The sequence below is a fragment of the Corylus avellana genome, chromosome 1 (assembly GCF_965113065.1).
Source record: "Corylus avellana chromosome 1, dhCorAvel1.hap1.2, whole genome shotgun sequence".
NCBI classification, from domain to species: domain Eukaryota; kingdom Viridiplantae; phylum Streptophyta; class Magnoliopsida; order Fagales; family Betulaceae; genus Corylus; species Corylus avellana.
In genome coordinates, this window is record NC_142490.1 from 5,046,474 (window position 1) to 5,118,562 (window position 72,089).

Sequence of the window (72,089 nt, forward strand, 5' to 3'; positions counted from 1 at the left end):
GTGATAAAGTAGCCCCCTAAACTACCAAACTATTGCATTTTGGCCACTCCGTTAGTCAAAACCGTCAGTTTGGATGGAAACAGCAAAACGACGTCGTTTGTTACGAGTAAGTTACTACAATGCCCTTTTGAGAAAAATATAAAAAAGCCCCCCAAACTACCAGCCGTTTTCATTTTAGCCCCCTAATATTCAGAAAGTGATAAAGTAGCCCCCAAACAACCAAACAATTGCAATTTGGCCACTCCGTTATTCATTACCATCAAATATGTTGAGAAATTTAAAACTACGTCGTTTTGGCATTGGTAAGTTACCAAAATGCCCTTTTTGAAAAAAAAAAAAAATCATATTAAAACAAGCAAGCAAAACGACGCTGTTTTGCTTGAAATTAGGGTTTCCTTACACTTACCAAAATGACGCCACTTTGGCAAGTGTTAGGAATTAAAAGAAAAAACCCTAGACCCCACGCAGGTGACCCACAAAAAAACCCCCAACCCTAGTTTATCTCTCTCCCCAAAACCGCCGGCCACCACGTCGTCTATCTCCAGCAGCCTGTAAATCTTACCTATAACTCAATCTTTTTATTGTATTTCATGGTATAGCTGTCGGATCGGTGTTGTTTATCTACGAACGTGGTTTTTTTGTTTGATTTCTACAATGGGTAAGAATTTTTCGGTGGCGCTTCGTAGCTAGTGGATGGTGTGGCCGGCGGTGATGGATGGTGGTGGCAGGGGCAGTCGGTTTTGAGAGAAAGAGAGAGAGGGGTGTTGCGTTTTTTTCACTTGAGGGAGAAGGTTGCCGGAGATAGAACGACGTGGTGGCCGGCGGTTTGGGGGAGAGAGATAAACTGGGGTTGGGGGTTTTTTCTGCATGGGGTCTAAGGTTTTTTCTTTTATTCCTAACACTTATCAAAACGGCGCCGTTTTAGTAAGTGTAAGGAAACCCTAATTTCAAGAAAAACGGTGCCGTTTAGCGTGCTTGTTTTAATATGATTTTTTTTCCTAAAAGGACATTTTAGTAACTTACCCTGGTTAAAACGACGTAGTTTTGAATTTTTCATCATATTTGACAATAATGACTAACGGAGTAGCCAAATTGCAACTGTTTGGTAGTTAGGGGGCTACTTTATCACTTTCTGAATATTAGGGGGCTAAAATGAAAATGGCTGGTAGTTTGGGGGGCTTTTTTATATTTTTCTCAAAAGGGCATTGTAGTAACTTACCCGTAACAAACGACGTCGTTTTGCAATTTCCGTCCAAACTGACGGTTTTGACTAACGGAGTGGCCAAAATGCAATAATTTGGTAGTTTGGGGGGCTACTTTATCACTTTTGGAACATTAGGGGGCTAAATCGAAAACGACTGGTAGTTTGGGGGGCTTTTTTATATTTTTCCCAATTTTTATTTAGAAGAGTTAAAGGGTGTTGAGAGTGTTCGAAATGAATCAGATAGAGAAGGTTTTCAACAACTGAAGCGCCTCCATATCCAAAATAACGCTGAGATCATGTATATTATTAACTCAATGATGCATGTTATTGCCTTTCCTACGTTGAAGACTTTTATTCTCGAAAATTTGATGGGCTTGGAAGAAATATGTCATGGTCAACTTCTCTTGACGCCCTTTAATTGGTAACTTGAGACTTCTAAAAGTGGTAGAGTGTGATAAATTAAAATTTGTCTTCTCATCTACCATTGCTAGGGGCCTTTCTCAATTGGAAGGATTGGTGATAGTAAAATGTAGCATCATGGGTGCAATAGTCATGAAAGAAGAAGGCAAAATAGAAGTAGAACATACATCCTTATTCTCTCAATTGTGTTAGTTGGCACTAGAGCATCTTCCAAAGCTCATGAGCATTCAAAATTCACTCATAATTGATGCTGAAGAAATTATCTTGGTAGCCAAGCCTGATTTTCACATGTCACTTCATGGGCTTGGAAGAAATATGTCATGGCCAACTTCTCTTGAGGCCCTTTGGTAACTTGAGACTTCTAAAAGTGGTAGAGTGTGATAAATTAAAATTTGGATTGAGTTTTTGAAGATATTGTTAGTCACTGACCTATTTATGATTAATTTTTAGTCATTACTTGTCTTTAAACCAAATAAAATTAGCTAACAAGTACTACTATCACATCACTTGTGTAGACTATTTATGTCACTTGGAAATGTCGTGTAATAGATCATAATTACAATAAAATAGCACATAACAATCAAGAGTAGAAGAGTCTATGTGGTTTCCATCAATGAGGTATGTCCACGAACAGAGACAATTATAATTTGAAAAAAAAAAAAAATCAATAATGAAGAACAAAATTACTAGTGATGAAGAAAAATAATTCAAAATAAAAATCAAATATACCCAAAGTCTCATAGTTAAAAAAATAATAAAAAAACTTTTTACTACCCATATATATATATATATGAGCCCACACTCTACGAAATTTAAGTATGCCAATGTATATTTGCAATGTGATTTACTTGATTATTTTAAGAAAAAAGGTTTTCAAAGAAGTTTTAGAGAATAAATAATTAACCACTATTGCAGGTTGTGTTCCCCAACTTGGAAAACTTGTATCTCTCCTCAATAGGCTTGGAACTTGGAAGACGTACATTACAACCAATGTCGGGCAACAAGGTCCTCTTGTAGTTTAGGAAACATGCCACGGTTTCAAAATTTGTCAACCTTGACCGCGGAGTGCTTTGATAATATGAAAAAGAGGAAACTTCACTTTAGACCCCTGAACTTCCATGCGATTTGACAACCCCCTATAACGACCTAGGAAAAAGCGCTAATCATATCTGCGCTATCACCCCAAAAGAACTAGTCAATTTGGAGTTTCCCTAGAATTCATTATAAAGCCCAGTTTCACCTAGTAACTAGGCAATGTGAGACTTAACACCCATGGCTATCTTTATAAACCATCTACTCTATGTAGGCTTCTTCTCATCTTCCCAATATGGGGCCAGGGTGTTACCCCTCCCCCCCACCCCCCCCCCCCCCGGGAAACTTTAAAATTTTTCAATTTGGACCCTGAACTTTCAATTGTTCTCAATGTGGACCCCTCCGTTAGATTTTGAATGAAACATGATGTTTATACCCCTGACTTTTGTATAAAATTTTAACTTCCAAAACGTTTTTTAATTTTTTTTAAAAAAAAGGAAAGAAAAATAGGGATATTTTGGTTTTTTTTTTTTTTTTTTTTTTTTTTTAATGGCTAAAATTGAGAAATGGGTCAACATTGAGAGCAATTGAAAGTTCAGGGGTCCAAATTGAGAGATTTTAAAGTTCGGGGGAGGGTTTGTCAAATCGCGTGGAAGTTCAGGGGTCTAAAGTGAAGTTTCCCCTATAAAAAATCTTTTGTCATCATCTATAGCTAAATATATGGTGCAACTCAAATACCTTTACATAATGCAATGTAAGGTAATGGAAGAGATAATAGTCACTGAAGATCTAGGAGTAGTAGAAGAAATAATTCTTGAAGAGTTATTCCCTCGACTAGAATACATGTCCCTAACAGAGCTTCCAATCTTAAAAAGATTATTTGAAGGAACTAATATCAGATTTCCATCCTTGAAGACATTGTCGATAGATCTTTTCCCTCAATTATAGACATTTGTATCCAAACTCGTTAGTTTTGGCATGATGACCAGCAAAAAACTCAAGGAAATGAATGTAAAGGAGAGCCCTCATACTGTTGTGCAACTTCTCTTCAATGAAGAGGTACATCTTTCTTACTTGTTCCCTTTGTTTTAGCCTTCCCCTTTTTTTATCATAATTTTTTTTTTTTTTTAAAAAAAAAATTTCCTTTATGCAAGTTAGTACGAATATGTATGTAAATGTAATTAGCACATGCAATGAACCCTGCAGGTTGCCTTCCCTAGTTTGGAATATTTGAGAATCTTCCACATTGATGACTTGAAAATCATATGGCTGAACCAATTTGCTGTTGATTCGTTTTACAAGCTCCAGCATATGAATGTTTAGTCTTGTGAAAATCTTGTGAACATCTTTCAATCTGATATGTTGACAATATTTCAAAGTCTAGAGATGCTTTCGGTTATTGATTGTGGCTCATTACAAGAAGTTTTATGAACTGCAAAGGCCAAATGTTAGAGAAACGCATGCTTCAACAGCCATTTAGTTGAAAATGTTGTATTTGAGTTCACTGCCCAATATGAGGCATGTATGGAGTAAAGACCCCAAACTAATTTTCAGCTTTCACAATCTACAAAGAGTATGTGTTGCAGGATGTACGAGTTTGAAAAATTTATTTTCAGCCTCTGTGGCTAGATGTCTCACACAATTGGAGCAACTTGTGATAGTTGATTGTAAGGTACTGGAGGAAATTGTTGAAGAGGAAGAAGCAATGCAACAAATAGTTAGGTTTGTCTTCGTGTAACTAATTGCCATTCATGTTGCTGTGCTACCAGGACTCAAGTGGTTTTACCCAAGAGTTCATACTTCAGAATGGCCAATGCTAAAATATTGGATGGTGGTTTGGTGTCCAAAAGTTGTGATATTTGCTTATGAACTTTTAAGCTTTCAAGAGAGCCAACTTGAGATTAAACAACCCATTTTCTTGGTTGATGAGGTACATAAGAGCCTGGACTAATCTCATTAAATATCCACACATTTAGGTATAGGTCATAGAACTGATATTACTTATAAATGGAACGAATTACTTGATCTTCTTTACCATATTTGAAATTTTACCTCGAAAAAAAAAAAGTGGAAAAAGAAAGTAATTAGTCTCCCGGGGATGTAGATGACTTATCTCTCCTCTACTTACTAATTGTGATGCTAGTTCGTCCCTAGAGCAAAGGCCTTCAGTTTCGACTTAGAAAATCTATACTTTTTTGGGTGGTAGAACCTTAGAAAAGCTCTTATATTGTACAAACGTATTTTGAAAATTTTCAAAATAACCTGTACCGAACCGTGTGGCTGTTGACCCCGCACCCCTACAACCTAATCGTTCCCCCCCAAACTTCATTACACTCATAGGCCAGTAGACTCCCGTCTACTTGGCCTTCCATTGGTGTTAATATAAGCCACTAGTTCCAACAAACACATACTTGATGAATTCTGTAGGATCCATTCCCTAATTTGGAAAAAAACGAAAATTTTGTACATGGTTTAGTTGAAGATTATATGGCATAACCAATTCACTGTAGATTCCTTTTGTAAACAAGATATTATGAAAAAAGTTGAGTTTTTTTTTTTTTTTTTTTTTTTTGAAAATGTTGTTGTTCAAGAAACATGTGCTATAACTACCACTCAATTTAAAGAATTGCATCTTATTCATTTGCCAAAACTGAAGCATATATAGAATAAGGACCCTCAAGAAATTTCCAGCTTTCAAAATCCATTTGAAGTAGATTCTATGTATGCATGACTATTGTCTGTTGTTGGGTAATCCTCATAGCTCTTTATGTATGCATGATGTTGTTCGTGATGTTCCCAAATTAAGAGCGTGAAGGGATCATAATATGCTAGTCGTGAGAGCTGAGGGTAGGCTAAATGAATGGTCAGATGTGGATGCACTGAAAAGATGAAGGGCATTCTATGTTTTTGGTGTAGATGTACATCAAATTCCTAATGAAATGGAATGTCCAGAATTAAGATTCTTGCTTTTGCGTAGTGGAGATCATCCTTGGCAAATATTAGATAGTTTCTGTGAAGGGATGGGAAAGCTCACGGTTTTAGATTTGATTGAAATGCAACTTTCATCATCACTTCTTTCATCACTTTGTTTCCTTAGAAACTTGCAAACATTGTTCTTGGATCAATGCGCGTTGGGAGACATAGTTGTAGTTGGAGAGCTCAAGAATTTATCAATTCTTAGCCTTTATGAATCTAATATTTCAAAGTTTCCAAAAGAAATAGGGTTGTTATGTCGTTTGCTGCTGTTGGTTTTGAGCCATTGTTTCGAACTTAAAGTGATTGCACCTAATGTCCTATCAAGCTTGGTCGCATTAGAAGAGTTATATATGGGAAACAATTGCTATGAATGGGAGGCTGGACTCAATAATGAAAGAGATAATGATAGTCTTGTTGAGCTAAAGCATTTGTCACACTTGATTATTTTAAAGATACGTATTCGAGATGCTAGCCATCTGCCAAAAGATCTGACATTTGAGAAGTTAGAAAGATACGTAATATTTCTAGGAGTTAAAAAATCCAAAAAAAAACCAACGGGCAAATAAATACAAAAAAAAAAAAAGAAAAAGTTTTTTGGAATAAATAAATAATTTAGGCCAACGACAGCGACTAATTTAGGCCAACTACAATAACTGTTCATGTCGTATTAAAGTAAAATAAAAGGTACGGTTGTTGAGATATTCCAAAAATAATAATTTAGTTCCTGTAATCAAGATCTCGATTAAAACTTTTTTTACTCGAGATCTTACTTTAATACAACATGAACCAATTTGTAATTTAGACCAACTATAGTGACTAATTATTTATTTATTTTAAAAAAACCTTCTTTTTTTTGTATTTTTAAAAAATTGTTTAGTTTTTTTTTTATACAATTATTTCATTATTTTATTTATTAAAAGAATAGGGTTATTATAGGAATATTAAAAAAAAAGTGGCATTTTTTATACATTTTGATAGTTTGGGGGCTACTTTATTACCTTTAGAACATTGAGGGGCTATATTGCAAACGGCTGGTAGTTCGGGGGGCTTTTTTATATTGTTCCCTTTAAAAGAATTGCATCTGATTCATCTGCAAAAACTAAAGCATATATAGAATAAGGACCCCCAAGAAATTTTCAGCTTTCAAAATCCACTTGAAGTAGATTCTATGCATGCATGACTGTTTTCTGTTACTGGGTAATCCTCATATCTCTTTATGTATGTATGACTTTGTTCGTGATGTTGCTAAATTAATAGCGTCAAGGGATCAAAATATGCTAGTGGTGAGAGTTGATGGTGGGCTAAATAAATGGCCAGATGCGGATGCACTGAAAAGATGCAGGGCATTCTTTGTTTTTCGTGTAGATGTACATGAAATTTCTAATGAATTGGAATATCCAGAATTAAGATTCTTGCTTTTGCGTGGTGGAGATCATCCTTTACAAATATCAGATAGTTTCTGTGAAGGGATGAGAAAGCTCATGGTTTTAGATTTGATTGAAATGCAACTTTCATCATCACTTCTTTCATCACTTTGTTTCCTTAGAAACTTGCAAACATTGTGCTTGGATTAATGCGCGTTGGGAGACATAGTTGTAGTTGGAGAGCTCAAGAATTTATCAATTCTTAGCCTTTATGAATCTAATATTTCAAAGTTTCCAAAAGAAATAGGGTTGTTATGTCGTTTGCTGCTGTTGGTTTTGAGCCATTGTTTCGAACTTAAAGTGATTGCACCTAATGTCCTATCAAGCTTGGTCGCATTAGAAGAGTTATATATGGAAAACAATTGCTATGAATGGGAGGCTGGACTCAATAATGAAAGAGATAATGATAGCCTTGTTTTTTTTTTTTTTTTTTGAAGATAATGATAATCTTGTTGAGCTAAAGCATTTGTCACATTTGATTATTTTAAAGATACGTATTCGAGATGCTAGCCATCTGCCAAAAGATCTGACATTTGAGAAGTTAGAAAGATATGTAATATTTCTAGGAGTTAAAAAATCCAAAAAAAAACCAACGGGCAAATAAATACAAAAAAAAAAAAAAAAAGTTTTTTTGGAATAAATAAATAATTTAGGCCAACGACAGCGACTAATTTAGGCCAACTACAATAACTGTTCATGTCGTATTAAAGTAAAATAAAAGGTACGGTTGTTGAGATATTCCAAAAATAATAATTTAGTTCATGTAATCAAGATCTCGATTAAAACTTTTTTTACTCGAGATCTTACTTTAATACAACATGAACCAATTTGTAATTTAGACCAACTATAGTGACTAATTATTTATTTATTTTAAAAAACTTTTTTTTTTTTTTTGTATTTTTAAAAAATTGTTTAGTTTTTTTTTTATACAATTATTTCATTATTTTATTTATTAAAAGAATAGGGTTATTATAGGAATATTAAAAAAAAAGTGGCATTTTTGATACATTTTGATAGTTTGGGAGCTACTTTATTACCTTTAGAACATTGAGGGGCTATATTGCAAACGACTGGTAGTTCGGGGGGCTTTTTTATATTGTTCCCTTTAAAAGAATTGCATCTGATTCATCTGCAAAAACTAAAGCATATATAGAATAAGGACTCCCAAGAAATTTTCAGCTTTCAAAATCCACTTGAAGTAGATTCTATGCATGCATGACTGTTGTCTGTTACTGGGTAATCCTCATATCTCTTTATGTATGTATGACTTTGTTCGTGATGTTGCTAAATTAATAGCGTCAAGGGATCAAAATATGCTAGTGGTGAGAGTTGATGGTGGGCTAAATAAATGGCCAGATGCGGATGCACTGAACAGATGCAGGGCATTCTTTGTTTTTCGTGTAGATGTACATGAAATTTCTAATGAATTGGAATATCCAGAATTAAGATTCTTGCTTTTGCGTGGTGGAGATCATCCTTTACAAATATCAGATAGTTTCTGTGAAGGGATGAGAAAGCTCATGGTTTTAGATTTGATTGAAATGCAACTTTCATCATCACTTCTTTCATCACTTTGTTTCCTTAGAAACTTGCAAACATTGTGCTTGGATCAATGCGCGTTGGGAGACATAATTGTGGTTGGAGAGTTCAATAATTTATCAATTCTTATCCTTCGTGAATCTAATATTTCAAAGTTGCCAAAAGAAATAGGGTTGTTGTGTCGTTTGCTGCTGTTGGATTTGAGCCATTGTTTCAAACTTAAAGTGATTGCACCTAATGTCCTATCAAGCTTGGTCGCATTAGAAGAGTTATATATGGGAAACAATTGCTATGAATGGGAGGCTGAATGACTCAATAATGAAAGAGATAATGCAAGTCTTGTTGAGCTAAAGCATTTGTCACATTTGATCATTTTAAAGATACGTATTCGAGATGCTAGCAATCTGCCAAAAGATCTGACATTTGAGAAGTTAGAAAGAAACGTAATATTTCTAGGAGATTTATGGGATTGGTTTGATGGCGAGGAGAAGCCTCAAAAACATTAAAACTCAAGTTGAATACAAGCTTTCAATCAGAGGTTAGGTTTAAAATGCTATTAAAGGGAACATAAAGTTTTTATTCAAATGAGTTAAAGGGGATACGTATTCGAGATGCTAGCAATCTGCCAAAAGATCTGACATTTGAGAAGTTAAAAAGAAACGTAATATTTCTAGGAGATTTATGGGATTGGTTTGATGGCGAGGAGAAGCCTCAAAAACATTAAAACTCAAGTTGAATACAAGCTTTCAATCAGAGGTTAGGTTTAAAATGCTATTAACGGGAACATAAAGTTTTTATTCAAATGAGTTAAAGGGTGTTGAGAGTGTTCGAAATGAATTAGATAGAGAAGGTTTTCAACAACTGAAATGCCTCCATATCCAAAATAACGCTGAGATCAAGTATATTATTAATTCAAGGATGCTTGTTATTGCCTTTCTTGCCTTGGAGACTTTTATTCTCAAAAATTTGATGGCTTGGACGAAATATGTCATGGCCAACTTCTCTTGATGCCCTTTGGTAACTTGAGACTTCTAAAAGTGGTAGAGTGTAATAAATTAAAATTTGTCTTCTCATCTACCATGGCAAGCGGCCTTTCTTAATTGGAAGGATTGATGATAGTAAAATGTAGCATCATGGGTGCAATAGTCATGAAAGAAGAAGGCGAAATAGAAGTAGAACATATATCCTTATTTCCTCAAATGTGGTACTTGGCACTAGAGCATCTTCCAAAGCTCATGAGCATTCAAAATGCACTCATAATTGATGCTGGAGAAATTATCTTGGTGGCCAAGCCTGATTTTCACATTCCACTTCACGGGCTTAGAAGAAATATGTCATGGTCAACTTCTCTTGACGCCCTTTGGCAACTTGAGACTTCTAAAAGTGGTAGAGTATGATAAATTAAAATTTATCTTCTCATCTACCATAGCTAGGGGCCTTTCTCAATTGGAAGGATTGGTGATAGCAAAAATGTAGCATCATGGGTGCAATAGTCATGAAAGAAGAAGGCAAAATAAAAGTAGAACATACATACTTATAGGAGTAGAGGAGATGAAGATTGTGAAATATTTGGATTGAGCTTTTGAAGATACTGTTAGTTATTGACCTGTTTATGATTAATTTTTAGCCATTACTCTTCTTTAATAGTTCAGAGAGGTCGACTTTTTATTTTTTACCTTATACTCGTTCCCTCGACTTTTCATCCTTACTTGGTATTTTGTCTTCAATATGATGGTTAGAATATCATTAACACTGTTGTTACCACGCACAATAATGATGAACAATACATAATTGAAAAGAGAGAAACTAAGAGAGAGTAAATACACAGATTTAACGTGGTTCGGCAATGTGCCTACATCCACAAAGAGGCGGTTGTATTTTGTTATTAATGATTCATGGTTATATCATCACATATATATAGGAAAAATCCTAAACCCTAAGTGTGCGAAAGTATTTTGAAAATTTCCAAAATACCCCGTATCGTACCGCGTGGGCGTTGCCCCCACACCCCCGCAAACTTAATTACGCCCATGGGATAGTAGACTCCCACTCCATGAACATCGCTATCGCAACGTTCACTCCACTTCCGTCTACTTGGCCTTCCACTGGTGTTAATACGAGCTACTAGTTCCAACAAACACATACTTGATGAATTCTGTAGGTTCCATTCCCTAGTTTGGAAAAAACGAAAAATTTTCTACATGGTTTAATTGAAGATTATATGGCACAACCAATTCACTGTAAATTATTTTTGTAAACCAAAAATTATGAAAAAGTTTAGTTTTTTTTGAAAATCTTGTTGTTCAAGAAACATGTGTCGTAACTACCACTCGATTAAAAGAAGGATATATATATATATATATATATATATCTTTCTTTTAATTGAGTAACTATATATATATATAAGTCCTCTAAACTACCATCCGTTTACATTATAGCCCAAAATGTTTAAAAGGTAATAAAGTAACCCCAAAACTACCAAAATGTATAAAAAAGGTCACTTATTTTTTTATATTCCTATAATACCCATAATCTTTTAAAAAAATAAAATAATAAAATAATTGTAAAAAAAAAAAAAAACCAAACAATTTTTAAAAAATCCAAAAAAACCAACGTGCAAATAAAAAAAAAAGTTTTTTTGAATAAATAAATAATTTAGGCCAACTACAGTAATTAATTTAGGCCAACTACAATAACTGTTCATGTCGTATTAAAGTAAAATAAAAGGTACGGTTGTTGAGATATTCCAAAAATAATAATTTAGTTCCTGTAATGAAGATCTCGATTAAAACTTTTTTTACTCGAGATCTTAATTTAATACAACATGAACCAATTTGTAATTTAGACCAACTATAGTGACTAATTATTTATTTATTCTAAAAAACTCTTTTTTTTTTCTTTTTTTTTTTCTTTTTGTATTTATTAGCCCATTGGTTTTTTTTTTTTTTTTTTTGTATTTTTAAAAAATTGTTTAGTTTTTTTTTTTTTACAATTATTTCATTATTTTATTTGTTAAAAGAATAGGGTTATTATTAGAATATTAAAAAAAAAAAAGTGGCCTTTTTGATACATTTTGGTAGTTTGGGGCTACTTTATTACCTTTAGAACATTGAGGGGCTATATTGCAAACGGATGGTAGTTTGGGGGGCTTTTTTATATTGTTCCCTTTGAAAGAATTGCATCTGATTCATCTGCCAAAACTGAAGCATATATAGAATAAAGACCCCCAAGAAATTTTCAGCTTTCAAAATCTATTTGAAGTAGATTCTATGTATGCATGACTGTTGTCTGTTGCTGGGTAATCCTCATATCTCTTTTTGTATGTATGACTTTGTTCGTGATGTTGCTAAATTAATAGCGTCAAGGGATCATAATATGCTAGCGGTGAGAGTTGATGGTGGGCTAAATAAATGGCCAGATGCAGATGCACTGAAAAGATGCAGGGCATTCTTTGTTTTTGGTGTAGATGTACATGAAATTCCTAATGAATTGGAATGTCCAGAATTAAGATTCTTGCTTTTGCGTGGTGGAGATCATCCTTTACAAATATCAGATAGTTTCTGTGAAGGGATGAGAAAGCTCATGGTTTTAGATTTGATTGAAATGCAACTTTCATCATCACTTCTTTCATCACTTTGTTTCCTTAGAAACTTACAAACATTGTGCTTGGATCAATGCGCGTTGGGAGACATAATTGTGGTTGGATAGTTCAAGAATTTATCAATTCTTATCCTTCGTGAATCTAATATTTCAAAGTTGCCAAAAGAAATAGGGTTGTTGTGTCGTTTGCTGCTGTTGGATTTGAGCCATTGTTTCAAACTTAAAGTGATTACACCTAATGTCCAATCAAGCTTGGTCGCATTAGAAGAGTTGTATATGGAAATAGTTGAGTTGAATGGGAGGCTGAGGGACTCAATAATGAAAGAGATAATGCTAGTCTTGTTGAGCTAAATCATTTGTCACATTTGATCATTTTAAAGATACGTATTCGAGATGCTAGCAATCTGCTAAAAGATTGACATTTGAGAAGTTAGAAAGATATGTAATATTTCTAAGAGATGTATGGGATTGGTGTGATGGGGAGGGGAAGCCAAAAAAACATTAAAACTCAAGCTGTATACAAGCTTTCAATGAGAAGTTGGGTTTAAAATGCTATTAAAGGAATCAGAAAGTCTTTATTTAGAATCTTAGATGAGTTAAAGGGTGTTGGGAGTGTTATAAATGAATTAGATAGAGAAGGTTTTCAACAACTAAAGCAACTCCATATCCAAAATAACACTAAGATTAAGTATATTATTAACTCAAGGATGCCTGTTATTGCCTTTCTTGACTTGGAATTTTTTATTCTCAAATATATGACATGCTTGAAGGAAATATGTCATGGCAAACTTCTCTTGACACTCTTTAGTAACTTGTGACTTTTAAAAGTGGTAGGTAACTTGAGACTTCTAAAAGTGGTAGAGTGTGATATATTAAAATTTGTCTTCTCATCTGCCACGGCTAGGGGCCTTTCTCATCTGGCAGGATTGGTGATAATAAAATGTAGCATCATGGGTGCAATAGTCATGAAAGAAGAAGGCGAAATAGAAGAATATACATCCTTATTCCCTTAACTGCATTACTTGACACTAGAGCATCTTCCAAAGCTCATGAGCATTCAAAATTCACTCGTAACTGATGCTAGAGAAATTATCTCGGAGGCCAAGCCCGATTTCACATGCTAATTCTTGGTGAACATGTATATTAAACTTTATATTATCAAATAATATGATTCCACACACGTCACATGCCAACATAGATGTATAGAGCACATGGTTTCAATGATAACTATTTTAGTAGTGTATCAATCAACAGATTCTCACATCCATGAAAATCAACCAAAATTAATTTTTATAATTATTACAACATCAACTCTTGTTCAAATAAAATTTGGAATAATACCAATACCGTAGCTTTTGAACTTATGAGCAAAACACTACAGGGGAGCCAACATGTGAACTCTATTAGATAATCCCTTAACTTATTATCTTATAGGATGTCCACATTTAGGTCAAAGTGATAGAACTTATATGGCCTCTAAATGGAATGAATGTAATTTTCATTGCGATATCTAGAATTTAGCATAAGAAGGAAAAAAAAATACCAATAATAACATAGGAAAAAGAAATATGTCTATGTTTCTCAAATTTCTGATTGTGATGCTAGTTTATCTTTAGAGCAAAGGGTTTCAATTTTGAATTAGTATTGAAATGACCATGATCATCAATTTTTAAGAATTTTTGTAATGTCACAAGAAATTTCTAGAATTCTGTCTTTACGAAGGGTGCGAACTTCTAACAAAGAATACATTTGTATGATTATTGAGAAATTCTGATTCAAAAATATTGAGTAATTTAAACCTTTATTCTTCATTTTGAGTATCAAGTAAAAGTTTGATTGTTGTAATCAAATCAGAGTAGTGGAGATCAGGATCGTGAAATATTTGGATTGAGTTTTTGAAGATATTGTTAGTTAGTGAAATGTTTATGTTTAATTTTTAGCCATTACTCATCTTTAAACCACATAAAATTAGCTAACCAATACTACTATTACATCATTTGTGTAGACTATTTATGTCACTTGGAAATGTCGTGTAGTAGATCATGATTACAATAAAATAGCACAAAACAATCAATAGCAGAAGAGTTTATGTGGTTTCCTTCTATGAGGTATGTCCACGAACAAAGACAATTATAAATTGGAAAAAAAAAATCAATAATGAAGAACAAAAAAGTGATGAATAAAAATAATTCAAACTCAAAATTTAATATACCCAGTGTTCACAATTAAAGAAAAAAAAAAAGAACTTTTTACTAAACATAAATATATTTTTATCTGTGAATATGAGCCCACACTTTACGAAATTTAAGTATGCCAATGTATATTTGCACTGTGATTTACATGAGTGTTTTAAGGAAAAAGGTTTTCAAAGAAGTTTTAGAGGATAAATGATTAACCACTGGTGTAGTTTGTGTTCCCCAACTTGGAAAGCTTGCATCTCTCCTCAATGTCGGGCAACAAGGTCCTCTTGTAGTTTAGGAAACATGCCATGGTTTCAAAATTTGTTTGTATTTTGGGAAAAGTACACTTTATCCCTTCAAAGTTTGAGGCGATTTTTAATTCGGCCTCCAATGTTTCAATTTTTGCAATGCACCCCCCCCCCCCCCGCCCCCTCCAAACTTGCAATTTTTTTTTTTTTTTTTCAATTCAACCAATATTATCCCAAAATTCTTATATTGCTCATAATTTTATTTTATTATTTTTTTTATAAAAAAATTTTAAAAAAATTCGAGGTGGTTGTAGCCACCCCTTTGGCCATCTGGCTATTTTTGCACCCTGAAATTTCTTTTTTCTTTTTATTAAAAAAAAAAAATTATGAGCAGTATGGAAATTTTGGGATAACATTGGTCTAATTGAAAAAAATTTGCAAGTTTGGGGGGTACATTGCAAAAATTGAAATATTAGAGGTCGAATTGAAAATCACTCTCAACTTTGGGAGGGTCAAATTTAATTTTCCCTTGTATTTTTGATATTGTTAATTTAGAGCTTTTGACTCTTTAATTTAGAGTTTTCTCAAATTTGGGATGTTTTCTCATTTTTATGAAATGGAAGATGAATAGTTTAATTCAGAAAAAAAAAAAAAAAACAAAACAAAAAAAAACTTAGCATTCCACCCGCACGTTACCATGGCTTATCATCCCTAATATTGGTGGAAAAGTTTGGTCTTTCACAAGAAGTCTTTTCTTATCAATAAAAGGAGTGCATTAAATTCTAGAATTCTTGTTCCAAATGAATTTGGCTTTCTCAAACTTACTTATGAAGCTTTCTTAGCTCACCTTGGGATGATAAATAGTACATTCATAAAAATGATGAATATGATAAAAAATTTACTTAAATAATTAAACTTTTGTATAATAAAATATATATATATATAGCCCAGCAGGCCGAAAGAGGACATTTCCCTAAACATATTATAAATAGACCCAAGACCCAGATACAAAACCCAATTATCTGTGCAAGAAAGGCCCAACAACCAGTTATATGCGCAAGAGAAAGCAAAAGAAGAAATGGGTCTCAAAGATTAACGCGGTTCGCACTCGAATTGATTTCAATCATGGCCTCAAAAACCAACATTTTACCACAGCCGTTAGATTTGGTAATTGAGGAAATGGGCTGTGGTGATGGAAATGGAGGAGGGGGTGTGTGGTTTTGGAAGGTGTTTGGAGGAGGAGGCTTTGGTGGGTGGAGAAGGAAAAGGAAGAGAAAAATGTTGCTCCTTGGGTTCTTGCTGATTTTTGGTTTGGGTTTGTTGTTTGGGAAAGAGGTAGAGCCCAATGTGCTTTGTGGGTGTTTGGGTATTGGGCTACTTGATGTTGTTTTGATTCAATGGTGGGGAAAGAGAAGAAGTAAAGATTGGGTTTTGGGGTTCTGTATAGCCCGTATAGGTGGGGTTTTGATGGGTTTTGGGTTAAGGAGAGAGCAGGTGCAAAAAATTATGGAAGTTGGCAGTGTTAAATTACCAGTTATCATAAAAATTTAAATTGAGAATAGGTAAATTTAAATCCACACGTGAGGGCTAATATTTTGCTGGATCCTTGTCACGGGGTAAGTAGCGTGGGCCCCATTTGTACTGTGATAGGCTCTGATACCATGTTAAATTACCAGTTATCTTAAAAGTTTAAGCTGATAAAAAAATATAAATTTAATTACTTAATCAATAGTTTAACAGGCAAAAGAAGAAGAGGTAAAGGTGGTAGTGCATTGTAAAAGAGCTCTACAAAACAAAGATGGAGGTTTTATTTTTCTTTTCTAGAATGTCATTGTCTAATCTTTTTATCATGGACAGTGAAAAGATGATTCATTTAGGGTTTGTCATTTCTCTTCATGATAAGTGTAATCTAGTTGACCAAGTGAGAAGCTGCATAATCGAGCAGAGTTTATGTTCATTCTAACATATTGGGTAGGGTTGGTGCATAGCAAGAGGTAAAGCTGGCTAGGGAGATGATGGTTCATAGAATGATAGAAGGATTGCAAAAACTCTTGGCATAGTGGGGTGGAACTGAATTGTTGAGCTCATAATTGTATCATAATTCATTTTCTAATGTCAAATTTATGTTGGATAATCACTACAAAAAAACACACATACACACAATTAAAAGAAAAATGCTTAACTTTTCAAAAGTTTTCTCCAAAAGTTGGTTCTTAAATTATGTATTAATTTTTTATGAATTTGTGACATATTTCTCAAAATAATAATGATAATATTTTTTTTTTTAGGGGGGATTAAATGATGGGTTGGTCCTCAAGGCTCTTGATGGGGGCAAGGCTTTTGGGAGTAGTTTGGCCACTCCTTGGCTGATCATAGGGGGTGGCTCAAGCCATCCTCTTGGCCAAAATAAGGGTGGCCAATCAAATTATGACTTTTACCGAAAGCTATGTTTAATGAAAATAAGATAATTTGTTAATGGTATTATAAAACAATTTGGAAAAATAATCATATTTAGACCCTAGGGTTTTTTTTTTTTTTTTTTTTATAATTTCTTTAATTTTTTTCCTATTTGAATTTAGATTTTAGGTTTTCAATTTAAAAAATAAGGTCTTTGGATAATGCCAAAATTTCAAATAAATCTCTTTGTATCGTCAAAATAATAAATTTGCCAATAAGCGTGTTTCATTTGACACTTCACCACCCAAGGAGAAGAAAGAGACAGCAAGAGCTCTCACATTGCCTGCTGTATTTATTTTTCCAATTGTTGTATTTATTTTTCTGTGTTTTCCTTGTATTTCCTGTTGTTTTGTTTAGGGTTTATTTTTGTAGTGGGTTACTATCTCCTTGCCATGTATTGGTTTGATCTTGTGGAGGAGATTTTAGTTGCCGATGGTTGTCTTTCAACGACTCCTATCTGGTTTGCTGCACAGTACTTTCTCTGCAACAATCACCTAACGGTGGTTGCTGCCTCTACCGCATAGAACTTTTCACCAAGTTTTTTTGCCGTTTGTCACCGCCTTGTGCGGTTCTGGAAAATGCTCTGCTTGTTTATGGTTCTTTTAGGATCATAGACATCACTATTGCCTGCTGTTTAGTCATTTTGGATTGGATCCAGACTCTGTTACTGTGTTTGTACTGCATTTATCTTTTGGGCTTTGTTGTCGGGATGCCTACCCGAATCATGTAACCCCCTTTCCCTTAATTGAAAAAAAAAAAAAAAAAACACCTCTCACATTTCCTATGTTCTTTTTTGTTTTTCAGATAATAGATAAGCACTTGTTTTCATTTATTTCTATTTGGCATATATATATATATATTAGGTTAATTGGGGAAATTGCTCAATTATCACTTATGATCAGATCCAACATGCCACATAGACTATAGTCTATAGTGTTGGTTCTCACATCGTAACAGGGCAAGGACTAAATTCATTAACTCATTTTTATGAGCACCAGCGTAATGCCGCAAAGATTAAGATCATTGTTTTTTTTTTTTTTGGTCTTATACATATATATGAGTTTGTCTCTTGAAAATGGTTTTCTTTCTTTACTCTCTTGAAGGTCTTTTTCTCTATTAGGGTGCTTAAACAATAACCCCCAAAACCTGCTTGCTTTAGAGAATCAAATTGTTGCTATCTGCTTTTTTTTTTTTTTTTTCTAATTTTTTTTTTTTTTTTTGAAAAACTTCACAAAGGACTCCTGAATTACCGCACATTTTGAGAAGATCTCTTTAAATTTCAAAAACTCTCAATTTTACCTCTTGAACTTTCAATTTGATGCAATTTACCCAATCCATCAATTTTTGCAGTTAAAACCCCTAAAAAGACAAAATTACCATTCGATTTTTTTTTAAAAAAAAAAATTGAAAAAAATGGTCACAAGGTGGTCCAATCGTGGGTCACCTTGTATTTTTGTTTTTTTGATAATAATTTTTTTTTAAAAAAAATATTTTGAAATTAATGATAAATTTATAATTTTATAAAAAGGTCAGGGGTATAATGGTCATTGTATCACTTTTAACGTTTAAAAACTAACGGATGGGTTTAAATTGACTGTAATTGAAATTTGAGAGGTTCAAATTGAGAGCTTTTTAACTTTGAGGGTCTCCTCCAAACGTGCAGTAGTTTAGGAGTTTAAAGTGAAGTTTCCTATTAATTTTATGACCAATAGAAATGGAAACTCTTTTGTTATATTCCCTATACCCAAACAATTTATTTTGTATATCCTCACACGAATTATGTACACAATGAGGATAACAATCATTGATACAGTTTGGGTACCAAGCTATCTTATCAATATATTTACAAAAAGGCCTTCGATGTAGTGATGAAATTGTGATACATAATCAATCCTATTTGTTTTTGTTTATTACTAAAATGAATATATATACCTTAAGAATTTAGTTTTGCATTGAAAACTATTATAGGAGAAGTTGGAATCGTTCCGTTTGGATACTGATCATCGGTCTTAGTTTGACATGGTTTATGCGTTACTATTACCCGGAACAGTTATATCTCCATTAGCTAAACCTTTTCTTACCCTACCCTTTGGACTTGTATTTTGTTTGTACACATTTAACGAAGGCGTTCCTGACATATGTTGCAATGCAATGTCTTCAACAGTATGCTCTTACTTCGTATTTCCCTTAATCATTAAATTTGGTGCTTTTTGATCCCGAGTTGCTATGGGGAACAAATGATGAAATACAATAGATTTCTCTATTTAAGTTGTTCTCGCTTTTCCTTGTTTTAGTTCTTAACTCTCCCCTCCCCCGGGTAGTTCTGTTTGGCACTTTTCATACTTCGTGGGTGCAACATCAACAAATTCGGTTGTGATCAAGTTACAACCTAAGATCTATGACCATATCATGTTAATTGTTCGTATTTCGTCAATCGGCATGCTCCGAGGTACTTATAATCATGATCCGTTTGCCATAACCAAGGGATTTCCACACAAATAATCTTATTGGAAAATAATATTTTTTTCATTTGCAAGTGAAAAATATTGACCATGTATGAGGTTATAAATACTTGGAGAATGGTACCTTTAGAAAGGGGAAAAAGAGGACTTTTTAGCTACTTTTAGGGTTTTATAGTCATGGCCTCTGGATAAAATCATAAAATCATGTCTATTTTCTATGGTCAGAAGTTTTTACAAGAGTTATTAAGTAGAAACTCTTTACAGAAATATATGATACATAGTAAAATATTACCAAATATATATTTCAAAACTGTAAAGTAGAACATTTGAAGACCTTAAATTACTCACAAAGTCTTGCCTCAAAAACTAATTACGAAATTTCCTATTTACTATGTAAATTGTTCTAAACCTCTTCTTCTATTACATGCTTCTGACCTTTTTAACACAATTACGGTTTTGTAAATGTTTTTTTCGTTGAATGCATAAAAAATGATTTATCTAAAAATATTTTTTGATATTTGGCCGGTACGAAAAATAAATGACAGTGAAAAATAGCTGGCGACTCCAGCAACCTCCAATGAGGTCCTGCGAATTCTAACAATTTGAGAAAGAGAAGCTAAAACTCAAAAAATAGTTTACGATTTAAAAAAAAAAAAAAAAATTGTTTTATGAAAATTAAATAAGCTTTTTTCAATCAAATAAAAAATATTTTGAATTTGATTATTATTTTCTATCACACTAAATACCAAAAATACCAAATTTATTTATAAAAATCATTTTAAGCTGAAATAAATGGAGCCTAATTATTTTCCTAATTAGCAATTTTTTTTTTTTAAATTTTTTTGTAGCCATTGAAATTCATCTTTGTGGAGGTTGGTGCTTGACTGTATAAATATTTTTCTCTCTCTTCAAGTCAGTTGCTTTGGCTTTATCCTTTTTTCTCCGCTTTCTCTTCAACCCCAAAGTTGCTAAAAATGTCCGTTATTATCTTAATCTTGTGATGAAATTACGGTCTGCCCCCTCTCTCCCTCCCACGTGTTGTCCTTCAAATTTGTATCATTTTGTCATCCAACTTACCTGGGGCGTACACGTGGCGATGAGTAGGGTCAAGATGTGTCCTTAATAATTGCCCTCTGGGGCTGCTGGTGCATTAGTCCTTGCAATCGAGAACTGGAGAGTTTGTCATTAAGAGAATAACTTCAGCTCCACGAATGAAGAAATGACAGCTGGGCTCCATCAGAATCGCATAAATAATAAAGAAAATGTAAAAACTATAATTTATCAAAATACTTGAATTAATAAACTTGGTCATACGTACATAAATATCTGTCTCACTCTCTCTCTCTCTCTCAATCCCATCGCCAGCTGGATGATGTACGGGTATTTGTAAAAGGGCAAAAGAAATCTGGATTCAGTCAAGTTCAGTAAAATCAAAAAGTTTTACCAAGGCTTGAGTTCCAGTTCCATGGCTGTTTTATTATTTCGAGGTTCTCTCTCTGCTCTCCCTCCTTCGCTTTCTGCTCCTCAAACGGCGTGAAAAGAAAACCTACAAAGGTTTGTTTCTTTAAGCTTAAAACTCTGTCATTTTGGTTAAAATATGCACAGTAGCCGGATCCATTCTTTTCTACGGTCTACCTTTTTGTTTTGTTTGGGTCTTTTCTGTTCGACCTGTTTCTTTTTTTTTTTTTTTTTTTTTTTTTTTTTTTTTTCACTTTTTGGCTATGTTTGTTAAAAAACTTAAAAATAAAGTGAACAGAAGCTATTAGGTTCAGATTGATGTGAGAAAAAAATAAAAATATTTTATATGAATTTTTTTTTAAAAAAATATTTTACAGTAAGTTTTTTATTTAAATGTTTTCGGTATATTTTCCTACACGATGATCTTTCAATATAATGACCTGATTTTTTTCTGATTTACCCATTTTATATTTTCAGAATTTAAGCGCGACAGGAGGGGTGTGAAAGTCGAGAACTTTTTTATTTTTGAGCAGGGCTGTGAAAGTCCAGATCACTTCGCCCGAAGAAACGCAGGTCTGAAATCATAGTCCTGCTACGATTTTAAAGATGATCGCTCTTTTTTTTCTGCGTATATTCTCATTGTAGTTTCCAGTTCTCTCTTTCTTGCTTTTGGGTTTTGAGTTTTTGTCTAATTGCAGGAAAAAAAAAAATTGAAACAAGAATGGATGTGAAGAATCGGTGAGCAAAGTGGAGGGCTGCTAGAGGTAACAGATAACAATCTTTCATAATATGAAGTATTGTAGAATACAATAGTCTGTTTCTTCCATCTTCCATTTTATTCGTACCATGAAATAAACCCAAACCATAACAATATTTCAACAGCTCCCTCTCGTTAATGTAGTAACCCAGTTGAGAACAAAGCAAAAAGAAGTCTCAGACTTCTTTACTTTCAAGATGTTTATAACTTAGCTATATAGAACAATAAATCTTTGACTGCATTGCTGTAAGGTTTCTAGGAGTGGGTGCAAGGCATCCTTCCATTCATATAAACTCCCAATAGAAACCCTCACAAGTGCAAGACGCAAACCTGCACACTCTCTAACTACCTCAGTTGTTGTGCATCGCAAATTGGGGTCTTTAACACAATCACCCGCCTTCTTCTCAAATAAACTCCCTGCTTCTTCTTCGAGCAAAACTTCAAGTCCAAAATCTTTTTGGGTGCACATTTCAGAACATTATACATATCGATCTCTAGATGTCAGTAATACTTTGCATCCCTCAGAAGGAATTCCTTTGTCCAAATTGAGACTCTTCCATATGTCATCAAGGACAACGAGTATCATCTTCTTGTCTTTTGATTTTGTCAACCTCTTCTGTAGACGACTTGCTCTCCCGGGTATAGTCACCTCATCAAACTTTGTTTTACTACAGCAAAAACTTTGTTGTAGTAACACGAGGAACATAGCCACTATCCGACTGGTAGATTAGGAGTGTGAAGAACCAGGTAGCGAAGTTGCAGGCTAAAAGAGATAACGTGCAACATTTGGTTGATGTTGCTATAAGAAACGACGACACAATTGAAGCTCATGTTATCACGTGGATGACAAAGGTGGATGAGACTACAGAAGAGGCCAAAAAATTTCTTGAAGATGAAGAAAGAGCAAACACGAGGTGTTCTAATGGGGCATGCCTAAACTTGATGCTGCGGCATCAGCTAATCCGAAAAGCGAAGAAGATAGTGAAAGTTATTGGTGAAGTCCTCGAAAATGGCAGCAGTTATGAGTCTTATGACACAGTTTCATACTGTCCTGCTCCAGAGGGGATAGTGACTGCAGGATGTATGGATTGCATGGACTTTGAATCAAAAATGTCAATTGTTAAAAGACTTATGGAGGCACTGAGTGATTATAAGATCCACATGATTGGGGTGTGGGGATGGCTGGTGTGGGAAAGACTACTCTGGTGAGAGAAGTTGCCAATTAAGCAATGGAAGAAAAGTTATTCGATGAGGTGTCTATTGCAAATGTGACGCAGAGCCCTAACCTTACACGAATTCAAGGATAAATAGCCAAAGTGCTAGGTCTAAAGTTTGATGAGGTGACTGTACCTGGGAGAGCAAGTTGTCTACATAAGAGGTTGACAAAAACAAAAGACAAGAAGATGTTACTTGTTGTGCTTGATGACATATGGAAGAGTCTCAATTTAGAGGACATAGGAATTCCTTTTGAGAGATGCAAAGTTTTACTGATATCTTGAGATCGATATATTTATGTTTTGAAATGTACACCCAAAAAGATTTTGGACTTGAAGTTTTACTTGAAGAAGAAGCAAGGAGTTTATTTGAGAAGATGACGGGTGATTGTGTTAAAGACCCCAATTTGCGATGCACAACAACTGAGGTAGCTAAGGAGTGTGCAGGTTTGCCTCTTGCACTTGTGAGGGTTTCTAAGGCATTAAACACTGGGAGTTTATATGAATGGAAGGATGCCTTGCAGCTACTAAGAAGACCCACTCCCGGAAACCTTACAACAATGCAATCAAAGATTTATTGTTCTATAGAGCTGAGTTATAAACATCTTGAAAGTAAGGAGGTCCGAGACGTCTTTTTGCTTTGTTCTCAACTGGGTTACTACATTAACGAGAGGGAGCTGTTGAAATATTGTTATGGTTTGAGTTTATTTCATGGTATCAATACAATGGAAGATGCAAGAAACAGATTATCTACAATACTTCGTATTCTAAAAGACTGTTTGTCTATGTGGTGTGAGAGCTTGGAAAGCCCCATTCCAGGTGCTGAGGATGGCTTTCCTGCACTTCAGGAATTTATGTATAATGATGATGGGTTGCAGAAAATTGTTTTAAGGAATCAAAACTCGAGTGTTTTTGTGAGTTTTTGATGGGTGATGACTGATGAGGGACTTCATGATGAGGTCAAGGTCCAAGAAGTACCTCATCACCCATCACAAGGTCTGCATCTCTCTCTCTCTCTCTGATATGTGCTTGTTTGTATATTGAAATTGCAATTTATTTTTTTTCTCTGTTTTCCTATTTGTTAGGAAGAGATGGAGGAGAAGGGTCAGAGGTGGAACCAGAGCAAACATTGGGGTGGCAAATTTAAGGGCGGCTGTTTACCATCACCAATTTTCTTGATCTGTGTCATTAGCTGACAGACTGTCATGATCTTGTTAATAAATTTCAGATATCTTGGTTGGCTGGTTTATATATATTTTTTTCTGAAATTCCCGTTTTATGTGCTTCCATATAATGATTATTGTTTTTGTTATAAATAGTTGATTGCTTATGGGTTCTTTCCGTCCTTGTCATAGAAACTGGTTGCCTTCAATATTTGGTTATGGCGCCTGGCAAAACCTATGCCTTCTTTTTGTTAGATGCATGTGGTTATTCCTTCCTTTTATCGGTCTCTTTCTCCGACATTTATGAGGTCAATGTGGAATTGCTTGGGTTTTTCCCCACAGGTTATTCCTTTGCTGATAATTAGAAGATTCATTTCGACTCAAATGATGTCAATATGTTTACTTTCATCACTGTCAACCTATATCCCCATTTGAGGCTTTTGAGTAAGGTATTGATTAGGGTGCAACTTGCTGCTTGGTCTTTTAGGGAAGTGGTTCTTCTATCCCCTTCAGGATCACTAGACCAAAGAGGAGAATACATGCGAGAAACTGCTGTTACGCCCATAAATATTTCTTGCCTCCTAGGTGGTAGTTTTTTTTTTTTTTTTTTTTGATTAGTAATAGTCAATCTTATTGAAAGCGTAAAGGTTACCCCAAGTACACCGAGAGTATATAAAAAGATCACCTAGCTAGAAAGGGAAAAGTGAGTAAGAAAATCATCGTAACTAATCGACACCGGAAAAACATGTGCAACAGTACTAAGGTACGAAGTATGAAAGCAAGAGGATAATATGTTTTCCAATGACCTCCTCTAAGTTCTCAAAACACCTATTATTTTTCTCCCTCCATAAACACAAAAAAAAAAAAGCAAGTAGACACCATCTTCCAAATTGCGGCACTCCCCCTCCTCCTTGAAGACCACCAACAAGCGAGTAAGTTAGAAATCTGTCTCGACATCACCCAAGACAACCCAAACCGACCAAAAAAGGCACTCCACAAAGCATATACCTCGCAATGAAAGAGAAGATCCACTGTCTCCTCACTCTTCTTGCATATACATCTGTTTGTCACAATCACATGTCGCTTCCTGAGATTATTTAGGGTCAAAATTTTGCCCAAAACCGCAGACCAGACAAAGAAGATCGCCCTCGGAGACGCTTGTATTCGCCACACACTCTTCCAAGAGAATCGCCTCCCTTTAGTATGTGCCAAAGAAGCGTACTAGTTTATCACTCTTTAGAAGAACTAATATCATTTTTATTTTTTTTTACCAATTAAAACGTGGTGAAGATTCAATGGCTGATGTTAACCACATTGGGTGAAGTCTGAAGATGATGCGTAAAGGCTTTTTGTATCCTTTATAACAATTGTCAAAGGTTTGATGGAAGTGCGAAGATGATGCTGTTTGAGATGCAAGAAACTCTGAATTGGTGAGTACCCTCAGGGGAAAATAAAGTGAAGTAACAAGCTTGAATCAGATTTGAGTTTCAAGAACAGAGCTCATATTGAGGGTACTCACCAATTTGCAAGATTTAGCAATTCAGGCATTCAGCATTCAAGTGATTGATTGCCTTCGATTTTGCTCATGAGATGCTCATCTACATAGGTTTGCCACTTTTCCACACAACACCAAATTGAGAGGTGGAAGGTAGTATGCTCAGCTACAGTGCCAAAACATGTTTTGCTATTTTGAAAAAATAAAAAAATAAAAAATAAAAACTGCGATTCTCTAACATCCTCCCACAAACCAAAAATGAGAGATAGTATGACCCGTAGTGAAAATGTCAGTGAGCTGATCAAAACTCGAGTAGAGATATATTGCATTCGGATGTCCTTGTTAGTCACCTTCTCACGGATGAAATGAAACTCAACCTGAATATGCTTGGTTGGAGCATGAAACAGAGGATTAGATGCCAAGGCAATAATTCCCACATTGTCACCCATAACATAGGAGGTGTAGCTAATTGTACATCAAGGTCGAAGTTGCACTTGTCACAATTTGATTTTTCATTGCAGCCACCGCATTTGGTTGCGCCCACCACATATGCACATCCCCGCCACTCGTTAGAGGAGAACAATAGGATGTTTTGGGTGCAATGGGTGAAAGAAAAGTAACCATCAACTTTCCATACCTTTGATTTTAGAATTGAACATGTTTTCACAAATACCAAGACTAAATTCTTACGAATGGGTCTACAAGAGAATTGAGTATTTCCTAAAAGTAGCAACACTTACTAATTCTAAAATTTATCAGAAATATAGCATAGACTTGACTTAACTAAACAGGGTCTCAAAATGCTGCACAAATCGCATTTTGTCATTCACCTCTATCTAGGAACATATATCTGCAAAGTCGCAGGTAAATGGCACTCTGAACCACATTCTTTCTAAAGCTCGTCCTGTCCTTGTTAAGCTCTCAACTAAAATTAAATCAGTCCATGCTCACCAAAAATGTAAGGCATGTTCGTCACCATTTCTTCACAATACCTTCCAAAATCCCATCAACTCCAAAAGAACCAGAAAATTGTTGCTGGTCAACTGGACCTGGCAGCTGGAATGAGATAGAGAAGTGCCCCGGTGGGCACAGGTTTTGAGTGTGCATCTGAAAGATTTGGGAGTTTTTGCATACTATTTTTTCACCAGTCGTCGTTACTCCCTTTATTACTACTTTTCCATCAGGTTCAACATCACAACGGAAACCATCTGCAGTCAAGATGACAACAAGGCTCAGTAAATGTTGAAAGATGAATATTAGAAGCTGGCGGTATAATGGGATAACACGACCATGATTCTCGTAGTGTATGAAATTCAATGTTCATAACAAGTAAATTAGCTATTTCTAGAATGTTTAGAAGTGAAGGATTACAGAGAACAGATGTAAGATCAATTCCATTTCCCAGTGATTTGAAAGAAAACCCAGGTCAAGAGTTGCACTTGACCTAATGCCTAATTCACATGAATCAACAATAATTTCCCTCATATGTTATAAAATAACCAGAAAAGGACAAACTAACTACTAAAGTTCCCGCAACATAATTTAGAAATAAAATTTGTTCCTAAGAATATTTAACTAGCAAGTAAAATGATTGTGAGTTCAATAGTTGATCAAACTGTACCATGTGAATGAAACTTACTCTCATCCCTTGCTACCCCTGGCAGGGAGACACGAAAAAAGTAAGAATCTTTGGATTCACCGATGTCCATTAGTCCTATAACTGGTCCAATCTTTCCCATAGCTGCACTCCCAGTCAATGCAACCCCAACTCTGGTGGCAACTTTTTCCAAAGTCTCAGTGTACCTTTTAGTTGGTGACGATGCAGTATAGCTATGTGGTGTAGGCGGACCAATGTATGGCACACTATTGAGTGGTGCCACAGCCAGAATGGCTTGCTGAGGATTTATAGGCTCTGGTCCATTATTTTCTTTTCTTGATTTCCCATACCTAGAAGAAAATATTTAATCCATCAGGGATTGCAAATAATGTGTAATATGTTCCCTAAGAAAAATGTAGCACCATGTTGACCAAACATTTTGACTCTGCATTAGTAATTTCAAAATTCAACTAAAAAAACGAAAGATAAAATATCGTGCTTCCTTCATATCAAGATGTGCATATCCCATGAATTCTCTAGTACTAGTTCTGGAAAGAAGTTAAAACATAGGAATTACGTTTTGATGTGCATCATTATTCATTCTCCCTACCTAAATTTTGTGATTATCATTTCATCGACTCTCAAAGTTGGAATTACCAACTTGTAAGAAACAAAATTGTACCATAATTTAACTATGCATCATCCCTGGCTAATTCCTCTCCAATACACCCAAAAATTCTTTTCGTCGCATTGAACATTTTAACCTTGGCACCTTGAAATAAACACCAATGGCTGAAAATATGCTATACCAAAAATTAGTTCCTAAACATGATATGTATGCAATAAGCTTGCTGGTTTAGTATGAACAATAAAAGTCATGATCTTCGCTCAAATAAATCCTGTGCAAAACTGCATCCCACTATCAGCACTTGTAACTGAGTTAATATTTTTTTTTTCTTCCTTTCATTACTAATAGAAGTGTTAAATCATCACTTATACAAAAAGTTTAAGCGTATAGAAAATGGTGAATTTAATTATCTTATTAGTATTCTAACACTACCTTTTCCATGTGACCTCAATCTCCCCTTCAATAAATAAGGTCCAACATGTAAAATATTTAATGTAAATGAAGGGTAAATGGAGAAGTTAGAGTTTGAATTTAAGACCTTTGTTCGGACATCATGGAAAATCACTACTTATCTTAAAATGGTAAATTTAATAATTATAATTAATATTTTAGAAATAAGAAATCACCTTAAAGAGTTGGACTGGCATATTTAGCTAAAAGTACTAGTTTTCTATTTAACTAAAAATCCCAGTTCGTAGAAAAGAAAATATATCACCATATAAGTAATTTAAGTAATTTTTTTCCTTTCTTGATTTATAGAATATATCACCATATAAGTGTTGAACAAGACTACCCAAGGTTCAATCCTGTGTGATGCACCCCGATCCTTGCCCCCCTCCCTCATAAACAACTGAATAAACTTTCACTTTGTGGTGGGGTTGGGGTGGAAGATTTACAAGGACTATCACAACAAAATACTTGGAAAAGCAGATAAAAATATCCAAAATAGAAAAATCATGAACAGGTTAGTGCAGCATCTTTTTATTCATCTTCATCTTCTTCTTGGCTAGTGACAACCAAAAATTTCATTACAGCTGAGATATACTTTCCTTGGGGCAAGCGATTTCCAAGTATATCTAACACAGACATAGAAGTGTTATAGAGCTAAAATCTATAAGCTTGACTCTTATATAGCTCACGTTATCAAGACACAATTTTCTAACCACCTTCATTTACTATGTCCTCACCCAATTATTTATTTTCCATTTATTTGTTTTCCCCTTCCCCTATTCATCATTGTGATAAAATATTATTGGTATTACTAAAACAAAAGTGCCAGTTTCATTTAATGAATACTACGAGAGCTTCCTTATTTCATAGGACAGATAAGCTTCCTCATTTAATAGAACAATAGGCATCCCACTAAAGAAGTTGACACTCTCATTTGAAGCAGAAGGGTATATGTGCCAATGATGCATGTCCAGGAAGTCAAAGGCAAGAGTATGCAAGTGTGTGAGTGCATGCGTGTGTTCACACGCATGTCCACACATGCTGTAAGGATAAATATAATGACTACCAAACCTTAGAGCTAGCGGATATACCTCCCAGGATGTAATTCTTTTTCAACCTCTAAGATGGAGCTGGAGCCTTTCTACTTCTACCAAAGGCAACTAGTGCGTTCTTCTTCAAGGTTTGACTTCAAACATACTGTTTTAACAATTTCCTTAAAAAACAAATACTCGCCTGCATATTGAATATTCTAAGGCCATGGAAGCTACTCATAATTGCAAATAAGTCCTTGATTGGCAATTTCCTAATTAGTTATCATATCAAATTGATGGCCATGCAAGTTAGTGGACTCCACCTCCTACAAACCATTGTGAACGAAAGAAACCATATATATACAGGGCAACATACAATGTCAAAACTCAAAGTAATACCACCATTGGCTTATTCTTTAGGCCCCACACCTTGATTATAATGACATACAGAAAATACATTGTAATTGAAGCAGCCATGCCACTTTAGATGCAATGAAAAATCATACCATGTATTTAGTTGTGCATTGAGACCAGCTGAAATGGCAACAAGGAGATGGTATGGTGATAGCAAGTAGCAGGGTAATCTGATTCAAAACTAAGGTGCATGGAATCCATGAAATGGAGAGGTTCTTGATATGAACCCCTTCCCTTAACACCTAAGGCAGTGAAATCTCTATAGACCACCAAATACATACAAACATCCATTTACAGTTAAAAGTTGATCGTTGGTGTCATCTAAGCTAACAGGAAAATAATGAAGTTATTACAGATCCATCTATGGCCATGCGGAATTAGACCATATATTATTATTATTATTATTATTATTGGCCTGAAAACTACACAATGTTGGAAGCCAACAAACCACACAACATTACCCTACATCCACGACCGCACAGTGGTTAGCCTTCAAAACATTGCTCAATGTAGTGGTCCAGCAACAAGGAAGCTAAAGCTTGAACCATATATTTTGGATGATCCGGCACTTCTGGTTGATTTTAAACATATTGATTATGAGTATGGTCCACAAGTGTTTACAAAGTGGCAATAAATTTCCACACCATGTAGCCTTGTGTTATGCTTTCATCGACATAGAACATATGAAGTGGGACTGACCTTGGGGGGGAGGGTGAAGAGTGAGAGAACCTTAAATGAAGAGGGCCATAAAAAAACTAGTACATAATCAGACTTCCTCATTTGGTTCAGGTCTCCTAAACTGGTTTTTACAAAAACACTTTCCAAAATTAAAATGATGAAAATCTGACAATACAAAAGGCAAATATTTATCGGTGCATTTGGTGACAAAAATAATAAACCGTATTATGTTTCCAAAAACTAAAGAATTGAAAATGGTATGAAGTTCTTACCAGTGCAAAAAACAAATTCCAATTGGCTCGTTTGGTCACAAAACAACAGCCAATTCAATTTTTGGAAACCCGGCAAAAAAATGAAAATGACAATGCAAATAATATACTGATTGGTCCATTTGGTGACAAAAGCAACACTTTATGCTTCCAATCATGGGAAATGCATATTTATTGGCCCACTCGGTGCCAAAAACAAATACAAGCATTTCCTATGTTTCCATGAACAGAAAACTTCAAAAGTACTCAGGAAACCCATTTGGTAGGACATCTTGAAAAACTGTTTCCAAACTAATTTTCTAAGCTACTGGTAATTTTCAGGATATTTCACGATTGTAGTTCTCTCGCATGAGTGCTTGTCGTGACACATTAACCACTGCATGAGACCCCCAAACATTTACAAAACAAATTCATTTCCACCTGGTATAAAGGATTCTTCATTAAAAATCCTTCACAATAATAAACAATCCCTAAATACTCCCCGAAATTGGTCACTTTTGCATACCTCTGGAAAAATAAGTTTCCAAAATCAATCAGCCGAAAAAACTTATGGCATCATTTCCTTAGCCCCTTTAGAGAAACAACACCAACTAATTCCTTTATCTTTTCGATTAAGTACAATTCCTTGCAAATTGCTCGATATAATCAACATCGACATTAATAATGGTAATAATAAATAACAATAACACAAACAATTTTTAAGAAAAAAATGTCATGAATATCACAAAGCGTGCATTTACCAAGAAGACTTACCTATAAAACAACCCCAAATTACAAAGAACATAACTGGGCATTCAAAAGCATATGCATTTATCCATGTCTATGTATGTCAGTGTAAATATCTGCATTTTTGCACGCGTGTACAAAATTATACATTTGTTCATGTATATATGTACTTACCTGAGAGGGGAAGCCATTGGAGATGCACGGAACAGAGTTTGCTTGTTGCAGCGTCGAGCTTTTTGGGGGGTTTTGTAAGAAATTCAAGAGGGTTTTGCTTTTTCTCAAGGTCTTGCTATGGATGGAGTTGGGGGTAGAAGTGATTTGGTGCCACTGTAGCTCGGTGCTCCTGGGGTGTAAAGACGTGCAACAGGTGCTCAAGTTTTAGGAAAAAAAAAAAAAACAAAATTAAAAAAAAAAAAAAAATCAGGAATGAAAATATTAGAAAAAATATATATATATATAACAAATATAAAAAAATTAATATAAAATTCACTTACTTAAAGTAGTTTTGAATTGTTGTCAACTAGGGTTATAATTTTTTATATGACCTATAAATTCGATATGAAATTAACACAAAATTAAAAAATTATGATTTTATATAGTTGAGTTATGTTTAATTCGAGCTGAATTAACTCATTTAATAAACAGATCAATCATAAGTTAATTCATTTAACTCAATGGTGCTTTGTATAATTTGTATAAATTAAACTATTATTTTTACAATGAAATACAAAATCCTAAAAAGGCTTAAAAAGGCTAAAATTCATATGAATTTATTTTTAAAATTTAGAAATTCACACACACATACACACACATATATATATATATATATATATATATATATATATTACATTTAGATTCTTATACATGAAATGGATGAAACGGACCATGTTTAGGTCAACATAACACAATTTATTTATTGAATGGGTTATGCAAGTTGGGTCAGGTCAACTTAAGACGGTCTATTTATTAAACGGTTTAGCAAGTCACATCGTGTCACTGGCTAATTTAAATATGTAGAGTGCGTTTTTGACATTTTCATAGACAAAAAGTGTGATTTTACACCAAATCATATAAAATGGGTGTTTGAGATTGCGTTTTTAAAAAAATTGTTATTTGATAACATAAAAAATTACTACAATTTTGCAAAACATTTAATTATATTTTTAAAAAATCATGTTTTTAAAATCACAAACCGACCCATAATATCACAATTGAAAATTTTAATCCATTTAATTACATACGTTGAATTTGAGCTAATCAATATCAAATTGACGCGCCAACACTAATTATCCACCGATTCCACCCTACTCCGAATTGAAATGGTTTAATACATGGTAGGATCCGGATCCGGATCCGATTATATCAAGTTCTTTCAAAGCTTACGTAATACATCTTCTGTACCGCCAACTATCAGATGTTCATTTCTACAAAACCCTGACGTTTTACTGCAAATGCCCAGCTTTGTCCCACACCAACAACAAATGCTTAGCTTTGGGAGGGAATCCGGAATCCTATCAAACACATTCCATCCCCAAATCTTATCCCTCCCTCCGTCTCCGTGGTTACTTTTTGCTTCCCTCCAACCGGAACACCAATCCACCCACGAGAAATAGAAACGCCGTCGTTTAGTTCCCGCCAGTGGTATGAAGTGCATGCTTTTGAATTTCATTTTCGAATGAGTACTTATCCCAGCAGTTTTTCTCTGGTATGCCAGTCCTTGAGAAGTTGTCTTTATACGATTGCAGCTGGGGGGTTCTCAAGGTTGTGCGTCTTTCTACTCCCAAGCTTCTTTCTCTGAGCATAATGGAATCTGAGAGGCCAAATTCGAGTTATGGGGATGGTTGCCAGATTATGATTTTTGCTGTCCGACTCAAAAAATTTTATTACACTGGTGTACTGTTCAACGACTATTGATTAAACAAGTCATTCTCACTGGAGAAGGGAGAGATTAATGCTTTCCCTGATAATACATCAGCTCCAATTGCTCACCGCATGTATAAACTTCTTATAAAATTACTAAGACTTTCCAGTGAGGTGGTTGAGGTATGGCCGCTTCCCTCCTTGTAAATTCAAATTTTACATATTAACATAATGGTGGCAAAATTAAGCCTTCCTTGATCTGCTTGCATAAATTAATGTGGTATGATAAAGCTAATGCCATAAAAACGAAAGTTACCATATTACGTTTTCATGCTATTTGAGTTTTGACAAATGTTAGACTAAGCATTCTTGTGGATGAGGAAATGCCATGACACAGAAAGAGTAAAATTATTTTATCAACAATTTACAAACATTTCATTATATTCATTACTTTTTAACTTCTGCTTGAAACCACTGTCTAAATGGGCTAATCTAGCCGTTTGGTTCTTAGTAAAAGGTTTGGAAAAGGCTTCCACTCAAGGAGGACATAGTCATTGTGGTAGAGGATCACTTTTGAGAGAAAGATTGTTATAGTATCCACGTGTGGTGGAAACCTACATTGAGTGGTACCAATAGAAGATTTTTTTGATAAGTAAAGTGGTGCCAATAAAAGTAAGTAATTGACATTACATTATCATATCTTTATCAATTACTCTTCTCAAGTTTGTGAGTTTAAACTTTTAGGTTAGGTGGTCTCCCAACATCTGTATCATGATCTCACTTGAGATATTTCCTCAGGTGTTTCACTCCCTTGTAATAAGCGTCACTTCCATAGAAGATCCTGTAATTTAATGCAATTTCAAAGTACACTTATATTATGGGTGTTTTCGCTTACGTAAAATTTCGAAGAAGGTTGTAGTTTGGTGATTTACCATTCGATTGTCTAGTTAATTACTTTGGTGATGAGAACTCTGTTTTTGTAATTTTTTACGATGCTCACAAATCAATTAAGTGGTTGAAATTGATATATAATCATGCAATCCTTAACTCAATAAAGATATCGAAGGAGAATATATAATATTCATATATTAATTCATGTTTTTTTAGAAAGTAATGCGACCAAATGGGATTTGTATATGTATAGCATTTGGAAAACCATTGGATAAGTGCTGTTCTGGTGGTTTTCTATTTGAACGATGAAAGTTTCCATGTGTTGTTTATGTTCTACTCTTAGGCTATGTGTTATTGATATTAAACACGAAATTATTCCTTTGCTGGGTAAGACTTGAACCTAATGTTAACCCCGATTCCTTCCAATCTCTGGCTACTAAATCCATATGATTGTACCTACATTAGTGATTGATTAGAAATTACTGATTAAATTTTTGTTTAATTCTAAGTTATTCTTCTAGTTGCTCATCTCATAATTATTAATCATGCCCCACCATGATCCCAACATGCTTTTATAATGTGTTTGTCATTTATAGTTGCTTTGTTTTGGAAGTATTTTAATTATGTTGCATTGCTTTATCCTGTTCTTAGATTTTGATAGAAGCAGCAGAACATCTACCCCATATGCCAATGTTCAATAACTTGACGGATTTGGTATTCTTGAAGGGTTTTCCAGTAGATCTTGATTGTGTAGGACTGTTGAGGATATTGCAGAATTCTCCTTGTCTCAAGACTATGAAATTTGTTGAGGTAACTTTATTTGTACTCAAAGTGTATCCGTTCCATCTTATCGCTAGCTGATTTATCAGTGTGACTAAAACTTTATTTTTGCAATGATAGTTTAGGGGTCAGCCTGTCATTGGAATGGGAGAACAGTGATTGGATAATAGACCCACCACCTCCTTGTTTCTTGTCCCATCTGAAGTTGATTGAAGTCAGTGGTTATGAAGGAGATAGGGACGAGCATTTTGCTGTGAAAATTTTGCTCAAGAATGCCGCTGTTTTGGATGAAATAGCTATATTTTGCTCAGAAGACTTTGCAGGTAACTTAGAGAAGCAAGAGAATCTCTACAAACAATTAATAGATATCCCTAAAGGGTCACAAAATTGTAAAATTATTTTTAAATGAGCCTTTCTTGAGCTCTTATTTTAGGAAAAAAAAAAACCCATGATTCCTTTCCTTTGAGGATGTAAAAGTATGGCTTGTTAGCCTTGTACTGTACCTAGGTAACTACTAACTTGCTGTTACATAATGTTGGTTTATGGTGTTTGTGATAATTTTTTAATCCTTTAAGCTTACAAGCTGATGCTAATTTTATTTGTTCAGTGATTGTTTTTCTATTTCCTGTAGTTTTTCGCTCCGATTTGGTTTTAATTCTGTGTCTTTTGCGATTTTATCTTTGGTGTGCATTGGTAATTTTATCAGTATTGTTTGGCTAATTCTACTTATCTTTGGTGGATTCATGTCTGTTAGTTCCTTTAAAAAGAGTTGATTTGATACCACATTTGTTGATAATGAAATTTGGCAGTGTGATTTAGAGAGAGTACTATAGCTTGCCGTTGGTTTTGAATATGATGCTCCGAGGATTGATAGGCAATTTATTCTGCATGTTTCCTGCGAGTCTCATCTACGAGTTCTCTGAAACCATCTTTTTAAACATCTCAGTGTATTCATGGAATATTTAAATAAAGAGCATGGTTTTTCTAAAAATTTCACTCTCTTAGTAGCTCTGCACCTCTTTAATGGTGTTTGTTCTATGCGCCTGTAGGCCTGTGTTCAACATTTTGAAATGGCTTTAAGATTGTCTGCACCTTTTTTAGGCCTTAAAGTGAAATTATCCAATTCAAAGCTAACCCAAGTTGTAAAGTTTTTCCAAGAAATGTTTGAGGATGCATTGTGCCTAGTGCAAAAGTTAGTCAGGGAATGACATATCTTCAAAGCATGTTCACATCTCTCTTCATCTGAAAAGAGAAAGGCAAAAATGGTTGACATAGCATCTATCATAATGAAAACATTGTTGCATGGGAATTACCCATGACACTAATGCTAAATCAATGAAAATGGGATATATATATATATATATATATATATATATATATACACAATGTAACAAAAAAGTGAGAAAACTATAAAATTAGGTTATCTACATCTTCACCATCCAATTTTTCATGTGCTCATACCAGAGATATAGATACTGGAAAATGGGTTCACATTCGTGTCTACCAACTTGGATATGATCCCTTTGAATCAGACTTGAATTTCAACTTGATACTTGCAACAGCCATTATTGATATGTATCAAATCTGGCAGCTTCAGATACGCAAGGAAACTGTTCAACAAAATGCCTCAAAGAAATATGGTTGCCTGGAACTTCATGATTGGTGCTTCCAATCGAATTAGGATTCTATCCATTTCATTTGAACTGGAGAATATCCGGTTAGTTATAGTGTAAGGATATTTTTGTCTCCTAAAAAAGTAAAAAGACAAAAATACCCTTCTACTATGCTTGCTGCGAAGTTTGTATTCTTCTTTCTAACATATATGCAAGGGCCAGTGAATGGCAAGAAGTAAAGCTGGCTAGAGAGCTGGTGACAAATAGAAGGATTGTGAAAACTCTAGGCATAGTGCAGTTGAACTGAAATTGCTGAGCTTATAATTATATCATCATTCATTTTTAATTTTATTTCAAATCTATGTTGGATGATTCTTCTTCAAATGGTTGTAGAATTGTATTATTAACTGTACACTGCATATTTTCTCAAGAAAGGTGAAATTTTTGTCATTAATTAAGTCATAATCTAATTGCTTCAAATCGTTAATAAGTTGGATTCACATAATATTAAACTTTGTTTTTTTTTTGGGTGTTCAGGGCTCATAGCTCATTCTCTAGGAGTCGGTGTTTCGACAAGCATGAAAACTATAGGAGTTCATGGAATTCAATAGTTTTAGCAGGGAATTATACATTACATGTACAAAAATGACAAAAAATAAGTACCTAAATTGGTGGATTTTTATTTTAAAATTTCTTTAAAGAACACGAATATTAGGCTGTCTTAGAAAAAAGCTACAAAAAAGCATTATCTGTATAGTTATCAAGCTCTTCCTTTATTCAAGGTCTTATAGTTTCAATTAGAAAAAAAAAAAAAAAAGGTCTTATAGTTTCAAAAGTATCAATTTGTTGGGCTGAGGAGGCCGGGAGCCTGTGCAATAATTAATATACCAGCATTACTTCCGTGGATTCCGGACATCAAATCTTTGAATGGTATCCTTATATTTATTGGACAAATTTTTCTATCAAATTGAGATGGATGAATTTTCTTCAATTTGACCTATAAAATTATCACGTATTCTTTAACATGAGAGAAGCTCATAGTTTTTAATAAAAGAAATATATATATATATATATATATATATATATATATATATATATATTTCTTACTTGCTCAAGTGATACATAACAATTTTATAGACTAATTCTATTAAAAAAGTACGTACTTCTTACCTAGTAAAAAACACATGGCAATTTTATAGATTATTTGAAACAAAATCTTTTTTTTTTTCTCCTCTTTAAACTAGCATAACAACATACACAAACTGGTGCCAAAAAAAAAAAAAAAAACAAAAACAACACATACACAACCACAAGGCGCAAGCGGACCAACATAATATAAATACATAATGAACATGATTATTGAAATGTCAAACAAGCTGTCTTTTAGAACATAATAAACAATCGTGATTTGATTCACAACATGACGATGAAAAACCTTAAACTTGTTTACGTTAATTACGATTTCAGGGCTGTTACAAGGAGGTGGTAGATGCCCATCGTTTCATATATGGAGATTTTCCAAGAATGCATTCCGGATGAGCATAAAAATTGAGATCTTCACAGTAGTAAATCCAATACTTTGGATTTCGTTTTTCTTCGCAAATATCACAATAATAATCATTATCATCAGAATCATCTTCAGCGTTATAACACAATTTGAAGGGTTGTTCAAAGTATCGATATCTCACCCTACGTGGCAGTGTAGCGCATCTTAAATCCAAAGTGAATTCACAATCAATACACTTGAATACTTTTCCTTTATAATCACAACAACTACACTTCTCATTATAGGGTGCCTTTGACAGAATAAGCGGGTGCTCGTGAACATCATGGGTAAAGATGTCTGAGATCAAACTACATTGGACATCTGCATCAAACTCGCATTTCTCACAATTGTAGGTGAAGCGATCACAATCACGACCGCAAAGATTACAATAGAAGAAGCCAGAATTATAAGGTGGCTCTGTGAAGAGGGTGAGGAGGTGGGGGTGAAGTGGGTGTCGCTTTTTTCTGGGTAATTCAACACAGGATTTATGAAGAAAAAATCTGCATTGAGCACAACTGTAAAACGGATGAGGGAATATAGGATGCATACACCCATTACATTTTTTGCTATTCAAAAGCTCCTCTGTAAGCTTTAAGTCATGTTCGTGACTTACATGTTTGATTTCTTCGGCTATTTCAATTCTATCCTCTCCTATCTTCATCTTCTTCACAACATAAGGTAATGAGTCAATGGATTCATCTAGTTCCAAATCTTCGTTTTTAAGCGTACCTGTCGACTCGAGAGGCTGCTTATCTTTAAATTCCAACATAAATGTTTCATCCGTGTCTCCCTCGCGGGTAGCACAATCAAGGTGGGCAACGAAATTGCATTTTGAGCAATGATAAACTTTGTTAGTGTGCACCTTTCTAACACAGAGATGACAAAAGCGACGGTGGGATTGATCTACCTGTGTTGAGTCGGTGAGTTTGAGAGCGTGGTAGTGACTTGTATGTTTCACATTCAATGGTAAGGTAACACATTTTCCGTGGACCATGAGTGAGCATGTGAGACTGGTACATGCGTAAGAGTACATGTGTTCATCTTTTATCCCACATGCATCGCAAGTGAAGGAGAGTGATTTCTGCAGGAGCTTCAATGGGTGGTCGTGAAATTCAGGTTTTACGGTGAAGGGTATAGAAGCACATTTAAGATGAAGGTTAAAATTACAGTGAGAACAATTGTAAGCGAAGCCCGAAAAGATATATTTATTGCAGAAATAACATCGCTCAAGAAGCCAATGTGAGGTTGTTGTGATGAGAGTAAGAGGATGTTGCGGGTGCAATGGGTGCTGCTGCAACTCGCGGGGTTGTTTGCCGCATGATTTGTGGAGGAAGAACTTGCACCTTTTGCAACTGTAACCTAAATCCAATATATCTTCACGGCACCCCTGACAACGAAATATTTGACCTCTAATACTAGCATACGCCACGTAATGATTCAAGTACAACGGATGCTCGTGGAGGAAATGCTGAAGCTCCATGTGTCTCTCTCTATAGCTGTTCCACTTCCACACAAAACTAATATTCCTACAAACAAGTGAACTTTATTAGCGAGACCATCTTTTGTTATAATGAAATTTCGAGATGATCCTCTCCTAAAATAAATAAAAAATTATTAAGGATCCAAGCAATCTCCCAGTTTTGTTGACGAGAAATGAGGAAAACACTTATTTATGAAGTACTGGACCTTCTACGACATATTTAAGCTCACAAATGCATCGCAATTTAAGTAAAAAAGAAGAGCTAAACAAGACCCTGATCTACAAATACAATCTTTATGAATTGTACTTTCTGAAACACATGTTTCCAGCATACAAAGCTTCATATAATTTTGCTTAAAGAACAGGCAAGGAAAATTATATATATATATCACACACAAATCACATGATCAGTCATCAATACTCACAGCAAAGAATCTGATTTTGGCTTCAATAGGTGAGATCGGCTAGAAACACATCTCTTACTTCTGTTATTCGGAGGGAAAGACTGAAGAGTTGATGAATGTGAGTTTGCTAAGATCAATTTACAATGTGATATTTATATAATATAATCAATGATAATAAAAATAAAAAAGAACAAAAGAACAAAAGAACAAAAAAAAAAAGCAAGGACCAACAAAAGAAAAAGAAAAGCGCCTCCATCCGAAAATACTTTACTTATGTTGTTGAACTTTGCATATATGCTTTTGTATTGTATTCAAAACCACTATCAAAAGAGTTAAGACAAACAAGTCCACTAAATTTCAAATACATGCACCATCCAAACATATTATACTTTAAATTGTTAAACTTCATATCTGCTGCTTCTGTATCGTGTTCATAACCATCATCATAAAAGGTAAGATGTGCAGATCCTTTAAATTTCAAATGTGCGCTGACGTCATCCGAAAATACTCTGCTTTAAATTGTTAAACTTAAATTTGCATATCTGCTTTTGTATTGCGTAATCACCATCGAAAAAGTTAAGATAAGCAAGTCTTCTAGGTTCCAATTGAGACTCCATTCAAAAATACTTTACCTACATTATAAAACTTTGTATAGTGTTCAAAACCATCATAGAAAAGTTAAAGCATGCTGGTCCTCTAGATTCCAATGTTCACTATCTTTAACATTTCTACCTTGGTTGTTTACATCTTTACCAACTTTATCCTCCTCATTCATCTACGAGACTTGTCTAACCATTAGAAGTAATCATTTTGGTAGAAGAGAAACAGAGTAAACAACATGATGAGCTCTTGACACTTCGGTAAAACCCATTCGATCTTCATGTAGAACATATCCATTTATGAATCATAAGGAACATATCCATGTACTGATTTATCACTCTTCTCTTCCATTTAGTTCTTTTTTTTTCCAACTCCCATATTTAGTGAATGCATTTTGCCTTAATGCCTCTTTCATTTAAACTATGTTACCTAACTACTAAGGTTAAATTTGGTATGCGGAATACCTATTTCATTAGAAAAAATGAATAACTTTTATTAAGAATGAAAGGAAAGAAAGTGAAATGAATAGGCTTAATAACTCTTGGAATATCTATTCACATTGCCCATGAACTAATACGTAAGGTAACATCAAATTTGAATTGTATTCCATTCTATTTCTCGGGAAGGACAAAGTGTAGATGCTAAGAGTAGCTAATGGCAAAAGTTACATTCCATAAAAGAGGAACAATAAGAGAAAAAGAAAAGGCATTGAAACGAATAAACTTTTGTGAGCTCAGATGCTTTTCTTTTTCCTGCTGCTCCTTCAGAATTAGAAAGCATTATCTTGATTAACAAGTTTCATAGGCATGTAACACGTACACGAGAGTGCTCCTTCTGAAACATCTTTTAGAATTAGGATGAGCAAGAATTGAATGAGATGCTTGTGGCTGATAATTAAGATCCATTTTTTATTATTAGGTTAATTGAGAGTTATATAGGTAAGTTCATTTCAGTTGTAAGAATTGTTAAGCCCATTTTCATGGTAAACTGAGCTATTAAATTAAGGAAGCTAGTGACTTGAGTCTACAAAAGGCCCATGAGTATGATTGTAAAAAGAATCCAGAAAATTGATCAGATTTAGTCATTCTTTTTGAATTCGGAGGTTGGGCTACCTCGGCCCATTTTTACTCTCAACTGATCCAATTCCATATATCATTCAATCAATTTCTCATTCGTCAATCCATTTCTACAACCCAGATTTCCATTTTCACCGTTACTGTCATAAATCATCAGAAAATATAAACAAATACAAAGAAGTGTTGAATATTGAAACAAGAGGAGCATTATATTTTCAAGATTAGGAAGGAAAGAAAGAAATGAAGGGGGAGTTTGAAGTTTTTACCTCCCTCTCAACTAGTGTTGCAAAATATGTAATCCCTCTTAGCAGGCTTATTGATTTTTGCACAAATTCTGAAGCCGGGGGTAGGGGATGGACAAAATTTTGTGATTGATTATCATTTCATCGACTCTCAATCTAACGGTCTGCTTTAAGTGGTATGATATTATTCGCTTTAGTTCTTAGCAGACACGATTTTGTTATTGGGTTAAATCCAAAAGGTCACATACTATTTAGAGAGAACATGTTGATCATATATAAGCACATCATCTTTCTCACTCTTAGATAATGTGAGATGCTACAATCATCCCCTCTTGGGACTCAACGTCATTTTTGGCGACCCTCATGAGCTTGTGCACACCCCCATTTTGTTATTGGGTTTAACCCAAAATGCCTCATACTATTTATAAAGACATCTTATTTCCCACACCCAACCAATGTAAAATGCCACAATATTATCTCTCTTGGGACTCAGCGTCCTCGCTGATGACTCTTATGGGCTTGTGCACACCCCCATCTCAGGCTAGGCTCTGGTTCTATATCATATATTATAACATGCTCCAAGTGGTAGTATATTGTTCGCTTTGGGCCTTAGTCTACACAGTTTTGTTATTGAGTTTACCCCAAAAGTCTTCGTAGCATTTAGACAAAGCATTGCTCTTATATTAACACATCTACTTGCCACACTCAAAGTTGGAATTACCAACTTGTAAGAAACAAAATTGTACCATTATTTAACTACTCGTTACCCCCTGGCTGATTCCTCTCTAACACACCAAAAAATTCTTTAATCACATTAAGCATTTTAACCATGTGGCACCCTTAAATTTAAAAAAACACCAAACGCTGAAAATATGCCATACCAAAAACTAGTTCCTAAACATGATATGCATGCAATATGGTTGCTGGTTTCATTTGAATAACAAAATCATTATCTTCGCTTCAAATAAATCTTGTGCAAAATCGCATCCAACTTTCAGCACTCTTGTAACTGATCTAATAATTTTTTCATTTCTTTATTAAAGTTTTTAAATCATCCGTTATACTAAAAGTTTAAGTCTATAAAAAATTGTAAATTTCATTATTGCCGTGATATGCTTTTCCTTAGTGCAAATGATGTCCAAGTATATTTAACGTACGGGTAGACATTAATTGTTTTGCCATATTCATCATTTTGATAAAATATTATTGGCATTACTAAAACAAAAGTGCCAATTTCATTTAACAAATTAATACTACGATAGCTTCCATACTTTACATGCTGTAAGGATTAAGTATAATATTATGACTATGAAACCATAGTACTAGCCGATAGCAATTTTTGACACAATTCACAAACTTGTTACAAACTTAATCAACACAAAATTAGCGAGTTAAAATGTTATATAATTGAGTTTGGGTTAATTTGGGTTGATCCAAATTAATTTGTTTAATAAGTACAAGTTGACCTAATCTATAAAATTATAATGTATTCCTTAACATTATAAAAGCTCATGCTTTTTAATAAAAAGCTATTAAAAAAGAAATGTATTTCTTACGTGCTCAAGTGATACATAACAATTTTATAGAATAATTTTATTAAAAAAGTATGTACTTCTTACGTACTCAAAAACACATGACAATTTTATAGATTAATTGAAAAAAAAAATGTAATTTTGTTCTCTTCAAACTAGCACAACAACATACACGGCCACAAGGAGCAAGCGGACCAACACAACATAAATACATAAAGAACATGATCATTGAAATGTCAAACATGCTTGTCTTTTATAACATAATGAACAATCGGGATTTGATTTACATCATGATGATGAGAAACCTTAAACTTGCTCAGTAATTAACGATCTCAAGGCTGTCACAAGAAGGTGGTAGATGCCAATCGTTTCTTATACCGAGATTTTTCAAGAATGCAATTGGGATGAGCAGGGAAACTCATATCTACAGTAATAAAACCAATGCTTTGGATTTCGTTTTTTTTCACAAATGTCACAATAATATTCATCGTCCTCATAATCATCTTCAGCCTTATAACACAATTTGAAGGGTTGTTCAAAGTGTCGGTACCTCATGGTATGTGGCAGTGTAGCGCATTTGACATCCAAAGTGAATTCGCAATCAATACACTTGAATACTCTTCCACTATTATCACAACAACTACAATTCTCACTACTGGGTGCTCTTGATAGAATAAGCGGGTGCTCGTGACCCTCATGTTTAAGGATGTCTGAGATCAAACTACATTGGACATCTACATCAAACCCGCATTCCTTACAATGGTAGGCGAAGCCATTACATGACCTACCACAAACATCACAACTGAATCCGCTATTAGGATAAGGTGTCTTTGTGAAGAGGGTGAGGAGGTGGGGGTGAAGTACTGGGTGTAGCTTTTTTATGGGTAATTCAACACAAGATTTATGAAGAAAAAATCTGCATTGAGCACAACTGTAAAATTGTGGGGATGGGGATGTAGATATAGGAAGCATACACCCACCACATTGTTCGTTGTTCAGAAGCTCCTCTGTAAGCTTTAAGTCATGTTGATGACTAAAATGATTGATTTCTTCGGGTATTTCAATTTTATCCTCTCCTATCTTCATCTTCTTCACAGCATAAGGTAATGAGTCAATGGATTCATCCAGTTCTGAATCTTCTTTTTTAAGGATACCTGTCGACTCAAGAGGCTTCTTTATTTCCTCGGTTTCTCCCTCGCGTGCAGCACAAACAAGGTGAGCAACAAAATTGCATTTTGAGCAATAATAAGCTCTGTCAGTGTCCACCTTCTTAACGCAGAGACGACAAATTTGGCGGTGGGATTGATTTAGCTGAGAAGAGTGGGTGAGGTCGAGATTGTGGTGGTGACTTGTATGTTTGAGAGTCAATGGTAAGGCAGCACATTTTCGGTGGACCATGAATGAGCATGTGTGAGTGGTACATACGTAAGAGTACATGTCTTCATCTTTTATCCCACATGCATCGCAAGTGAAGGAGACTGATTTCCGCAGGAGCCTCAATGGATGGTCGTGAAATTCAGGTTTTAGGGTAAAGGGTATAGAAGCGCATTTAAGATGAAGGTTAAAATTACAGTGAGAACAATTGTAAGCGAAGCCCCTGAAGCGGTCCATATATTTATTGCAGAAATAACATAGCTCATAATCTGGGCTTTCTTCTAGGAGAATAAGAGGATGTTGCGGGTGCAATGGGTGCTGCAATTCGTGGGGTTGTTCCCCACATGATTTGTGAAGGTTGAAGTAGCATATTTGGCACCTGTAACTAAAACCCAATATTTCATCCGCGCACCCATCACAAGATCTTCTAAAAGGAGTTACCGTACTGTAATAAGCCGAGGCCAACGGATGGGGGTGGAAGAAATGCTGAAGTTCCATCTGTCTTTCTCTCTCCGTGTAATTTTCCTACGAGACAACTTTTTAATTAGCAATATCACAGGACATGTTTTATATATAGGTGTGACAGAGCATCCTTAATTTGTAATAAAATGAAATTTTTAGATGATGCACTCCTAAACTTGACACCGGATGGGTGTATTAATTGTTGTACGTTCCTAGTCCTTTGTCTCTCTCTTCAACTATGCCCTACACCAAAACGGGACTGATTATCTTCAAACTAAAAAGGGCCCAACTACTAAACAAAAAAGAAAATAAATAAAAAGGGACCCAATTAAGCAATCTCCCAGTTTAGTGAACGATCCAATGAGGAAAAGAAGCTTACAAATGCATCGCAATTTAAGTTAAAAAGAACAGCTAAAACACATGTTTATGAACTGGACCATTTCAGCATGCAAAGCTTCTTACATGCATTTCGCAGAAAGAAAAGGAAAGGAAAAGAAAAAAGAACAAAGAAATCACACTTAAATCACATAATCAGTCATCAATGCTCACACCAGTGTTTTTTACGCTCTTGAAAGCAAAAGCAAGTAATATTTTATTTGATTGTTATGTTAAAAAAGAAGAAGAAGGATCGATGGCAAGTATTCTCGTGGCTGATATGTTCAAACTCCATCTCTCACTCTCTCTCTTAGGCACACACACCGCAATGGCAGCAAAGGCAGAGAGACTTAATCTTCCGATCACTTTTATCATATTGAATTAAAGACAAATTTGGAGAAGCTGAACTTTAAGAATCTAAAGGTTATAATTAAAAAGCTTGAAACAAGAGGAGCCTGCCTTAAATTTTCAAATTTCAAGATTAGGAAATAAAGAAAGTCATGAAGGGAAGTTTAAAGTTTTTACCACACTTTCAACTGCTCTGGTCGCCGAAACTTTCCCAAATTCTGATGGGCTCGTCCGAGTGGGTGGCCGGAGATGGTGGCTACTCGATTTGGTGTAGTAATGAGAGCTAGGGACTGATCGGTCTCAAGGGACGATTATCTTCAAAATAAAAAAGGGCACAATTAAGTACCTACACTTAACAAAAAAGAAAAAGAAAAAAAAGAGCCAATTAGCAATCTTCGAGTTTAGTGAACGATCCAATGTGGACGAGAAATGAGGGAAAGAAGCACACAAATGCATCACAATTTTAAGCAAAAAAACAATGTTTATGAACTGGACCTTCTAAAACACATTTTTTCAGCATACAAAGCTTCTTACAATTTTGATGAAAGAAAAGGCAACGAAAAAGAAACCACACACAAATCACATAACCAGTGATCTATATACTCACAGCAAATTTAGAATCTGATGGTTGGCTTCGAAAGGTAAGATCGGCTAGAAACATGTACACATCTCTTACTTCTGTTATTCAAAGGGAAAGACTACGAGTTGAGGAGTGTGATCGCGAGTTTGCGAGGATCAACAATGTGGTCTTTATATAATATGGTCAACGGAAGAAAAACAAATAAGCAAGGAAAGAATAAATTAAGAAAAAAAGCAAGGAACATTCGAAATGAAAAAAAAGAAAAGAAAAGCAATAAGATTCTTGTTAAGCAAGATTTGTAAGTTTTGTTAAAATATAAATTAAATGATTAAATTCATCTTTTTTTATTAGTTTGACCTTTTAGAATAAATAATGATTTAATATCGTATTAGAGCTAAAAGGTACTGAGTTCAAACTCTAGCTCCATCAATTTATCATCTCAATTCAATTAAATATTCCACGTGTTGCATAAATGTTTTCATAGTGCATTCAAAATTATGTAACACTGAATTTGAATACAGATGTCAAGAGTAGCCGATGACACAATTTCATTTTTCCTATATAAACTGAAGCAGAGGCTATGGCAGGAGCTATATATAATCCTGACAGATGAAATTTACTGCTACTATTACCCAAAGCTGGGAACAATAACAAAAAAGAAAAGGCATTAAAAGTCTAAAACGAATAAACTTTGGGGCTCAGTCAGATGCTTGGCAGGACCCACAAATTAGTGAATGCATTTTGCCTTAATGCCTCTTTCAGCCAAACTATGTTACCTAAATACTAAAGTGTAAAATGAATTGCTTTATTAGGAATAAAAAAAAGTGTAATAGAATAACTTAATTTAGTGTCGGAATACATAATAAGAATCTAACATTTGGAATAGTCATTTACATTACTCATGAGAATAATTATTTCAAAGCTATTTCATTCCACATTTTTCTATTTTTAATATTTTTTTTTTATTTAGAAAAGGACTAAATTTTGTGATTAACTATCATTTCATCGACTCTCAAAGTTGGAATTACCAACTTATAAGAAACAAAATTGTACCATTATTTAGTGTATCATCACCCTCGCTACTTCCTCTCCAACACACCCAAAACTTATTTTATCACATTAAGCATTTTAACCTTGGCACCTTGAAATAAACACCAAAGGCTGAAAATATATGCCATTCCAAAAACTAGCTAGTTCTTAAACATGATATGTATGCAATATGCTTGCTTGTTTCATATGAATAATAAAAGTCACGATCATTGCTCAAATAATTGGTTCAAATAAATCTTGTACAAAATCGCATCCCACCTTTAGCACTTGTAACTAATTTAATAATTTTTTCATTTCTTTCTTAAAGTGTTAAAATCACCTGTTATACTAAAAGTTTAAGCCGATAAATAAATTGTAAATTTCATTATAGCCGCGATATGCTTTCCTTGGGGCAAATGATGTCCAAGTATATTTAACGTAGACATTGAAGTGTTATAGGGCTCAAAGCTGTACCCTTGACTCTTTTACAATTCACGTTATCAAGACACAATTTTAATTCTAACCACCTTCATTTACTATTTCCTCTCCCAATTATTTATTTTCCATTTATTTGTTTTGCCCTATTCATCATTTTGATCAAATATTATTGGTATTACTAAAACAAAAGTGCCAATTTCATTTAACTAATACTACGACAGCTTCCTTACTTCATACATGCTGTAAGGATAAGTATAATTATTACTATGAAACCATAGTGCTACCCGATAACAATTCGAACAAGACTAATATATATATAACCCACTTTACTTAAGCTAGATTTGAATCACTTGCTAGAGGTTGCAATTTTTTACCCAACTCACAAATTTGATATAAATTCAATACGAAATTAGCAAGTTAAAATTTTATATAATTGGGTTTGGGTTAATTTAGGTTGATCCAAATTAATTTGTTTAATAATCGGGTCAATCCTAGATCAATTTTCTTAACCCATGAGTGTCTCACATAACCGTGTAAATTAAATTATTTTTTACAATTAAAAACAAAACCCTAAAAAGGCTAAAATTCATATAAATTTATTTATAAATTAAAATACTTTTTTTTTTTAATTTAAATTCAAATACAAGTCGAAATGTGGTCAAAACGGGCGTGTTTGGGTCAATCCAAAATAACTTGTTTAGTAAATGGCTTATTCGAGATAGGTTATGTTGAGTCAACCCAATATGACATGTTTATTAAACAATTAGGGAGTTGTATTATATCACTCACTAATTTAAATAGATCGTGTCACCATCGAAGAATTTAACATGTTTAACTATTTTTAATCGGATTCAAGTTGACATGTATCAGATTGACTCATTATTCAATCCAACGGCCAATACAAATTATGAGCCCTACTCTGAGCTTAATAAATGGTTTAAATGCCCGTCACTGTTTGAACACTTGAGCACTTTCTAACATTTTGGTACTTAAGTAAGGTTAAAAAAAGAAAAAAAAAACAAAAAAAAAAGAAAAGGTAACACTCAAGAAAAAAAATCAGACAACATTGGAAACGACAAGAAAAAGAAAAGCACTAAGATTTTTGTTAAGCAAGATTCATATATGTCTCAGTCCATCTCAAGATACTTATCATACTTTACATATATTGTTAAACTTTGCATATATACTTATGTACTGGGTTTGAAACCATCATAAAAGAAGTTAAGATAAGCAGGTCCTTTAGGTTTCAAATGTTGACTCCATATGAGAATACTTTACCTACATTGTTAAAGTTACCATTTATGCTTATGGATTACGTTCAAAACTATCATTGAAAAAGTTAAAATAAGCAGGCCCCCAAGATTTTGATGCTAACTCCATTCAAAAATACTCTACACATTGTCAAACTTGGCATATATGCTTTTGTATTGTATTTAAACAATCATCGCGAAAATTAAGACAAGCAAATCTTTTAGATTTCAATGCAAACTCCATCTAAAAGACTAAAAATACCTTACATTGTTAAACTTTGCACATCTGCTTTCCTATTGCATTCAAAAACCATCATTAGAAAAGTTAAGACAAGCAATTCCTCTAGATTTCAGTGCTAACTACATTCAAAAATACTCTACCGAGATTGTTAAACTTTATATATCTGCATTTGAATTGCATTCAAAACTATCTTCGGAAAATTTAAGACAAGTGGGTCTTCTAGAGTCCAATGTTGACTTAAATTGAAAATAAGTTACCTATATTGTTAAATTTTTCATATCTTCTTTGTATTGCGTTCACCATCATCAAAATAATTAAGACAAGCAGTTCAATACCGACTCCATTCAAAAATACTTTACCTACATTGTTAAACTTTGCATATCTGCATTTGTATTGCTTTCAAAACCATCATTAGAAAAGCAAGTCCTCTAGATTCCAATGTTGACTACATCCGAAAATTCTCTACTTAATTACATTGTTAAAAATTTGCATATTTGCTTTTGTATTGTGTTTAAAACCATCATCGAAAATGTTAAGACAAGTAGGTTCTATAGATTCTAACGCAAACTTCATTAAAAATATTTTACCTACATTATTAAGCTTTGTATATCCATTTCTATATATATTGCGTTCATAATCATCGTTTTCTGTTTCGTATACCTACATTTAGCTTTATAGTTTCTGTTTTTCTTTTCTTTTCTTTTCTTTTCTTTTTTTTTTTTTTTTCGGTCCTGCATCAGGCAATAGATCAAAAACCTCATCCTTTAACAAAGGTTTCCAATTCTTTCAGCTCCATATCATTAGATGGCAACCGAGAGGAAAATCTTGAAGCTTCAGCCTCGAGCTTGTTCAATGTTTCCTTTCCACCAAAGTACTGATGAGCTGGTATGGATGTCCTTCCCCCAACCTCCACCAAGAAGATATTATTCCACAAGCCTCAGCAAGAACCAAGCAAAATTGAAAATCATCAGACCCTTTTTCAGGGGCCCATGAAACAATTAATCCTGGTTGTACTGGAAACAATCTTAATTCGTACAAAATATACTACGTTTATTTTATGCTGGCTTTAAAATAAATGACAGGAGCTATAATCCAGACAGATGAAATTTTCTGCCACTATAACCCAAAGCTGGGAACAATAAGAGAAAAAGAAAATGCATTAAAACGAATAAACTTTTGTGAGTTAGTCAGATGCTTTTCTTTTTCCTGCTGCTCCTTCAGAAAGCACTCTCTTGATTAACAAGTTTCATAGGCATGTAACACGTACACGAGAGTGCTCCTGAAACTTCTTTTAGAATTAGGATGAGCAAGAATTGCATGATATGCTTGTGGCTGATAATTAAGATCCATTTTTTTATTATTGGGTTAATTGAGAGTTATATAGAATATAGTTAAGTTCATTTCAGTTGTAAGAATTGTTAAGCCCATTTTCATGGTAAACTGAGCTATGAAATTAAAGAAGCTAGTGACTTGAGTCTACAAAAGGCCCATGCATGAGTATGATTGTAAAAAGAATCCAGAAAATTGATCAGATTTAGTCATTCCTTTTGTATTTGGAGGTTGGGCTACCTCAGCCCATTTTTACTCTCAGTTGATCTAATTCAATATATCATTCAATCAATTTCTCATTCGTCAATCCATTTCTACAACCCAGATTTCCATTTTCACCGTTACTGTCATAAATCATCAAAAAATATAAACAAATACAAAGAAGTGTTACATATTGAAACAAGAGGAGCATTAAATTTTCAAGATTAGGAAGGAAAGAAAGTTATGAAGGGGGAGTTTGAGTTTTTTACCTCCCTCTTAACTAGTGTTGCAAAATATGTAATCCCACTTAGCAGGCGTATTGATTTTTGCACAAATTCTGAAGCCGGGGCAGGGGATGGGCTAAATTTTGTGATTGATTATCATTTCATCGACTCTCAATCTAATGGTCCGCTCTAAGTGGTATAATATTATTCGCTTTGGTTTTTAGCGCACACGATTTTGTTATTGGGTTAAATCCAAAAGGTCTCATACTATTTAGAGAGAATATGCTAATCATATATAAGCACATCATCTTTCTCACACTTAGATAATGTGAGATGCTACAATCATCTCCTCTTGGGACTTAATGTCATTTTTTAAGACCCTCATGAGCTTGTGCACACCCCCATTTTGTTATTGGGTTTAACCCAAAATGCCTCGTACTATTTATAAAGACATCTTATTTCCACACCCAAGCAATGTGGAATGCCACAATATTATCACTCTCTCTTGGGACTCAGCGTCCTTACTGATTACCCTTATGGGCTTGTGCACACCCCCATCTCTGAGTGGGCTCTGGTTCTATATTATATGTTACAATTTGCTCCAAGTGGTAGGATATTGTCCGATTTGGGCCTTAGTCTGCACAGTTTTATTATTGAGTTTACCCCAAAAGTCTTCGTAACATTTAGACAAAGCATGCTCTTATATTAACACATCTACTTGCCACACTCAAAGTTGGAATTACCAACTTGTAAGAAACAAAATTGTACCATTATTTAACTACTCGTTAATTACCCCCTGGCGGATTCCTCTCCAACACACCAAAAAATTCTTTAATCACATTAAGCATTTTAACCATGTGGCACCCTTAAATTTAAATAAACACCAAACGCTGAAAATATGCCATACCAAAAACTAGTTCCTAAACATGATATGCATGCAATATGCTTGCTGGTTTCATTTGAATAATAAAAATCATTATCTTCGCTCAAATATCTGATTCAAATAAATCTTGTGCAAAATCGCATCCAACTTTTAGCACTCTTGTAACTGATCTAATAATTTTTTTCATTTCTTTATTAAAGTTTTTAAATCATCTGTTATACTAAAAGTTGAAGTCTATAAAAAATTGTAAATTTCATTATAGCCGTGATATGCTTTTCCTTGGTGCAAATGATGTCCAAGTACACTTAACGTACGGGTAGACATTTTTTGCCATATTCATCATTTTGATAAAATATTATTGGCATTACTAAAACAAGAGTGCCAATTTCATTTAACAAATTAATACTACGACAGCTTCCTTACTTTACATGCCGTAAGGATTAAGTATAATATTATGACTATGAAACCATAGTACTAGCCGAAAGCAATTTTTGACACAATTCACAAACTTGTTACAAATTCGATCAACAGAAAATTAGTGACTTAGAATGTTATATAATTGAGTTTGGGTTAATTTGGGTTGATCCAAATTAATATGTTTAATAAGTATTGGTTGACCTAATCTATAAAATTATAATGTATTCCTTAACATAATAAAAGCTCGTGCTTTTTAATAAAAAGCTATTAAAAAAATGTATTTCTTACGTGCTCAAGTGATACATAACAATTTTATAGAATAATTCTATTAAAAAAGTATGTACTTCTTACCTACTCAAAAACACATGACAATTTTATAAACTAATTAACAAAAAAAAAAAAAACATAATTTTGTTCTCTTCAAACTAGCACAACAACATACACAGCCACAAGGAGCAAGCGGACCAACACAACATAAATACATAAAGAACATGATCATTGAAATGTCAAACATGCTTGTCTTTTATAACATAATGAACAATCGGGATTTGATTTACATCATGATGATGAGAAACCTTAAACTTGCTCAGTAATTAACGATCTCAGGGCTGTCACAAGGAGGTGGTAGATGCCAATCGTTTATAATATGGAGATTTTCCAAGAATGCAATTGGGATGAGCAGGGAAACTCATATCTGCACAGTAATAAAACCAGTGCTTTGGATTTCGTTTTTTTTCACAAATGTCACAATAATATTCATCGTCCTCATAATCATCTTCAGCCTTATAACACAATTTGAAGGGTTGTTCAAAGCGTCGGTACCTCATGGTATGTGGCAGTGTAGCGCATTTGACATCCAAAGTGAACTCGCAATCAGCACACTTGAATACTCTTCCACGATTATAACAACAACTACAATTCTCACTACCGGGTGCTCTGGATAGAATCAGTGGGTGCTCGTGCCCGTCATGTGTAAGGATGTCTGAGATCAAACTACATTGGACATCTGCATCAAACGTGCAATCCTTACAATGGTAGGTGAAGCCATTACATAGCCTATCACAAACATTACAACTGAACCCTCTAGAAGCGTAAGGTGCCTTTGTGAAGAGGGTGAGGAGGTGGGGGTGAAGTACTGGGTGTAGCTTTTTTATGGGTAATTCAACACAAGATTTATGAAGAAAAAATCTGCATTGAGCACAACTGTAAAATTGTGGGGATGGGGATGTAGATATAGGAAGCATACACCCATCACATTGTTCTTTGTTCAGAAGCTCCTCTGTAAGCTTTAAGTCATGTTGATGACTAAAATGATTGATTTCTTCGGGTATTTCAATTTTATCCTCTCCTATCTTCATCTTCTTCACAGCATAAGGTAATGAGTCAATGGATTCATCCAGTTCTGAATCTTCGTTTTTAAGGATACCTGTCGACTCAAGAGGCTTCTTTATTTCCTCGGTTTCTCCCTCGCGTGTAGCACAAACAAGGTGGGCAACAAAATTGCATTTTGAGCAATAATAAGCTCTGTCAGTGTCCACCTTTTTAACGCAGAGACGACAAATTTGACGGTGGGATTGATTTAGCTGAGAAGAGTGGGTGAGGTCGAGAGTGTGGTGGTGACTTGTATGTTTGAGAGTCAACGGTAAGGCAGCACATTTTCGGTGGACCATGAATGAGCATGTGAGACTGGTACATACGTAAGAGTACATGTCTTCATCTTCTTTCCCACATGCATCGCAAGTGAAGGAGACTGATTTCCGCAGGAGCTTCAATGGGTGGTCGTGAAATTCAGGTTTTAGGGTGAAGGGTATAGAAGCGCATTTAAGATGAAGGTTAAAATTACAGCCACGACTACAATTGTAAGCGAAGCCCTCGACTAATGCATTGCAGAAATAACACCACTTCTTGTTCTCAATTGGGATAACGCAGAGAAAAAGTAGATGTTTGGGGTGCAATGGGTGCTGCAACTTGCGGGGTTGTTCGCCACATGATTTGTGGAGGAAGAACTCGCACATTTGGCAACTGTAACTAAAACCCAATATTTCTTCCCTGCACCCCTCACAATATCTTCTATAAGAAGATGTCGTGTAATAAGTCGAGGCCAACATATGGCGGTGGAAGAGATGCTGAAGTGCCATCTGTCTTTCTCTCTCCGTGTAATTTTCCTACGAGACAACTTTTTAATTAGCAATATCACAGGACATTTTTTATGGGTGTGACAGAGCATCCTTAATTTGTTATAAAATGAAATTTTTAGATGATGCACTCCTAAACTTGACACCGGATGGGTGTATTAATTGTTGTACGTTCCTAGTCCTTTGTCTCTCTCTTGAGACTTCAACTATGCCCAACACCAAAACGGGATATCTTCAAACTAAAAAGGGCCCAACTACTAAACAAAAAAGAAAATAAATAAAAATGGGCCCAATTAAGCAATCTCCCAGTTTAGTGAACGATCCAATGAGGAAAAGAAGCTTACAAATGCATCGCAATTTAAGTTAAAAAGAACAGCTAAAACACATGTTTATGAACTGGACCTTTTCAGCATGCAAAGCTTCTTACATGCATTTCGCAGAAAGAAAAGGCAAGGAAAAGAAAAAAGAACAAAGAAATCACACTTGAATCACATAACCAGTCATCAATGCTCACACCAGTGTTTTTTACGCTCTTGAAAGCAAAAGCAAGCAATATTTTATTTGATTGTTATGTAAAAAAAAAAAAAGAAGGATCGATGGCAAGTATTCTCGTGGCTCATATGTTCAAACTCCATCTCTCTCTCTCTCTTTTAGGCACACCGCAATGGCAGCAAAGGCAGAGAGACTTAATCTTCCGGTCACTTTTATCATATTGAATTAAAGCAAATTTGGAGAAGCTGAACTTTAAGAATCTAAAGATTAGGAAAGAAAGAAAGTCATGAAGGGGAGTTTAAAGTTTTTACCTCACTTTCAACTGCTTTGGTCGCCGAAGCTTTCCCAAATTCTGATGGGCTCGTCGGAGTACGTGGGTGGCAGGAGATGGTGGCTACTCGATTTGGTGTAGTAATGGGAGCTAGGGAAGTGACCGGTCTCAAGGGTAGTGAAGATCGGTGCAGCGCTATATAAGAAGAAGAAGAAGGATTGATAGCAAAAGTTTCTATATATCCTCGTCCAATAATGCAAGTATGAGCTTTCTATTTTGACTTTTCTAAATCGCATGCCTGGAGTTCACTCTAATTGGCCACATTCAAGTAATTTTTTTCAAAAATGTAAAATTAGTCAACGTGGTTTAGCTAATTTGTAATTTAACTTTTTATAGTATAAAAATGAATTCAAAGGTCATTGAGGTATCCCAGAAAAAAATTTTAGTCTCTACACTTAAATTCTATTCACTGACTTAACAATTCTGATAGTGTGAAACGTTAGAACCAATAAAATTGTGATACTTGTCCTATTTAAGTCAATGTAATACAAACGAAATCTCTTAAATTAGTAGACGAAATTTGATTATATGGACTAAATTGTTTTTGTGACATACCTAAGGGACCTTTGAGTTCATTTTGATATCATAAGAAACTAATTGTAAGTCATATAAACCACAAGGACTAAGTTTACATTTTTCCCATAATTAAAAGTACAATTTTTTCTATTCTAATTACCACCTTTTTTAAAGCACCCCTATCCCTTATTAGCTTTACTATTTTAATTATAAACTTTCATTTAAATATTGTTTTTCAAAAACTTTTTATTTTTTTTTTCAACTTTTTTCAAAGAATAGGAAATGAAAGAGATAATTTATATTATTTCTTATTCATTTCGTGAGTGAATAGTATTCACTTAAAGATAGTGAGTACTATTCACTCACTAAACCAAAATCATTATTTTTGTGAGATTGTTGAAAGTGTTTTTTGTAATTTTTAGTGATTTGGCTCACCAAATTAACAAAAAAAACTAGTTCAGTGAGGCTTAAAAAAAATGCTTTTAACGAGACTTTTTATACTTTCTAGCGGCAAATTTTTAGGCTACCATAAAATGGCTCTATATTATTTATCCAAAATTCAATTTTTAATATTCTTATTTTTTATCGAGAGGCTGTGATGGGAGGATATCATAGGAAATTTACTGCTACTATTACCCAAAGCTAAAAGAAAAGAAAAGAAAAGTCATTTAAAGTAGGGGTGAGAAGGCGGCCCATTAACCGCTAATCACACTAACTGTATTAATCGTTAACTGCTTTTGAAAGCGATTAGAAAAAATTGCTAACCGCTTTTATATATATATATGAAACGAAATCGTTTTTTTGTTTTCAATTTTAAAGATACTAGTGTGAATGACATGGTATAGTCCACATGCTTAGTTTTATGTGTTATCTATCACTATAATTGTTAATATTATAATTTATTATTATTATTATTATTCAATTTTAAGTTTTTTCTAGAAGTTTAGTATTTTTTGTTTTTATTTTATTAAGGGTAATTTTGTCATTAAAAAATATTGATAATATTTTGATAGTTTAGAGGATATTTTAAGTGATAGTTTGAGAGAGTTTTTTTTTTTTTTTTACATTGAAAAAGGGACTCAACATCATACTGACGCGATTTGGTTTAACTAAAAAAGACTAATTAATTAATCATATAACTTAACCAAATACCATGTATGAGTCATGATTTTTATAATGAATCATATTATATATATTTATTCGGTAGGCCACCTCGATCGAGAGGTAGAACACTAACTGCCAAAACAATTTAACAAAGAGCAACGTTAATAAACAAATGAACCCAAGCATCGGATATCGTGTGCAAGATGGCAAATGGATGAATATTTTGAATATAAAAAAAAAAAAAATGGAGGTGCGGCATGTGGTGTGACACGAGATATGCTTCTCTTCACCGCCATCTCTCCTCTTAAATTTTATTTTATTTTATTTTGAAAAGGTCAAGATGCACTCACATGATATGGTGAATAGATGGTCCTGAGAATGAAGCGAAGCATATCTCGGTGTGACAGTATGGCGGATGAGAGCCAACGATACTCTTCATACAAAAGAGCAAATGGGGCACATGCACTGGTCCCAAAAATACATAATTAAAAATAAAAGCATCCCGCGTCGATCTGATCGCCCACACTCAGACGGACTCAAATTTCTGGGAAGACACAATTAATCACAGATTTTTAAACACGGGAATCTGGACTTTGATTCCCATTTTTAAAAATCTGTGATTTAAATGCATTAAAAAAAAGAAAGAAAAAAAAGGTTGCGTTGGCATACAGTGCACATGCAGCTGGTGCTTTAACAGATATAGATATGCTATTCTCTTTCTTACGTTTAGAAAAAGTTTTAAAAAAATTATAAAAATCTATTCACATTATTTAATCAACTCTCAAAGATTGTTACAGTATTTCTCAATGTATAGAGAATCGTTTTTGGTTCTCTATACACTATTTTAATATAAGCACTTATATTTTCTTTCTTTTATTTATTTTTTATCTTTAATTGAAGATTGTATTGAGATTTTGTGAAAAAAGTGATGGTAGATATAAAACTTGTATTTTGTAAAGAAATAATATTTTAATGGTATAAGAAAAAGTAAGAGAAGCTACTGTTAACAATGCATGTGAAAGGAAAGGAAAGGACTAGAGATTTTATTAACAATGCATGTGATATATATATAATCAACAGGAAAAAAAAAAAAAGAAAAAAAAAGAAAGGAAAGACAAAAAAAAGAAAAAAGCAAGGAACATGCATTAGAATCGGCAAAAGAAAAAGAAAAGCAAATCTTGTTAAGCAACATTCATAGGTCTCACTCAACCCGAAAATACTTTAATTACTGGCATCGTTAAACTTAGCATATCGATCTGCTTATGTATTGCGTTCAAAACAATCAAAAAAGTTAAGACAAGCAGGTCCTCTAGATTCTAATATTAACTCTATCCGAAAATATTTTACCTACAATATTGTTAAACATGTCATATATACTTATGTATTGTGTTCAAAACCATCATTGAAAAGGTTAAGACAAGCAAATCCTCTAGATTCTAATGTAGACTCCATTTGAAAATACCTTACCTACATTGTTAAACTTTGCATATCTGTTTTTGTATTGCATTCAAAACCATCATTGAAAAAGTTAAGACAAGCAAGTTCTTTAATTAGATTTTAAAATGCTAACGTACACCATCCGAAAATACTCTACAATAGATTTGCGTATTAGTTTATGTATTGTCTTCAAAGCCATCATTGTAAAAGTTAAGAGAGACAAATCCTCTTGATTTCAATATTGAATCCATCCAAAAATACTTTAACTACGTTGTTAAACTTTGCATATCTACTACTTTGTATTGTGTTCAAAATCATTATTAGAAAAGTTAAATAAGTAGGTCATCTACAATGGAAGAAAATGAAATAGATAACCTTGATGTTAGAGTATATGATAAGAATCTAAACCTTGCCATAGCCATTCCCATTACCCATGAGTTAATACTTAAAGTATCTAAAGAGAGTAACATCAAGTTTGATTTGTATTCGATTCTATTTCTCAAGAAGGACAAAATGTAGGATACAGATGCCAAGAGTAGTTGATGACACAAATTACATCCCATAAATAGAAGAGGACAACTAAATCTACAATTTCATTTATGTTTCCAAATCACAAGCATTTTCCCTCTGTAAACTGAAGCAGAGGCTAGCTATGGCAGGAGCTATAATCCTGACGGATGGAATTTTCTGCCACTATGACCCAAAGCTGGGAACAATAACAGAGAAAAAGGAAAGGTATTAAAAGGAATAAACTTTTGTGATCTCAGTTGGATGCTTGGCTGGAGTTTGGACCCACAAATTGTTTTTTTGAGTAATTGTAGGAGGCCTACTTGTGTCCTATTAAGAATAATGTGACTATTAAAATCACTATTGGGCTTGTAATTGATTATTATTAAGTTTTGATCTAAGAGTGATTTTAATAGCCACATTATTTTTAGTAAGACACAAGTAGAACACAAATAGGCCATTTAAAATTACTTTGTTTTTCTGCTCTTCCTTCATAAAGCTTTGCCCCAGTTGCTGTCGCCAGCTATCTTGATTAACAAGTTTCACGAGCATGTAACACACGAGAGTGTTCCTGCAGATGGATCTGGACTTCCTCGCCTCAAACAGTTTCAGCAACAATTGGCCCAAAACTGTAATATGATGATTCAAGTGTTGCAGATACTTCAATAACAGAAAATAAAAGAATTTAAAATATTCAGACAATTTTTAAGTGTTAAAATTCAACATTAGGAAAGGGAGAAAGTCATGAAGTGGGAGTTTGAAGTTTTTAATTACCTCATTCTCAACTGTTGTAAAATAGGGTTAATAACTTTTTAGTATCTAGATTTTCACTTTTTTATTTTTTTTTTCACCTAAGTTTTAATTTGTATCAGAAATTATACTTGATTTATGGGTAAATACTTGTTTAGTACCAATGTCATCATTCTGTCAATCAAACTAACGAATTGACATGTGTTGTAACAAAAACATACCACGTGTCCTAACAAAAATAAAAAAAGACTGGGGTGGCTCGGCCACCCCATTTTGGCCCATGGAGGTGGCCGGACACCCCCCATTTTGGCCATTGTGAATTTGTGAGCCACCCTAGGGCAAGCATGGGTGGCCGAAATTAGTTTGGAAGGTATTAAATTGGTCTTTACCCAAAAGTCAAGTACCATCTGTGATATGATTTGAAACCTAAGTAGAAAAAAATAAAAAGTGAAAACATGGGTACTAAAAAGGTTATTAACCCTGTAAAATATGTTAAAACCCTTCCTCTTCCTTCAACACTATTCACTTCATTTTTCCAAAAAAATAAACATCAAAAATATTCTCACTTTTTTTTTTCACTTTTTTATATCAAATCATTCACTTTTTGTATCATATTATTTACTTTTTACTATTATTTAAATAAATAAAAAATCATTACAAAACAAAACTTTTTCATTTTTCCATACTAATTTTTCACTTTTTTATATCAAACATTCTTACTTTTTTTCACATCAATTTACATCAGTTACAATGTCCAGGATAAAAGGTTTTAACAAACACACCTGTAATCCATCTAAGCACGCTCAATGAGCATGTTTGCCAAAGGACGGACTAGACCAGACCCAAAGACCCAAAAAATTCATCACAAAATCAATTCCAACATTCTTACTTTATACATCACATCACTTACTTTTCATTGCTATTTAAATAAAAAAATTACTACAATTTTTTTCTTCTTCACTTTTTTATACAAAATATTCTTACTTTTTTTCTCACATCAATCAAATCTGCTGCAGTTCTAATCCACTCCCTTTTTCAAGTCCTTTTCCAAACACACCCAATTGATTTTTGCACAAATTCTAAAGCCGGGGCAGGGGAAGGGCTAAATTTTATGATTGATTATCACTTCATGGACTCTCAAAGTTGGAATTACCAACTTGTATATTTAACGTAGACATTGAAGTAATAGGGCGCAAAGCTATACCCTTTTGACTCTTATACAATTCACGTTATCAAGACACAATTTTCTAATTAACCACCTTCATTTACTATTTCCTCTCCCAATTATTTATTTTCCATTTATTTGTTTTGCCCTATTCATCATTTTGATCAAATATTATTGGTATTACTAAGACAAATTAAAGTGCCAATTTCATTTAACTAATACTACGACAGCTTCCTTTCTTCATACATGCTCTAAGGATAAGTATAATTATGACAATGAAACCATACTGCTACCCGATAACAATTCGAACAAGACTAATATATAACCCACTTTACTTAAGCTAGATTTGAATCGATTGCTAGAGGTTGCAATTTTTTACACAATTTATAAATCTATTACAAACTTATCATAAAATTAGCGAATTAGAATATTATATAATTGAGTTTGGGTTGATCTAAATTAATTTGTTTAATAAACTGGTCAATCATAGGCCAACTTGGTTAACTCAGGAGTAACTCGCATAACCATGTAAATTAAATTAAATTTTTTTGTACAATTTAAAACAAAACCCCATAAGACTAAAATTCATATGAATTTGTTTATTTTAATATAAAATTCATATAAACTTTTTTTTTTTTTTTTTCATTTAAATTCATATACAAGCTGAAATGTGGTCAAAACCGGCTATGTTTGGGTCAATCTAACACAGCCCCTTTAGTAAATGGCTTATTCAAAATAGGTCATGTTGGGTCAACTCAATACAACATGTTTATTAAACAATTATGATGTCATATTACATCACTTGATAATTTAAATGAATCGTGCCCTGATCGAAGAATTTAACATGTTTTAACTATTTTTAATTGGGTTCAAGTTGACATGTATCAGATTGACTCATTAATCAATCCAACGGCCAATACAAATTATATGTAAGGCTTCTTTTGAACAATTGAGCCTCTCAATGCTTTTGGAGGTAGTGATGTTCCTTCGTTCCCAGCCAGAAACACATTCCATCTACCAAATCTTACCCCTCCTTGCTTCCTTCTTGCTTCTTTCCAACCGGAATGCCAATCAACCGATGAGAAACGCCATCATTTACTTCCTGCCAATCCAACCGGAACACCATTCCACTCATGTCTGTGATCAAACTACACTGGACATCTGCATCAAACTGGCATTCCTCACAATGGTAGGTAAAGCCATCACATAGACGACGAAAAACTTAACATTACAAATGAACCTGCTAGAAGCATAAGGTACCTTTGTGAAGAGGGTAAGGAGGTGGGGGTGAAGTACTGGGTGTAGCTTTTTTTTGGGTAATTCAACATAAGATTTATAAAGAAAAAATCCGCATTGAGCACAACTGTAAAATTGTGGGGATGTAGATATAGGAAGCAAAGTTAAGAGAAGTAAGTCATCTGGATTTCAATATTGACTCCGTCCGAAAATATTGCATATATGCTTTTGAATTTCGTTCAAAACCACAAGTTAAAATAAGCAGGCTCTCTAGATTCCAATCTAACTTCATTGAAAATTACTCTATAAAAGAAAATTGAATGAATTGATTTTGATGGAATACCAAACCATTGAAGAGACCTTTATTTATAAGAATGAATCTTTACAATGGTAGAAACCTATTTAAACTATACTTGAAGTATTCTAAACAACTACAATTGCTATGTTAGCTAGCTGGAAACTAAATAGACATTACATACATTACTGTTACCTAACATTAATCACTTGAAGATTTTTTGTTCCAACCTTAGAGTGAGAAGTAGGTTTGAATCCAACTTCACTTCCTTTGCATTTAGTATTGTTAACACTCTATACATTGTCAAACTTAGCATATATATATACTTTTGTATTGCTTTCAAAATCATCATAAAAAAAAAAATAAATAAAAAAAAATAAAAAAAGTTAAGATAAATCAAGCCTATATATTCCAATGTAGACTCCATTTGAAAATATCTTATCTACATTGTTAAACTTTGCATATCTAGTTCTGCATTGCATTCATCACAACAAACAAGTTCTCTATATTCTAATGCTAACACAATTAGAAAATACTCTACATATATTGTTAAACTTTACATATCTACTTTTGTATTGCTAGCTTTTAAAACCACCATTGAAAAATTTAAGACAAGTAGGTCATCTAGATTCCAATGCTGACTTAATTTGGAAATAATGTACCTACATTGTTGAACTTAGCATATCTAATTTTGTATTGCGTTCAAAACCATCATAAAAAAAGTTAAGATAAGCAAGTCTTTTAAATTTCAATGCAGCGTCATCCAAAAACACTATACCTACATTATTAAACTTTGCATATATGCTTCTGTATTGCATTTAAAAACTATCGTTGAAAAAGTTAAATTATGTATTCCGTACATCATATATGATTCACATTTCAAAAAATTAAATTTACCATTGCCAATGATGATGACCACTTTCGTTTCACTCCCATTAAATTGCTTTGCTATAAGCACATGGAAAGATGCAACAAGAGACTTGATATTCGTCCTTTTTTCATGTCAGTCACAGAGTTGGAACTTCTAACTCTCTCTTCCGTGTCACCATATTAACTCCAATAACTTTTTGGGGTGGTTCAGCCAGAAGGAATGGCCAAAACACCCCCATTGGCAACACAACAACCTGAATGGCTCATGAGGGAGGTTGCAACTACCCCTGATGACTCATGGAGGTGGACGCGACCACCTTCAAAAGTTTGGTGAGAGTGACCACCCACCCTCTCACACCCAAAGAAGTGGTCGACTATCCATAGATGTAGTTGGGGTGGGCCAACCACCCCGACCACTCCCTTAAGGTGATTGACCAACTCCTTTTACCAAACTAATATTCCTACAAACAAGTGAACTTTCGAATTAGCGAGACCATCTTTTGTTATAATGAAATTTTTAGATGATCCTCTCCTAAAATAAATAAAAAATTAATAAGGATCCAAGCAATCTCCCAGTTTTGTTGACGAGAAATGAGGAAAACACTTATTTATGAAGTACTGGACCTTCTAAGACATATTTAAGCTCACAAATGCATCGCAATTTAAGTAAAAAAAAAAGAGCTAAACAAGACCCTGATCTACAAATACAATCTTTATGAATTGTACTTTCTGAAACACATGTTCCCAGCATACAAAGCTTCATATAATTTTGCTTAAAGAACAGGCAAGGAAAATTATATATATATATATTTTGGCTTCAATACGTGAGATCGGCTAGAAACACATCTCTTACTTCTGTTATTCGGAGGGAAAGACTGAAGAGTTGAGGAATGTGAGTTTGCTAAGATCAATTTACAATGTGATATTTATATAATATAATCAATGATAGGGAAATTAAAAAAAAAAAATGCAATGAAAAAGCAAGGACCAACAAAAGAAAAAGAAAAGCGCCTCCATCCGAAAATACTTTACTTATGTTGTTAAACTTTGCATGTATGCTTTTGTATTGTATTCAAAACCACTATCGAAAGAGTTAAGGCAAGCAAGTCCACTAAATTTCAAATGCATATGCCATCCAAACATATTATACTTTAAATTGTTAAACTTTCATATCTGCTTCTGTATCATGTTCATAACCATCATCATAAAAGGTAAATTGAGCAGATCCTTTAGATTTCAAATGCTGACGTCATCCAAAAATACTCTGCTTTAAATTGTTAAACTTGAATTTGCATATCTGCTTTTGTATTGCGTTCAAAACCACCATCGAAAAAGTTAAGATAAGCAAGTCCTCTAGGTTCAATTGAGACTCCATTCAAAAATACTTACTTACATTATAAAACTTTGTATAGTGTTCAAAACCATCATTGAAAAGTTAAAGCATGCTGGTCCTCTAGATTCCAAAGTTAATATTTTGGTGAAAGAAAAATCATATACAAATTGCATAACCAGTCATCAATTAATACTCACAGCAAAGAATCTGATTTTGGCTAATCAACGTACGGAAGAAAAAACCAAAAAGAAGCAAGGAACATTGTAAAGGACAAAAGAAAAAGGAAATCAATAAAATTCCTTCTAAGCAAGATTCATACCTCTTGCTAAATTGCAAGATGCATTGTTAGACTTTGCATTATATACCCATCAACTTTGGAAGGTATTGACTATTGCGTTCAAATTATCATCAAAGAAAATACTTCATCTAGATTTCATCACATTCTCTAAATTCTAATATCGACTTCATCCGAAAATACTTGCATTGCTAAAGTTAAACATGTCGAAAATGTTGAGACAAACAGGTCTTCTAGATTTTAATATTAACCCCATTCCGAAAAATACTTTACCTCCATATATTGTTAAACGTTACATATATGCTTTCTAATTAGGTTCAAAACCATCATCAGAAAAGTGAAAATAGGCAGGCTAGCTCTCTACATTCTGATGCTAACTCCATTTAAAAAAAAAAAAAAAAACTCTACACATTGTTAAACTTAGCATATATGCTTTTATATTGCATTCAAAGCCATCATCTGAATATGAAAAAGAAAAAAAAAAAGAAAAAAAGCCATCATCTGAAAATTTAAGACAAGTAGAGCCTTTAGATTTTTCTGCAGCCTTCGAAAATACTTTACCTGCATTGTTAAACTTTGCATATTTGCTTTTGTATTGCGCTCAAAACCATCATCAAAAATGTTAAGACATGCAGGTCCTCTATATTCCAATGCTAACTATCTTTAACTTTTATACCTTAATTGTTTAAATCTTTACAAACTTTATCCCACTCATTCATTGACAAGACTTGTCAAAACTATCAAAAGTAATCAATTTTTGGTAAAAAATCGAGAGACAGAATTAAACAACATGATGAACTCTTGACACTTCGTTAACACACATTTGATCTTCAAAACATATATATGTATGAATCATGAGGAACATAACCATGTATTTGTTTATAACTCTTTTCTGCTATTTAGTTCTTTTTTCCTCAACTCCCATTTTAGTGAATGCGTTTTGCCTTAATGCCTCTTTCATTCAAACTAGGTTACCTAAACACTACTAAGGTTACATTTAGTACGTAAAATGACTATTCCATTAAAAAAAATGCAGTTATGAATTTAGTCATCTATCAAAACGACACTGATTATCAAAATGAATTGCATCCCTTGCAACCCTCCGTAAAAAGTCACCAAAGAAGTCAAATATCCTTATATTTATAGGACATATTTGCCTTTCAAATTGAGTTGAAGGAATTCTCCAACCTAACCAAGTGATTCCTCTAATCTAGTATATAAAGTTATCATGCGTCCTTTAATATGTGAGGAGCTTATGCTTTTTAATAAAAAAGTTTTTTAAAAAAACGCGCTTTTTACATGCTTAAGCAAAATTTGACAATCTTTTAAATACCGATTCTATTAAAATCAAATAAACAAGCAACAATTTTATAGACTAATTATAGAAAATCTTAGTCCCTTTAAACGAGCAAAACAACCTATATACATAGCCACACGGGGCAGGTGGTCCAACATAAGTACATAATATGACGATTGTCTTTAATTTCTACAAACACGTACGACATTTGGATTGAAATTACACATGCTAGCTAGGTGCAATCAAAGACGGAGCTAATGCAAGAATCACCATAGTATGATGGTTGAAATCACGAATAATCGGGACCTGATTTACAACATGCCGATGACATCGAATATATAGGGTCCAAGAATGCATTTGGAATGAGTGGGAAAATTTAGCTCTTCACAGTAGTAGAACCAATGCTTTGGATTTCGTTTTTCTTCACAAATATCGCAATAATATTCCCCATCAGAACCATCTTCAGCTTTATAACTTAGTTTGAAGGGCTGTTCAAAGTATCGGTACTTCACGGTATGTGGCAGTGTAGCGCATATGACATCCATAGTAAATTCACAATCAGCACACCTGAATACTCCTCCTTTTGCTTTATAATCACAACAACTGCACTTCTCATTATAGGATGCCTTTGATAGAATAAGTTGATGCTCATGACCGTCATGGGTTATGATGTCTGAGATCAAACTACATTTGACATCTGCATCGAAGTCACATTTCACACAACGGTACGTGAAGCCATCACACTTACGACCACAAACATTACAAGTGAAGCTAGAAGCCCCATTAATACCATAAGTTGACTTTGAGAGGAGGGTGAGGAGGTGGGGGTGAAGTGGGTGTTGCATTTTTTTGGGTAATGCAGCACAAGATTTATGAAGAAAAAAACTGCATTGAGCACAGCTGTAAAACGGAGGGAATATAGGATGCCTACACCTATCACATTTTTCGTTGTTCAGAGGCTGATCATCAGTAAGCCTTAAGTCATGTTGATGACTAAAATGATCGATTTCTTCGGCTATTTCAATTTTATCCTCTCCTATCTTCATCTTCTTGATAACACAAGGTAATGAGTCAACGGATTCATTTAGTTCCGAATCTTTGTTTTTAAGCATACCAGTCGACTCGAGAGGCTGCTTATCTTTAAATTCCAACATAAATGCTTCATCTGTGTATCCCTCGCGTGTAGCACAATCAAGGTGGGCAACGAATTTGCATTTTGAGCAATAGTAAACTTTTTCAGTGTCCACCTTTTTAACACAGAGACGACAAATTCGACGGTGGGATTGATTTAGCTGAGAAGAGTGGGTGAGGTTTAGAGCGTGGTGGTGACTTGTATTTTTGACAATCAATGGTAAGGCAGCACATTTAAGGTGGACCATGAGTGGGCATGTGACATCGATACATAAGTAGGACATGTCTTTATCTTCTTTCCCACATGCATCGCAGGTGAATGAGACTGATTTCCGCAGCAGCTTCAGTGGGTGGTCATGAAATTCAGCTTTTACGGTGACCGGTATAGAAGCGCATTTAAGATGAAGGTTAAAATTACAGTGAGAACAATAGTAGGTGTAGCCCAAGAATATATATTTATTGCAGAAATAACATAGCTCATGATTTGGGCTTGTTTTGAGGAGAATAAGCGGATGTTGCGGGTGCAATGGGTGTTGCAACTCGCGAGGTTGTTTGCCACATGATTTGTGAAGGAAGAAGCGACACCGTTCGCAACAGTAACTTAAACCCAATATGTCTTCCCAGCACCCCTTACACTTATATATTGTACCTCTAATACCAATAGTTTCCCCGTAATGATTCAAGTTCAACGGATGATCGTGGAAGAAATGGTGAAGCTCCATCTGTCCTCTCTCCGTCCCACACAACACTAATATTCCTACAATTAACAAGAGGACATTCGAATTAGCAATATCATAGGGCTTGAAAATAGTGGAAATAAAAATGGCCCAAGTACATAAATAAATAAATAAAAATTCGAAAAAAAAAAAGAAAAAAAAAAAAGGAACCAATCTCCGAGTTTAGTGAACAATACAATGTGGACGGGAAATGAAGGAAAGAAGCTCATGATCACAAATGCATTGCAATTTAAGTTAAAAAATAAAAGCTAAGCAAGACGGTGACCTACAATCTTTATGAACACAAATCGCATAAGCATGCAGTCATGGATACTCACAGTTAGCAATCTGATTTTGGCATCCAAAGGTAAGATCGGCCAGAAACACTTTTGTTATTAAAAGGAAAGGACTAGAGAGTTGAGGGGTGTAAGTCTGCGAGGATTAACAATGCATGTGATATATATATATATATATATATATATATATATATATATATATATATATATATATATATATAATATAATATAATATAATCAACAGGATCTTTATATATATAATATAATCAACAGAAAAAAAAAAAAAAAAAAAAAAAAAAAAAAAAAAAAGGAAAGACTAAAGAAGAAAGCAAGGAACATGCATTAGAATCGGCAAAAGAAAAAGAAAAGCAAATCCTGTTAAGCAACATTCATAGGTCTCACTCAACCCGAAAATACTTTGCTGGCATTGTTAAACTTAGCATATCGATCTGCTTATGTATTGCGTTCAAAACTATCGAAAAAGTTAAGATAATCAGGTCCTTTAGATTCTAATATTAACTCTATTCGAAAATACTTTACCTACAATATTGTTAAACATGTCATATATACTTATGTATTGTGTTCAAAACCAGCATTGAAAAGGTTAAGACAAGCAAATGCTCTAGATTCTAATGTAGACTCCATTTGAAAATACCTTACCTACATTGTTAAATTTTGCATATCTATTTTTGTATTGCATTCAAAACCATCATCGAAAAAGTTAAGACAAGCAAGTTCTTTAATTAGATTTTAAAATGCTAACGTACACCATTCGAAAATACTCTACAATAGATTTGCGTATTTGTTTATGTATTGTCTTCAAAGCCATCATTGTAAAAGTTAAGAGAGACAAATCCTCTTGATGTCAATATTGAATCCATCCAAAAATACTTTAACTACATTGTTAAACTTTGCATATCTACTACTTTGTATTGTGTTCAAAATCATTATTAGAAAAGTTAAATAAGTAGGTCATCTACAATGGAAGAAAATGAAATAGATAACCTTGATGTTAGAGTATATGATAAGAATCTAAACCTTGCCATAGCCATTCCCATTACCCATGAGTTAATACTTAAAAGTATCTAAAGAGAGTAACATCAAGTTTGAATTGTATTCCATTCTATTTCTCAAGATGGACAAAATGTAGGATACAGATGCCAAGAGTAGTTGATGACACAAATTACATCCCATAAATAGAAGAGGACAACTAAATCTACAATTTCATTTATGTTTGCCAATCACAAGCATTTTCCCTATGTAAACTGAAGCAGAGGCTAGCTATGGCAGGAGCTATAATCCTGACAGATGGAATTTTCTGCCACTATAACCCAAAGCTGGGAACAATAACAGAGAAAAAGGAAAGGCATTAAAGAATAAACTTTTGTGAGCTCAGTAAGATGCTTGGCTGGAACCTGGACCCACAAATTGTTTTTCAGAGTAATTCTAAGAAACCTACTTATGTCTTACTAAAAATGATGTGGCTATTAAAATTATCATTGGGCTTGTGATTAATCATTATTAAGTTTTGATCCAAGAGTAATTTTAATAGCCACATCATTCTTAATAAGATACAAGTAGAACACAATTAAGTAGGCTATTTATAATTACTCTGTTTTTCCTGCTTCTCCTTCAGAAATCTTTGCCCCAGTTGCTGTCGCCAGCTATCTTGATTAACATGTTTCACGAGCATGTAACACACGAGAGTGTTCCTGCAGATGGAGCTGGACTTCCTCGCCTCAAACAGTTTCAGCAACAATTGCCCAAAACTGTAATATGATGATTCAAGTGTTGCAGATACTTCAATAACAGAAAATAAAAGAATTTAAAATATTCAGACAATTTTTAAGTGTTAAATTTTCAACATTAGGAAAGTGAGAAAGTCATGAAGTGGGAGTTTGAAGTTTTTAATTACCTCATTCTCAACTGTTGTAAAATAGGGTTAATACCTTTTTAGTATCTAGGTTTTCATTTTTTTTTTTTTTCACCTAACTTTTAATTTGTATCATAAATTATGCTTGACTTATGGGTAAATACCAATTTAGTACCACTGTCATCATTCCGTCAATCAAACTAACGGACTGACATGTGTCATAACAAAAACATATCACGTGTCCTAACAGAAAAAAAAATCATACAAATAATTTAAATAATTTAAAAAATTAAAACTAAAAAAAAAAAGAAAAAGACGGGGGTGGCCTGGCCACTCCATTTTGGCCCATGGAGGTGGCCGGACACCCCCCATTTTGGCCATTGTGAATTTGTGAGCCACCCTAGGGCAGGCATGTGGTGGCCGAAATTAGTTTGGAAGGTATTAAATGGGTCTTTATCCATAAGTCAGGTACCATTTGTGATATGATTAGAAACCTAGGTGAGAAAAAATATATAAAAAGTGAAAACATGGGTACTAAAAAGGTTATTAACCCTTTCCCTTCCTTCAACACTATTCACTTCATTTTTTCAAAAAAAATAAACGTCAAAATATTCTCACTTTTTTTTTTTTTTCACTTTTTATATCAAATCATTCACTTTTTATATCACATTATTTACTTTTTACTACTATTTAAATAAATAAAAAATTACTACAAAACAAAACTTTTTCACTTTTCCATACTAATTTTTCACTTTTTTATATCAAATATTCTTACTTTTTTTCACATTAATTTACATTAGTTACAGTGTCCAGGATAAAAGGTTTTAACAAACACACCCGTAATCCCTCTAAGCAGGCTCAATGAGCATGTTTGCCAAAGAACTAGACTAGACCAGACCCAAAGACCCAAAAAAATTCATCTCAAAATCAACTTCAACATTCTTACTTTATACATCACATTAATTACTTTTTATTATTATTTAAATAAAAAAATTACTACAAAACAATTTTTTTCTTCACTTTTCATTCAAAATATTCTTACTTTTTTTTTTCACATCAGTTAAATCTGCTACAGTTCCTGTCCACTTTCTTTTTAAATTCTTTGCCAAACACACTCATTATTTTTGCACAAATTCTAAAGCCGGGGCAGGGGAAGGGCTAAATTTTATGATTGATTATCACTTCATGGACTCTCAAAGTTGGAATTACCAACTTGTATATTTAACGTAGACATTGAAGTAATAGGGCGCAAAGCTATACCCTTTTGACTCTAATACAATTCATGTTATCAAGACACAATTTTCTAATTACCCACCTTCATTTACCATTTCCTCTCCCAATTATTTATTTTCCATTTATTTGTTTTGCCCTATTCATCATTTTGATCAAATATTATTGGTATTACTAAAACAAAAGTGCCAATTTCATTCAACTAATACTACGACGGCTTCCTTACTTCATGCATGCTCTAAGGATAAGTATAATTATGACTATGAAACCATAGTGCTACCCGATAACAATTCGAACAAGACTAATATATAACCCACTTTACTTGAGCTAGATTTGAATCACTTTCTAGAGGTTGCAATTTTTTACACAAGTTATAAATCTATTACAAATTTATCATAAAATTAGCGAGTTAGAATATTATATAATTGAGTTTGGGTTAATTTGGGTTGATCTAAATTAATTTGTTTAATAAACGGGTCAATC

General features: G+C 33.9%; 5 protein-coding genes, 1 long non-coding RNA gene, 1 other non-coding gene and 4 pseudogenes across 8 annotated transcripts in view; 6 read left to right on the forward strand and 5 right to left on the reverse strand.

Moving 5' to 3' along the window:
• Nucleotides 1–1,816, forward strand: part of LOC148587887 (uncharacterized) — a 4,523-nt pseudogene extending 2,707 nt beyond the window's left edge.
• Nucleotides 1,817–1,843: 27 nt separating this feature from the next.
• On the forward strand, nt 1,844–9,101 carry LOC148587888 (uncharacterized; annotated as a pseudogene).
• Nucleotides 9,102–9,179: 78 nt separating this feature from the next.
• LOC148587889 (uncharacterized) lies at nt 9,180–9,992 on the forward strand (annotated as a pseudogene).
• A 1,924-nt stretch (nt 9,993–11,916) lies between these two features.
• LOC148587890 (uncharacterized) lies at nt 11,917–13,208 on the forward strand (annotated as a pseudogene).
• Nucleotides 13,209–14,298: 1,090 nt separating this feature from the next.
• LOC148587891 (uncharacterized) lies at nt 14,299–16,174 on the forward strand. Its single transcript, XM_088517036.1, has 2 exons — nt 14,299–14,303; nt 15,616–16,174. Exons 1-2 carry the CDS (start codon nt 14,299–14,301, stop codon nt 16,172–16,174), a joined length of 564 nt encoding a protein of 187 aa, XP_088373162.1.
• Nucleotides 16,175–20,889: 4,715 nt separating this feature from the next.
• On the forward strand, nt 20,890–24,314 carry LOC132171099 (uncharacterized). The gene is made up of 4 exons (XR_015909082.1): nt 20,890–21,096; nt 21,478–21,573; nt 21,699–21,764; nt 24,057–24,314. It is a non-coding gene; the product is annotated as an uncharacterized LOC132171099 (long non-coding RNA).
• A 1,901-nt stretch (nt 24,315–26,215) lies between these two features.
• On the reverse strand, nt 26,216–31,744 carry LOC132172238 (alpha-crystallin domain-containing protein 22.3). Of its 2 annotated transcripts, none has more exons than XM_059583703.2 (3): nt 31,597–31,744; nt 27,251–27,576; nt 26,216–26,837 (listed from the first exon to the last, which is right to left on the reverse strand). In XM_059583703.2, exons 1-3 carry the CDS (start codon nt 31,611–31,613, stop codon nt 26,602–26,604), a joined length of 579 nt encoding a protein of 192 aa, XP_059439686.1. In that variant the 5' UTR covers nt 31,614–31,744; the 3' UTR covers nt 26,216–26,601. The 2 variants fall into 2 exon arrangements, with proteins under 2 accessions (XP_059439686.1, XP_059439687.1); XM_059583704.2 differs by having other exon boundaries at nt 26,220–26,837; nt 27,269–27,576.
• A 6,294-nt stretch (nt 31,745–38,038) lies between these two features.
• On the reverse strand, nt 38,039–39,616 carry LOC132168942 (uncharacterized). Its single transcript, XM_059580039.2, has one exon. It carries the CDS (start codon nt 39,590–39,592, stop codon nt 38,039–38,041), a length of 1,554 nt encoding a protein of 517 aa, XP_059436022.2. The 5' UTR covers nt 39,593–39,616.
• A 4,171-nt stretch (nt 39,617–43,787) lies between these two features.
• Nucleotides 43,788–46,345, reverse strand: LOC132171622 (uncharacterized). Its single transcript, XR_015912629.1, has 2 exons — nt 46,183–46,345; nt 43,788–45,345 (listed from the first exon to the last, which is right to left on the reverse strand). It is a non-coding gene; the product is annotated as an uncharacterized LOC132171622 (transcript).
• A 6,714-nt stretch (nt 46,346–53,059) lies between these two features.
• LOC132168949 (uncharacterized) lies at nt 53,060–54,712 on the reverse strand. The gene has a single exon (XM_088512168.1). It carries the CDS (start codon nt 54,703–54,705, stop codon nt 53,209–53,211), a length of 1,497 nt encoding a protein of 498 aa, XP_088368294.1. The 5' UTR covers nt 54,706–54,712; the 3' UTR covers nt 53,060–53,208.
• An 11,959-nt stretch (nt 54,713–66,671) lies between these two features.
• The window catches only part of LOC132168946 (uncharacterized), a 6,226-nt gene continuing 808 nt past the window's right edge, over nt 66,672–72,089 (reverse strand). Inside the window, exons 2-3 of the mRNA XM_088517265.1 lie at nt 70,115–70,272; nt 66,672–68,248 (exon numbers count right to left, since the gene is read on the reverse strand). Coding sequence (XP_088373391.1) covers nt 66,672–68,248; nt 70,115–70,272 — 1,735 coding nt within the window. The remainder of the gene's footprint in view (nt 68,249–70,114; nt 70,273–72,089) is intronic.

Bases quoted from the DNA above. Each gene is read 5' to 3' on its own strand.
- LOC132172238 (XM_059583703.2), bottom strand. The intron at 26,838-27,250 runs GTACAGTTTGAT...TCTTGACTGCAG, and splicing joins GAGTAAGTTTCATTCACATG to ATGGTTTCCGTTGTGATGTT.
- LOC132168942 (XM_059580039.2), bottom strand. From the start codon at position 39,592: ATGGAGCTTCAGCATTTCCTCCACGAGCATCCGTTGTACTTGAATCAT.
- LOC132168949 (XM_088512168.1), bottom strand. From the start codon at position 54,705: ATGTTGGCCTCGACTTATTACACGACATCTTCTTATAGAAGATATTGT.